Consider the following 72,089-nt stretch of genomic DNA (forward strand, 5'->3'; position numbering starts at 1 on the left):
ATATAACTACTATAATACTGCTCCTATGTACAAGAATATAACTACTATAATACTGCCCCTATATACAAGAATATAACTACTATAATACTGCCCCTATGTACAAGAATATAACTACTATAATACTGCTCCTATGTACAAGAATATAACTACTATAATACTGCTCCTATGTACAAGAATATAACTACTATAATACTGCTCCTATGTACAAGAATATAACTACTATAATACTGCCCCTATATACAAGAATATAACTACTATAATACTGCCCCTATGTACAAGAATATAACTACTATAATACTGCTCCCTATATACAAGAATATAACTACTATAATACTGCCCCTATGTACAAGAATATATCTACTATAATACTGCCCCTATGTACAAGAATATAACTACTATAATACTGCCCCTATGTACAAGAATATAACTACTATAATATTGCCCCTATGTACAAGAATATAACTACTATAATACTGCCCCTATGTACAAGAACATATCTACTATAATACTGCCCCTAAGTACAAGAATATAACTACTATAATACTGCCCCTATGTACAAGAATATAATTATTATAATACTGCCCCTATGTACAAGAATATAACTACTATAATACTGCTCCTATGTACAAGAATATAACTACTATAATACTGCTCCTATGTACAAGAATATAACTACTATAATACTGCCCCTATGTACAAGAATATAACTACTATAATACTGCTCCTATGTACAAGAATATAACTACTATAATACTGCCCCTATGTACAAGAATATAACTACTATAATACTGCCCCTATGTACAAGAATATAACTACTATAATACTGCCCTACTGCCCCCTTTGTACAAGAATATAACTGCTACAATACTGCTCCTATGTACAAGAATATAACTACTCTAATACTGCTCCTATGTACAAGAATATAACTACTATAATACTGCTCCTATGTACAAGAATATAACTACTATAATACTGCCCCTATATACAAGAATATAACTACTATAATACTGCCCCTATGTACAAGAATATATCTCCTATAATACTGCCCCTAAGTACAAGAATATAACTACTATAATACTGCCCCTATGTACAAGAATATAATTATTATAATACTGCCCCTATGTACAAGAATATAACTACTATAATACTGCTCCCTATATACAAGAATATAACCACTATAATACTGCCCCTATGTACAAGAATATAACTACTATAATACTGCCCCCTATGTACAAGAATATAACTACTATAATACTGCCCCTGTATACAAGAATATAACTACTATAATACTGCTCCTATGTACAAGAATATAACTATTATAATACTGCCCCTATGTACAAGAATATAACTACTATAATACTGCTCCTATGTACAAGAATATAATTACTATAATACTGCCCCTATGTACAAGAATATAACTACTATAATACTGCTCCTATGTACAAGAATATAACTACTATAATACTGCCCCTATGTACAAGAATATAACTACTATAATACTGCTCCCTATATACAAGAATATAACTACTATAATACTACCCCTATGTACAAGAATATAGTTACTATAATACTGCCCCTATGTACAAGAATTTAACTACTATAATACTGCTCCCTATATACAAGAATATACCTACTATAATACTGCCCCTATGTACAAGAATATAACTACTATAGTACTGCTCCCTATATACAAGAATATAACTACTATAATACTGCCCTACTGCCCCCTTTGTACAAGAATATAACTACTATAATACTGCCCCCTATGTACAAGAATATAACTACTATAATACTGCCCCCTATGTACAAGAATATAACTACTATAATACTGCCCCCTATGTACAAGAGTATAACTACTATAATACTGCCCCTATGTACAAGAATATAACTACTATAATACTGCTCCTATGTACAAGAATATAACTACTATAATACTGCTCCTATGTACAAGAATATAACTACTATAATACTGCTCCTATGTACAAGAATATAACTACTATAATACTGCCCCTATATACAAGAATATAACTACTATAATACTGCCCCTATGTACAAGAATATAACTACTATAATACTGCTCCCTATATACAAGAATATAACTACTATAATACTGCCCCTATGTACAAGAATATATCTACTATAATACTGCCCCTATGTACAAGAATATAACTACTATAATACTGCCCCTATGTACAAGAATATAACTACTATAATATTGCCCCTATGTACAAGAATATAACTACTATAATACTGCCCCTATGTACAAGAACATATCTACTATAATACTGCCCCTAAGTACAAGAATATAACTACTATAATACTGCCCCTATGTACAAGAATATAATTATTATAATACTGCCCCTATGTACAAGAATATAACTACTATAATACTGCTCCTATGTACAAGAATATAACTACTATAATACTGCTCCTATGTACAAGAATATAACTACTATAATACTGCCCCTATGTACAAGAATATAACTACTATAATACTGCTCCTATGTACAAGAATATAACTACTATAATACTGCCCCTATGTACAAGAATATAACTACTATAATACTGCCCCTATGTACAAGAATATAACTACTATAATACTGCCCTACTGCCCCCTTTGTACAAGAATATAACTGCTACAATACTGCTCCTATGTACAAGAATATAACTACTCTAATACTGCTCCTATGTACAAGAATATAACTACTATAATACTGCTCCTATGTACAAGAATATAACTACTATAATACTGCCCCTATATACAAGAATATAACTACTATAATACTGCCCCTATGTACAAGAATATATCTCCTATAATACTGCCCCTAAGTACAAGAATATAACTACTATAATACTGCCCCTATGTACAAGAATATAATTATTATAATACTGCCCCTATGTACAAGAATATAACTACTATAATACTGCTCCCTATATACAAGAATATAACCACTATAATACTGCCCCTATGTACAAGAATATAACTACTATAATACTGCCCCCTATGTACAAGAATATAACTACTATAATACTGCCCCTGTATACAAGAATATAACTACTATAATACTGCTCCTATGTACAAGAATATAACTATTATAATACTGCCCCTATGTACAAGAATATAACTACTATAATACTGCTCCTATGTACAAGAATATAATTACTATAATACTGCCCCTATGTACAAGAATATAACTACTATAATACTGCTCCTATGTACAAGAATATAACTACTATAATACTGCCCCTATGTACAAGAATATAACTACTATAATACTGCTCCCTATATACAAGAATATAACTACTATAATACTACCCCTATGTACAAGAATATAGTTACTATAATACTGCCCCTATGTACAAGAATTTAACTACTATAATACTGCTCCCTATATACAAGAATATACCTACTATAATACTGCCCCTATGTACAAGAATATAACTACTATAGTACTGCTCCCTATATACAAGAATATAACTACTATAATACTGCCCTACTGCCCCCTTTGTACAAGAATATAACTACTATAATACTGCCCCCTATGTACAAGAATATAACTACTATAATACTGCCCCCTATGTACAAGAATATAACTACTATAATACTGCCCCCTATGTACAAGAGTATAACTACTATAATACTGCCCCTATGTACAAGAATATAACTGCTATAATACTACCCCTATGTACAAGAATATAGTTACTATAATACTGCCCCTATGTACAAGAATTTAACTACTATAATACTGCTCCCTATATACAAGAATATACCTACTATAATACTGCCCCTATGTACAAGAATATAACTACTATAGTACTGCTCCCTATATACAAGAATATAACTACTATAATACTGCCCCCTATGTACAAGAATATAACTACTATAATACTGCCCCCTATGTACAAGAATATAACTACTATAATACTGCCCCTATGTACAAGAATATAACTACTATAGTACTGCTCCCTATATACAAGAATATAACTACTATAATACTGCCCCCTATGTACAAGAATATAACTACTATAATACTGCCCCTATGTACAAGAATATAACTGCTATAATACTGCCCCTATGTACAAGAATATAACTACTATAATACTGACCCTATGTACAAGAATATAACTGCTATAATACTGCCCCTATGTACAAGAATATAACTACTATAATACTGCCCCCTATGTACAAGAATATAACTACTATAATACTGCCCCTATGTACAAGAATATAACTGCTATAATACTGTCCCTATGTACAAGAATATAATTATTATAATACTGCTCCTATGTACAAGAATATAACTACTATAATACTGCCCCTATGTACAAGAATATATCTACTATAATACTGCCCTCTATGTACAAGAATATAACTACTATAATACTGCCCCTAAGTACAAGAATATAACTACTATAATACTGCCCCTATGTACAAGAATATATCTACTATAATACTGCCCTCTATGTACAAGAATATAACTACTATAATACTGCCCCTAAGTACAAGAATATAACTACTATAATACTGCCCCTATGTACAAGAATATAACTACTATAATACTGCTCCTATGTACAAGAATATAACTAATATAATACTGCCCCCTATGTACAAGAATATAACTACTATAATACTGCCCCTATGTACAAGAATATAACTACTATAATACTGCCCCTATGTACAAGAATATAACTACTATAATACTGCCCTACTGCCCCCTTTGTACAAGAATATAACTGCTACAATACTGCTCCTATGTACAAGAATATAACTACTCTAATACTGCTCCTATGTACAAGAATATAACTACTATAATACTGCTCCTATGTACAAGAATATAACTACTATAATACTGCCCCTATATACAAAAATATAACTACTATAATACTGCCCCTATGTACAAGAATATATCTCCTATAATACTGCCCCTAAGTACAAGAATATAACTACTATAATACTGCCCCTATGTACAAGAATATAATTATTATAATACTGCCCCTATGTACAAGAATATAATTATTATAATACTGCCCCTAAGTACAAGAATACAACTACTATGATACTGCCCCCTATGTACAAGAATATAACTACTATAATACTGCCCCTATGTACAAGAATATAACTACTATAATACTGCTCCCTATATACAAGAATATAACCACTATAATACTGCCCCTATGTACAAGAATATAACTACTATAATACTGCCCCCTATGTACAAGAATATAACTACTATAATACTGCCCCTGTATACAAGAATATAACTACTATAATACTGCTCCTATGTACAAGAATATAACTATTATAATACTGCCCCTATGTACAAGAATATAACTACTATAATACTGCTCCTATGTACAAGAATATAATTACTATAATACTGCCCCTATGTACAAGAATATAACTACTATAATACTGCTCCTATGTACAAGAATATAACTACTATAATACTGCCCCTATGTACAAGAATATAACTACTATAATACTGCTCCCTATATACAAGAATATAACTACTATAATACTACCCCTATGTACAAGAATATAGTTACTATAATACTGCCCCTATGTACAAGAATTTAACTACTATAATACTGCTCCCTATATACAAGAATATACCTACTATAATACTGCCCCTATGTACAAGAATATAACTACTATAGTACTGCTCCCTATATACAAGAATATAACTACTATAATACTGCCCCCTATGTACAAGAATATAACTACTATAATACTGCCCCTATGTACAAGAATATAACTACTATAATACTGCCCCTATGTACAAGAATATAACTACTATAATACTGCTCCTATGTACAAGAATATAACTACTATAATACTGCTCCTATGTACAAGAATATAACTACTATAATACTGCTCCTATGTACAAGAATATAACTACTATAATACTGCCCCTATATACAAGAATATAACTACTATAATACTGCCCCTATGTACAAGAATATAACTACTATAATACTGCTCCTATGTACAAGAATATAACTACTATAATACTGCTCCTATGTACAAGAATATAACTACTATAATACTGCTCCTATGTACAAGAATATAACTACTATAATACTGCCCCTATATACAAGAATATAACTACTATAATACTGCCCCTATGTACAAGAATATAACTACTATAATACTGCTCCCTATATACAAGAATATAACCACTATAATACTGCCCCTATGTACAAGAATATAACTACTATAATACTGCCCCTAAGTACAAGAATATAACTACTATAATACTGCCCCTATGTACAAGAATATATCTACTATAATACTGCCCCTATGTACAAGAATATATCTACTATAATACTGCCCTCTATGTACAAGAATATAACTACTATAATACTGCCCCTAAGTACAAGAATATAACTACTATAATACTGCCCCTATGTACAAGAATATATCTACTATAATACTGCCCCTATGTACAAGAATATAGCTACTATAATACTGCCCCTATGTACAAGAATATATCTACTATAATACTGCTCCTATGTACAAGAATATAACTACTATAATACTGCTCCTATGTACAAGAATATAACTACTATAATACTGCCCCTATGTACAAGAATATATCTACTATAATACTGCCCCTATGTACAAGAATATATCTGCTATAATATTGCCCCTATGTACAAGAATATAACTACTATAATACTGCCCCTATGTACAAGAATATAACTACTATAATATTGCCCCTATGTACAAGAATATAACTACTATCATACTGCCCCTATGTACAAGAATATATCTACTATAATACTGCCCCTAAGTACAAGAATATAACTACTATAATACTGCCCCTATGTACAAGAATATAATTATTATAATACTGCCCCTATGTACAAGAATATAACTACTATAATACTGCTCCTATGTACAAGAATATAACTACTATAATACTGCCCCTATGTACAAGAATATAACTACTATAATACTGCCCCTATGTACAAGAATATATCTCCTATAATACTGCCCCTAAGTACAAGAATATAACTACTATAATACTGCCCCTATGTACAAGAATATAATTATTATAATACTGCCTCTAAGTACAAGAATATAACTACTATAATACTGCCCCTATGTACAAGAATATAACTACTATAATACTGCCCCTATGTACAAGAATATAACTACTATAATACTGCCCTACTGCCCCCTTTGTACAAGAATATAACTGCTACAATACTGCTCCTATGTACAAGAATATAACTACTATAATACTGCCCCTAAGTACAAGAATATAACTACTATAATACTGCCCCTAAGTACAAGAATATAACTACTATAATACTGCCCCTATGTACAAGAATATATCTACTATAATACTGCCCCTATGTACAAGAATATAACTACTATAATACTGCCCCTATGTACAAGAATATATCTACTATAATACTGCCCCTATGTACAAGAATATAACTACTATAATATTGCCCCTATGTACAAGAATATAACTACTATAATACTGCCCCTATGTACAAGAATATATCTACTATATTACTGCCCCTAAGTACAAGAATATAACTACTATAATACTGCCCCTATGTACAAGAATATAATTATTATAATACTGCCCCTATGTACAAGAATATAACTACTATAATACTGCCCCTATGTACAAGAATATAACTACTATAATACTGCCCCTATGTACAAGAATATAACTACTATAATACTGCCCCTATGTACAAGAATATATCTCCTATAATACTGCCCCTAAGTACAAGAATATAACTACTATAATACTGCCCCTATGTACAAGAATATAATTATTATAATACTGCCCCTAAGTACAAGAATATAACTACTATAATACTGCCCCTATGTACAAGAATATAACTACTATAATACTGCCCCTATGTACAAGAATATAACTACTATAATGCTGCCCTACTGCCCCCTTTGTACAAGAATATAACTACTATAATACTGCCCCCTATGTACAAGAATATAACTACTATAATACTGCCCCCTATGTACAAGAATATAACTACTATAATACTGCCCCCTATGTACAAGAGTATAACTACTATAATACTGCCCCTATGTACAAGAATATAACTGCTATAATACTACCCCTATGTACAAGAATATAGTTACTATAATACTGCCCCTATGTACAAGAATTTAACTACTATAATACTGCTCCCTATATACAAGAATATACCTACTATAATACTGCCCCTATGTACAAGAATATAACTACTATAGTACTGCTCCCTATATACAAGAATATAACTACTATAATACTGCCCCCTATGTACAAGAATATAACTACTATAATACTGCCCCTATGTACAAGAATATAACTACTATAATACTGCCCCTATGTACAAGAATATAACTACTATAATACTGACCCTATGTACAAGAATATAACTGCTATAATACTGCCCCTATGTACAAGAATATAACTACTATAATACTGCCCCCTATGTACAAGAATATAACTACTATAATACTGCCCCTATGTACAAGAATATAACTGCTATAATACTGTCCCTATGTACAAGAATATAATTATTATAATACTGCTCCTATGTACAAGAATATAACTACTATAATATTGCCCCTATGTACAAGAATATAACTACTATAATACTGCCCCTATGTACAAGAACATATCTACTATAATACTGCCCCTAAGTACAAGAATATAACTACTATAATACTGCCCCTATGTACAAGAATATAATTATTATAATACTGCCCCTATGTACAAGAATATAACTACTATAATACTGCTCCTATGTACAAGAATATAACTACTATAATACTGCCCCTATGTACAAGAATATAACTACTATAATACTGCCCCTATGTACAAGAATATATCTCCTATAATACTGCCCCTAAGTACAAGAATATAACTACTATAATACTGCCCCCTATGTACAAGAATATAACTACTATAATACTGCCCCTATGTACAAGAATATAATTATTATAATACTGCCTCTAAGTACAAGAATATAACTACTATAATACTGCCCCTATGTACAAGAATATATCTCCTATAATACTGCCCCTAAGTACAAGAATATAACTACTATAATACTGCCCCTATGTACAAGAATATAACTACTATAATACTGCCCCTATGTACAAGAATATATCTCCTATAATACTGCCCCTAAGTACAAGAATATAACTACTATAATACTGCCCCTATGTACAAGAATATAATTATTATAATACTGCCTCTAAGTACAAGAATATAACTACTATAATACTGCCCCTATGTACAAGAATATAACTACTATAATACTGCCCTACTGCCCCCTTTGTACAAGAATATAACTGCTACAATACTGCTCCTATGTACAAGAATATAACTACTCTAATACTGCCCCTAAGTACAAGAATATAACTACTATAATACTGCCCCTATGTACAAGAATATATCTACTATAATACTGCCCCTATGTACAAGAATATAACTACTATAATACTGCCCCTATGTACAAGAATATATCTACTATTATACTGCTCCTATGTACAAGAATATAACTACTATAATACTGCTCCTATGTACAAGAATATAACTACTATAATACTGCCCTTATGTACAAGAATATATCTACTATAATACTGCCCCTATGTACAAGAATATATCTACTATAATATTGCCCCTATGTGCAAGAATATAACTACTATAATACTGCCCCTATGTACAAGAATATATCTCCTATAATACTGCCCCTAAGTACAAGAATATAACTACTATAATACTGCCCCTATGTACAAGAATATAACTACTATAATACTGCCCCTATGTACAAGAATATAATTATTATAATACTGCCTCTAAGTACAAGAATATAACTACTATAATACTGCCCCTATGTACAAGAATATATCTCCTATAATACTGCCCCTAAGTACAAGAATATAACTACTATAATACTGCCCCTATGTACAAGAATATAACTACTATAATACTGCCCCTATGTACAAGAATATATCTCCTATAATACTGCCCCTAAGTACAAGAATATAACTACTATAATACTGCCCCTATGTACAAGAATATAATTATTATAATACTGCCTCTAAGTACAAGAATATAACTACTATAATACTGCCCCTATGTACAAGAATATAACTACTATAATACTGCCCTACTGCCCCCTTTGTACAAGAATATAACTGCTACAATACTGCTCCTATGTACAAGAATATAACTACTCTAATACTGCCCCTAAGTACAAGAATATAACTACTATAATACTGCCCCTATGTACAAGAATATATCTACTATAATACTGCCCCTATGTACAAGAATATAACTACTATAATACTGCCCCTATGTACAAGAATATATCTACTATAATACTGCTCCTATGTACAAGAATATAACTACTATAATACTGCTCCTATGTACAAGAATATAACTACTATAATACTGCCCCTATGTACAAGAATATATCTACTATAATACTGCCCCTATGTACAAGAATATATCTACTATAATATTGCCCCTATGTGCAAGAATATAACTACTATAATACTGCCCCTATGTACAAGAATATAACTACTATAATATTGCCCCTATGTACAAGAATATAACTACTATAATACTGCCCCTATGTACAAGAATATATCTACTATAATACTGCCCCTAAGTACAAGAATATAACTACTATAATACTGCCCCTATGTACAAGAATATAATTATTATAATACTTCCCCTATGTACAAGAATATAACTACTATAATACTGCTCCTATGTACAAGAATATAACTACTATAATACTGCCCCTATGTACAAGAATATAACTACTATAATACTGCCCCTATGTACAAGAATATATCTCCTATAATACTGCCCCTAAGTACAAGAATATAACTACTATAATACTGCCCCTATGTACAAGAATATAATTATTATAATACTGCCCCTAAGTACAAGAATATAACTACTATAATACTGCTCCTATGTACAAGAATATAACTGCTATAATACTGCCCTCTATGTATAGGAATATAACTACTATAATACTTTATTAGCAGTAATCCCATTCTGTTAGTGTTGTTCACGGCTCATCATCTGGCGCTATAATATATTTTTCACAGTTTCTTCTATATTGCGGTACGTACACACTTAATGGTCCTCCTGACTTCTTCATTTCCGTCTCTCTCATTTTTATGACAGTTGATCCCTTGACTGGAGGAAAAGACATAATTATGACACCACGATACGTCCATTTAGCGGAACACGAGTGTGATGGAGTGACGCTGCACTGACGAGATCTATGACTGATGAGTGTCAGTCAGGGCTGGGGGGGGGGGGGGCGGGGACAGGTGTTTCAGTGGATTGACTGTGGAATGAGGGACCATATTCTATTGCTTTCTGTTATCAGCCATCTGCCTGTAGCACAGGTGCATATAATTATTTCCTGTCTGTTATCAGCCGTCTCATTTTAGGAAGATTCTGACTGTGGGACACATGAGGACAATCTACTGTTCCCTGTTATCAGCCGCCTTCTTCTTTTATAAATGTTGCAATTTTTATTTGTAAATATTGCAAAACTGTGGCTATAAGTGAGCATTGTCTGTATCGCCCCCAAGTGGTTGCTTTGTAAATTGCTGGTAGTCTCATTGACACCTTTTCCATGCAAAAGGGTGACCTTAAATATGGTGCAGGGGTAGCAATTGCACCTGGGCCCTGGAGACTAAGGAGCCCTAAAGGTCTCTTTGGCCCTTTAGAAAAGATGATTACTTTTAAAGTCTTCCAATATTTGGGGGCCCTGTTGGAACTTTTACATTGCGGCCCACTGGCAGATAGAGTCCTCGGGCTCTGGCCCTTTACTTTATTCTGCTCTCACTCTTAAAGGGGCGGTTTGGTAATTGCTACTTGAGCAGTTCTCTAATGATGAACCTTACAAGTCTTTCTCTTGCAGCAGGAGTTTTTTACAGGGTTATATTAGCGACACCGTCCTCCTCGCACTCTTCACGGTTAAACACGAGGTGTCACGTTATAAATAGAGGTGTGCTGCGGCATTGGAGATGTTGTATTTTCGGCTCGGGATAGGATATACATAGTATATACCTCGTATATATTAACACCCTGACATCAGGAGCACTGTCACTGGGTAAATTTGGGATGTTTACATGCTCGGAACCTTTAATATTAGGATACGTTCTCATTTTTAAACCACCTGCAATGAAATAAGTAGGAAATCACCTTTGTCATAGACCCTTAAAGGGGTTCTCTGGTACTTTAATACTCATTGCCTATCCTGATCAGTGGTGGTGCGACACCCAGTACCTCCCGCCGATCCGCTTTTCCGGATGTCCAGATCTGATCAGTCGCATAAGTCGGGTGTCCAGATCTGATCAGTTTGCATAAACCACTTCCCCTTTAAATATAATAGAATGGATACTTAAAGGGGTTGTTCACTTTTTGGGGATTTTTTTAAAAACTTAATTGTATGTATTTGCGGCTAAATACAATTTTTGCAATTGGGTTCCATTATAAATTTTGCAGCCAAAAATGAATGTTTCATCTTCCATGTGGTCTGTGGTCATAAATCAGCAGAGAGGAGCTCAGAAAAAGACAGATAGAAGAGGTTCACTGACTTATTCTCCGCCAAACATAGAGGCTATAGAAGGTCGACGGGGCAATTTTTTTCACCAAACTCAATTGCAAAAATGATTATTAGCCCAAGTGCATGCATTTAGTGAAAGTAAGAAAAGTGGACAAAACTCCTTTAAAGGAAATTCCAAGGAAAACTGATGCATGGGAATCTGTTCTATGCAGGGGCGGAGCGTGGCATGGGAATCTGTTCTATGCAGGGGCGGAGCATGGCATGGGAATCTGTTCTATGCAGGGGCGGAGCATGGCATGGGAATCTGTTCTATGCAGGGGCAGAGCATGGCATGGGAATCTGTTCTATGCAGGGGCGGTGCTTGGCATGGGAATCTGTTCTATGCAGGGGCGGAGCGTGGCATGGGAATCTGTTCTATGCAGTGCGGAGCATGGTATGGGAATCTGTTCTATGCAGAGGCGGAGCATGTCATGGGAATCTATTCATTGCAGGGGTGGAGCATGGCATAGGAATCTATTCTATGCAGGGACGGAGCGTGGCATGGAAATCTGTTCTATGCAGGGGCGGAGCGTGGCATGGGAATCTGTTCTATGCAGGGGCGGAGCATGGCATGGGAATCTGTTCTATGCAGGGGTGGAGCATGGCATGGGAATCTGTTCTATGCAGGGCGGAGCGTGGCATGGGAATCTGTTTTATGCAGGGGAGGAGCATGGCATCGGACTCTATTCTATGCAGGGGAGGAGCATGGCATGGGAATCTGTTCTATGCAGAGGAGGAGCATGGCATGGGAATCTGTTCTATGCAGGGGAGGAGCATGGCATGGGACTCTATTCTATGCAGGGGAGGAGCATGGCATGGGACTCTATTCTATGCAGGGGAGGAGCATGGCATGGGAATCTGTTCTATGCAGAGGAGGAGCATGGCATGGGAATCTGTTCTATGCAGGGGAGGAGCATGGCATGGGAATCTGTTCTATGCAGTGCGGAGCATGGTATGGGAATCTGTTCTATGCAGAGGCGGAGTATAACATGGAAATCTGTTCTATGCAGGGGCGGAGCATGTCATGGGAATCTGTTCTATGCAGGGGCGGAGCATGGCATGGAAATCTGTTCTATGCAGGGGCGGAGCATGGCATGGGAATCTGTTCTATGCAGGGGCGGAGCATGGCATGGGAATCTGTTCACCGCAGGGGCGGAGCATGGTGCCGGAATTCCAAGGCGAGAATCTGTCGTGCTCCTCCTCCTCAGATGCTGGTATCAGTTTTGTTGGGAATGTTTCTTTTATGCTAATCGAGGACGGTCTGACTGAAGAAGTTTGTCTGAATTTACCATAATCTTTTTTTTTTTCTAATTCTAGAACAAAACTAAATCATTTAATAAAACTTTAAGTTGCACAAAAAAGATTATAGGCAAGAGGGCCGTGGTAAATGAGTTTAAAGACTAAAATAAAAGTTAATATATAGAAAAATAGAAACTTCCATGCTGGGGAGGGGAGGTAAAGTAAAAAAAAAAAAAACAACAAGAAAAATGTGATGACATCAGTAATTCTTGTCTAACACAGTGTAATTGCCTGTGTAATTACTCAGGGATCATCAGGTAATCAGTGACCAGAACAAGATCTCAGTTCCACTATTGTTGGGAATTTTTGTATAGTTTTTGCACAAAAAAATAATAAATAGTTTTGGACAAATAAATGAACAAAATATAATTTAGTGTTTAAATAAAAATAGTAAACAAAGAAATAAAATAATTTAGTATCTATATAAAAATAATAGACAAATAACGCAATAAAATGTAATTTAGTGTCTAAATAAAAATAAATGGACAAAGAAATAAAATATAATTTATCATTGATAAAAAGTAATAAATAATTGTACAAATAAGCAAAAAATATAATTTAGTGTCTAAAGAAAAATAATAAATAGGCAAATAAATAAATAAAATAAAATTTACTGCCTAAATAAAAAATAAAAAAAGAATTAGACAAATAAATAATTAAAATATAATTGTGTCTAAATAAAAATAATAAATAAATAGACCAAAAAATAAAAAAAATACAATTAAATTTAGAGTCTAAATACAAAATAACAAATTAGAGAAATAAATAATTAAAATATAATTTTGAGTCTAAATAAAAATAATTAATAAATAGACAAATAAACACATAAAATTAAATTTACAGCCTAAATAAAAAATAAAAAAAATAATTAGACAAATAAATAATTAAAATATAATTGTGTCTAAATAAAAATAATAAATAAATAGACAAATAAATAAACAAATAAAATAAAATTTACAGCCCAAATAAAAAATAAAATAAATTAGACAAATAAATAATTAAAATATAATTGTGTCTAAATAAAAATAATAAATAAATAGACAAAAAAATAAAATTAAATTTACAGCCTAAATACAAAATAAAAAATTAGAGAAATAAAGAATTAAAATATAATTTTGGGTCTAAATATAAAATAATAAATAATTAGACAAATAAAATATAATTTAGTGTTTAGATAGAAAATTATATCACAATAGTTTTTCATAAATTCATATACGGTCCCGTGCTTTTAACAAAAAGTGCGGTTTCACAAGCGCCGGTAGAGGGAGGGTTAATTCTGATGGCTCGTCCTCCCGCGGTCCTGAGTTAATGAAGCCGGAGTGTTTTTATATAATTATGCAGAGATGTGTGGGAGAAGGTCGAGTCGCTCACCGCGTCATGTGACGAGTGTCAGCGGTGGAGGAGCGTGAGAAATTAGATCAAATGAATCGGTGAAAAACGCAAGTAAAAACGGTGAAAATATGCATGAAAAAGAGACAAAAATGCAGGTATTGTACGCAGCGTTTTTTCTACTACCGTCTTTTTTTTGTTTTTTTCAGGAAAAAAAAAGTGCAAAAAAACGCAACATGTGAACACAGCCTAACTTGCAGACCGAACGCCTCCTGTTGGAATGTGTCACGATGCTGCCACCTGCTGGTGATCGGTGACATGAACGCACATTAAGTCTGGGGGTTCCAGTACTATTAGGGCGCTGACCCCTAGAATGAAGGACGGGGATTCCAGAGCCTTGTAGGCGTTATTCTGGGATATTGGAATGTGTGGGGTGATCTGCGGGTGTCGCAGGATATTGGGATGAACATGATGTGTCAGTCCTACAACTGCTGAATCCTCTGACTCCCACCATCTCTGAGCAATAAGGAGGAGAGGGGGAAGGTGTCGGAGGAGTGGGACGGAGCAGCTCATTCTGTGAAGTGCGTTGACGCGCAGACAGCGACGTCCCGGGTATCTGCCGCACACACGGGGTAAGTAGGCGCACATGTGGTGAATGTTCATACTGGGCCTCCTGGTTCATGATTAGAATACCTAAAATTGCATAGGAGTTATTCTACAGGAATGTAACTATTTCAAATCCAAATCCCATCAGTCTCTGGCGTCTTTCCTTTGTGTGTTGTACTTTTGTAGCCATCATCCTGTAGAGGAGGACATGGACCACGTCACCACCATCCTGACCGTCTGTCTCTGCATATTTGGAGGTAGGTGTAGTATCTGGAGAATACAGCAGTTCCTCAAGTTCAGTGGTTTATATTCCTATCCCTGGTGTCCAGTGGTTACTAACCCAGTGGTTTATTATCCCAGTCCTGTGCTTTAGATTCTCAGTCCTGGTTGTCCAGTAGTTTAGTTTCCTTCATGTTTAGTGGGCTGAGGTCCATACGTCCTGGTGTCCCATGTCAATGGTGCTCAGTGGATTATTTCCAGTTCCTTGTGTTCTTAGGTTTACTTTCCCTGGTATTGAATGGCATGAGATTCCTGGTGTACAGTGGATTAATGTACCTGATGTTCAATAGCTTATTTCCCAGTCCGTGGTGTCCAGTGTTTTAGTGTCCCTGGTGTCTAATGGTTTAGTTTTCCTGGTGTCTAATGATTTAGTTTCCCTGCTGCCTAGTCGTCCAATGTCTATAGTGTCAAATGGCTTAGTGTCTTGCTGTCAAGTGGTTTAGTTTTCCTGGTGTCCTGTGGTTTAATTTCCCTGGTGTCCTGTGGTTTAATTTCCCTGGTGTCCAGTGGTTTAGCTTTCCTAGTGCTCAGTGGTTTAGTGTCTTAGCATCCATTGGTTTAATTTCCCTGCTGTCCTGTGCTTTAGTTTCCCTGGTGTCCAGTGGTTTTGTTTCCCTGGTGTCTTGTGGTTTAGTTTCCCTGGTGTCCAGTGGTTTTGTTTCCCTGGTGTTCAGTGGTTTAGTGTCTTGGTGTCCTGTGGTTTAGTTTCTCTGATGTCCTGTGGTATAGTTTCCCTGATGTCCTGTTGTTTAGTTTCCCTGGTGTCCCGCGGTTTAGTTTCCCTGGTGTCCTGCGGTTTAGTTTCCTGGTGTCCCTTGGTTTAGTTCCCTGGTGTCCTGCGGTTTAGTTTCGCTGGTGTCCTGTGGTTTATTTTCCCTGGTGTCCTGTGGTTTAGTTTCCCTGGTGTCCAGTGGTGTAGTTTCCCTGGTGTCCTGTGTTGTAGTTTCCCTGGTGTCCTGTGTTGTAGTTTCCCTGGTGTCCTGTGTTGTAGTTTCCCTGGTGTCCTGTGGTGTAGTTTCCCTGCTGCCCAGTGGTTTAGTTTCCCTGATGTCCTACGGTTTACTTTCCCTGGAGTCCTGTGGTTTAGTTTCCCTGGTGTCCTGCGGTTTAGTTTCCCTGGTGTCCTGTGGTTTAGTTTCCCTGGTGTCCTGCTGTTTAGTTTCCCTGGTGTCCTGCGGTTTAGTTTCCCTGATGTCCTGTGTTGTAGTTTCCCTGGTGTCCTGTGGTGTAGTTTCCCTGATGTCCTGTGGTGTAGTTTCCCTGGTGTCCTGTGGTGTAGTTTCCCTGGTGTCCTGTGGTTTAGTTTCCCTGGTGCCCAGTGGTTTAGTTTCCCTGGTGTCCCATGGTTTAGTGTCCCTGGTGTCCTGTGGTGTAGTTTCCCTGGTGTCCTGTGGTGTAATTTCCCTGATGTCCCGTGGTTTAGTTTCCCTGGTGTCCTGCAGCTTAGTTTCCCTGGTGTCATGTGGTGTAATTTCAATGATGTCCTGTGGTTTAGTTTCCCTCTTGTCCTGCGGTTTAGTTTCCCTGGTGTCCTGTGGTATAGTTTCCCTGATGTCCTGTGGTTTAGTTTCCCTGGTGTCCTGTGATGTAGTTTCCCTGGTGTCCTGCTGTTTAGCTTCCCTGGTGTCCTGTGGTTTAGTTTCCCTGGTTTCCTGTGATGTAGTTTCCCTGGTGTCCTGCTGTTTAGTTCCCTGGTGTCCCGCGGTTTAGTTTCCTGGTGTCCTGTGGTTTAGTTTCCCTGGTGTCCTGTGGTTTAGTTTCCTTGGTGTCCCGCGGTTTAGTTTCCCTGGTGTCCCGCGGTTTAGTTTCCTGGTGTCCCGCGGTTTAGTTTCCCTGGTGTCCTGTGGTTTAGTTTCCTGGTGTCCCACGGTTTAGTTTCCTGGTGTCCTGTGGTTTAGTTCCCTGGTGTCCTGTGGTTTAGTTTCCCTGGTTTCCTGTGATGTAGTTTCCCTGGTGTCCTGTGGTTTAGTTTCCTTGGTGTCCCGCGGTTTAGTTTCCCTGGTGTCCCGCGGTTTAGTTTCCTGGTGTCCCGCGGTTTAGTTTCCCTGGTGTCCTGTGGTTTAGTTTCCTGGTGTCCCGCGGTTTAGTTTCCTGGTGTCCTGTGGTTTAGTTCCCTGGTGTCCTGTGGTTTAGTTTTCCTGGTGTCCCGCGGTTTAGTTTCCTGGTGTCCCGCGGTTTAGTTTCCTGGTGTCCTGTGGTTTAGTTTCCTGGTGTCCCGCGGTTTAATTTCCCTGGTGTCCTGCGGTTTAGTTTCCCTGATGTCCTGCGGTTTAGTTTCCCTGGTGTCCTGCGGTTTAGTTTCCTGGTGTCCTGTGGTGTAGTTTCCCTGGTCTCCTGTGGTTTAGTTTCCTGGTGTCCCGTGGTTTAGTTTCCCTGGTGTCCCGTGGTTTAGTTTCCCTGGTGTCCTGTGGTTTAGTTTCCTGGTGTCCTGTGGTTTAGTTTCCTGGTGTCCCGCGGTTTAATTTCCCTGGTGTCCTGCGGTTTAGTTTCCCTGATGTCCTGCGGTTTAGTTTCCCTGGTGTCCTGCGGTTTAGTTTCCTGGTGTCCTGTGGTGTAGTTTCCCTGGTCTCCTGTGGTTTAGTTTCCTGGTGTCCCGTGGTTTAGTTTCCCTGGTGTCCCGTGGTTTAGTTTCCCTGGTGTCCTGTGGTTTAGTTTCCCTGGTGTCCTGTGGTTTAGTTTCCCTGGTGTCCTGTGGTTTAGTTTCCCTGGTGTCCTGTGGTTTAGTTTCCCTGGTGTCCTGTGGTTTAGTTTCCCTGGTGTCCTGCGGTTTAGTTCCCTGGTGTCCTGTGGTGTAGTTTCCCTGGTGTCCTGTGGTGTAGTTTCCCTGATGTCCTGTGGTTTAGTTTCCCTGGTCTCTTGTGGTTTAGTTTCCCTGGTGTCCCGCGGTTTATTTTCCTGGTGTCCCGCGGTTTAGTTTCCTGGTGTCCCGCGGTTTAGTTTCCTGGTGTCCTGTGGTTTAGTTTCCCTGGTGTCCTGCTGTTTAGTTTCCTGGTGTCCTGCTGTTTAATTTCCCTGGTGTCCCGCAGTTTAGTTTCCCTGGTGTCCCGCGGTTTAGTTTCCTGGTTTCCTGTGGTTTAGTTTCTTGGTGTCCTGCGGTTTAGTTTCTTGGTGTCCCGCGGTTTAGTTTCTTGGTGTCCTGCTGTTTAGTTTCCCTGGTGTTCCGCGGTTTAGTTTCCTGGTGTCCCACGGTTTAGTTTCCTGGTGTCCCACGGTTTAGTTTCCTGGTGTCCTGCTGTTTAGTTTCCTGGTGTCCCACGGTTTAGTTTCCTGGTGTCCTGTGGTTTAGTTTCCCTGGTGTCCTGCGGTTTAGTTTCCCTGGTGTCCCGCGGTTTAGTTTCCTGGTGTCCCGCGGTTTAGTTTCCTGGTGTCCTGTGGTTTAGTTTTCTGGTGTCCCGCGGTTTAGTGTCCTGGTTTCCTGTGGTTTAGTTTCTTGGTGTCCTGCGGTTTAGTTTCTTGATGTCCCGCGGTTTAGTTTCTTGGTGTCCTGCTGTTTAGTTTCCCTGGTGTTCCGCGGTTTAGTTTCCTGGTGTCCTGTGGTTTAGTTTCCTGGTGTCCCGCGGTTTAGTGTTAGGAATCCTTGCATTCGTCAGTGGTTACATTTTGCCGCGGCTCTCCCGACAGGGAGCATTATGAGCGGCTCTATCTCTGCTAGCCATGTGACCTCACGGTTCATCTTGTGATGATAATGCAGAGTCACATCCACAGTATCATCAGAATTTCCACGTTCTCCTCTTGCTCCTCCAAGGATCCGCCGGACTCCAGCAGGTGTTCCGTGTCGAGCCGGATAACGTCACCGCGGTGCAAGGGACCACACAGGTGCTGGTCTGTGAGGTGGAGCACGCATCGGGCACGGTGCAATGGGTCAAAGACGGGCTCCTACTGGGACCCGAGAGGACGATACCAGGATTCCCTCGTTACAGCATGAGTGGAGACCCCAAGAAAGGTGCGTGCCCCCGTAAGATCTCCAAATATGTCTGCACCCTAATCCCAATACGCACCACCGTTCAGACAGTGTTTGGAGGGCAGTGATGTCACACCTGTAAGTGATGATGTCACTCGTGTCAGGTGACTCCTGTAAAGTGATGCAGGGTTATCAGTCGTGAAGAACATTTGCGGCCGATTCTTTTACACCCACACAATTGGGGGCACAGACCGTGCGATCCGCGAGGCCGCTCTAGGAAAATGGAATGAGCATCCTGCCATAAAAAAACAGGTCATGTGCCGGGTAATATCTCGACATGCCATGAATTACACCGCCATCCTCTGTGTGTCTCCAGGCGACTCGCCCAGCTGTGCCGCGTATAATTATTATTTTTCTCTAATTGGATCTCTGCATTCATTAACCCCACAGGGGAGAACCATCTACGCATCGAGCGTTGCGAGCTGTCAGATGACGCACAGTATCACTGCCAAGTGGGGAGGTCGGAGGTCAGCATGGGGATTATGTCATACGCTGCAATACTGACGGTACTAAGTAGGTGCTCTGCCATATACTCAATGTCAGTTATTCCGCATTACTGTGTATATTGTACAATCCATCCCATATATCTGCGGCTGAAAACAGCCACAATTCTGCCTCCAGCATGCCTCACTGTGGGGATGGTGATCTTCTAGGGGTATATTAACAGATGTGTGTACACTTTTTATATCCACTCTATCTGCCTCTCCTAGATACCTTTCATGTTCCATGTGCCATATATGTCCCTACTGGGTCCACTCCTTCCAGTTACATTGTATCTTTCATAGTATAAACGCACTCCTCCAACGTACGCAGTATATTCCATAGTATACAGTACAGACCAAAAGTTTGGACACACCTTCTAATTTAAAGATTTTTCTGTATTTTCATGACCATGAAAATTGTACATTCACACTGAAGGCATCAAAACTATGAATTAACACATGTGGAATTATATACTTAACAAAAAAGTGTGAAACAACTGAAAATGTCTTCTATTCTAGGTTCTTCAAAGTAGCCACCTTTTGCTTTGATGACTGCTTTGCACACTCTTGGCATTCTCTTGATGAGCTTCAAGTGGTAGTCACCAGGAATGGTTTTCACTTCACAGGTGTGCCCTGTCAGGTATAATAAGTGGGATTTCTTGCCTTATAAATGGGGTTGGGACCATCAGTTGTGTCGAGCAGAAGTCTGGTGGATCCCCAGCTGATAGTCCTACTGAATAGACTGTTAGAATTTGTATTATGGAGCTAAGTAAAGAAAAACGAGTGGCCATCATTACTTTAAGAAATGAAGATCAGTCAGTCCGAAAAATTGGGAAAACTTTGAAAGTGTTCCCAAGTGCAGTGGCAAAAACCATCAAGCGCTACAAAGAAACTGGCTCACATGAGAACCGCCCCAGGAAAGGAAGACCAAGAGTCACCTCTGCTTCTGAGGATAAGTTTATCGGAGTCACCAGCCTCAGAAATCGCAGGTTAACAGCAGCTCAGATTAGAGACCAGGTCAATGCCACACAGAGTTCTAGCAGCAGACACATCTCTACAACAACTGTTAAGAGGAGACTTTGTGCAGCAGGCCTTCATGGTAAAATAGCTGCTAGGAAACCACTGCTAAGGACAGGCAACAAGCAGAAGAGACTTGTTTGGGCTAAAGAACACAAGGAATGGACATTAGACCAGTGGAAATCTGTGCTTTGGTCTGTTGAGTCCAAATTTGAGATCTTTGGTTCCAACCACAGTGATTGTTGGAAGACCATTCCTGGTGACTACCTCTTGAAGCTCATCAAGAGAATGCCAAGAGTGTGCAAAGCAGTCATCAAAGCAAAAGGTGGCTACTTTGAAGAACCTAGAATATAAGACATAATTTCAGTTGTTTCACACTTTTTTGTTTAGTATATAATTCCACATGTGTTAATTCATAGTTTTGATGCCTTCAGTGTGAATGTACAATTTTCATAGTCATGAAAATACAGAAAAATCTTTCAATGAGAAGGTGTGTCCAAACTCTTGGTCTGTACTATATGTTTACTCTGCCAAGTTACATTGTATGTTCCACTCCTTCCAATAACTTTGTATAGTGAAATACTTTAAATATTCCTGCTGAATTTGTTACAGTTTGTTAATCAGCTTATTGTGTTTCCTCCAGTCCCTCCAGAAACTCCTGTATTTAAGGACTATGTAGCCGGAAGTTCAGTCACATGGGTCTATGGGGTAGAGTATCCTGTCACCTGTAGTGCCCTCAATGCCAAACCCGCAGCTACCTTGACCATCATCAAGAGTGCGTAAGAGAACGAGAGTGGTGGGCATTCTTATTTAAAGGTAGACTTGATTGAATAACATCCTTATATAAGTCATTGATGTTCTGGTTACATGTAGGTGGAATGGAAGTTACAGGATTATCCAGTGAGGAACCTGGATCTGTCGACAAACTGGAAAACACTGAGTCAACAGCGATGTAAGTGTAAACAGCAACTATTAGATTTTAATGAAGAGTCTACTTTACAGACATCTCTTGATCAAATAAAAATATTTGGGGTTCATGTTCTGGGCCATACTTAAAACCATTTTAAAAGGTAAAATATTGCTCCTCCTGCAGTTGCTACCACCTGCAGATGGCGCCCCATAATTTTCACCTTCTTTATGCCCATTGGTAAAAAGAAAGGATATTTGGCAACATTATAGTGTTTGTGAAGAGGGGTAACCTTCATTGGTTGTTACCACTCATATCAATTGGAGAGAGGCGTATTTTATGGACCCCATAATAGCTTTTTAAGATAGGGAAATGCTGAAAGCATTCGTACCACAAAGGGTACCGCAATGGGCACCACAATTACCCCATTGATTATCTAACATTACTGGATCATACATTGTAAACTTATTTTAGATGTTGTCAATTAATGGTATGACTCATATGAATATATCAACAAAAGACCTGAAATGGGCTATTTTTTATTGAGGATCAAGGCAAAGTCTATTTACACATTGTATATAAAAGCCTTTACAATTTTCTCTACTCACAGAGTCATCCCACAAAGTGCAGATAATGGAAAGCTACTGGTTTGCTCTGCGCTAAATCCGGCTCTTCAGACACCACTGACCGTGAGCTTCACCATGAATGTGCTGTGTGAGACAATGCTATACTGTACAAACCATTCACATCTCAGTTTCCATAGATACACTTTTTTTTATTATATTTGTAGCTAGTTTCTCCACAAAAGATAAGCAAGATGACCAAATGTGCTGGCTAAAATTATACCGGTTGCACCATTTTATCTTGGAGGATACAATTAGACTATACGAGAAAAATACAACTTATAACAACAATGTGCCCCAAACTGTAGTAGAAGGGTTAGACAGCCCAAATATATATGTGATATTCAATGATATTCAACAAGAAGCCCCAAGAAAACAGTAATGTACATAGGTAGCTGTATTCTTGGAGAAACTGGGAAGGGGTCTTCATACTTAACTTTTTCATTTCCACAATAGTCCCCCCTGACAGCCCAGTCATTGAAAGTAATAAAGGATCATCTGTTAAGTCTGAGGAACCTTTGGAACTCACATGTATATCTCATAGTGGAAATCCTTTGGCAACTTTGCAGTGGTTAGAGGTGAGTTTTCTGAGAGTCACTGTCGTCATTTTAGCTAATAAAGATAGGTCACTATTTTGGACAATCTTTTTTTTTTCAATGGGTTTCCTAATTTTAAGCCAATGACAGTATATCTTGCCAGGACCTTCAGTGGTCAGCTTTATTCTCTTCTGTGGTGGAGGTAGTGTTCTGTTTCCTTGCAGTGACACCACAGGACAAGTTAAAGAGTAATTAAACTTTTTGTAAACTATTGATCAGCATTTACAAAGTTATAAAACTTTTTAACTAAAGTGCCTCTTTTACAAGCTGCTTTGAACTGGTGCTCTAGCACGCGACCATTATTTACAATCAACCTGTCTGAGTAGAGAAGTTCACAGGGCTTCTAATTTTGCCTCTACTTCTCCTCTAGAATGAAAAAGTGGTGTATAACCGCTGGAAGACGGACAATAACAAAAGACTTTCTAAAAGTGTCCTGACTATGAATATCAAGCCGGAGCATAATCAGGCCGTTATAAGCTGCGAAGCCCTCAATCACGTGACACAGGCGGTCCTCCGAGCTAGCATCACTCTTACTGTCCTCTGTGAGTAACTTAGCCTACATACTATATATAATGTAATAGAATCTAGTCTAAATTGATATATATGGATATTTCTTTCCAGTCTGGAGCTCAAAACATCATCTTGTCACTTGCAATACCACTTTTCACCACTGCTGGTCCCAGATGTTTTGCATAGTAACTACAACAATAGCGCCCCCTCACTAATCTCTCATTCATACAGAACAATAGAAATGTCTGAACTGATGCTTTTTTTTTTAAAGTTACCTAATTTGTTTTTCACCTAGTTCTTCCCACCAAAGTAACGATTCTGGGATCATTCAGAGGTCCGGAGAATACGTCTCTATCGTTCTCTTGTTTCACGACATCGAGTAATCCCCCCGTACACATCCGCTGGTGGCTGGGGGCCGCAGAGCTGGAGAATACTATAGTCACTGTAACTGATGTGAGTAATAACTTCTCATTATCTCTCTCTTAGTAGGGATGAGCGGACCTGTGGAACTTTGGGTTCTGGTACCCAATCTGAACTTTTTTCCAAAGTTTGGTTCGGGTGCCAATCTCCATTGAAAACTTTTGATCTGGAAAATATTCTCTCTTCCGGAACTCCGAACACTGGGAGAAGTCCATGTTCGGCGATTACCACCGGACGCGGTACCAACCCCAAACTTTTAAGTTCGGGTTCTCTCGTCTCTACTCTATGATTCTATTTCCAGGCGGATCATGGAGGGAAGATGACAATGTCGAATATGACCACAGTGGTCCAGAGGCAACATAACGGCATGTCGCTGACCTGCGAGGCTTTCAATGAGGCTCTTCTCTACACCAAGTCGAATAGCGTCCAGCTCAGCGTAAACTGTGAGTCGAATGTTCCGCGGAAAACCCTGCAACGTTCTGTGTCTGATGAGAAACTTTTCTCTTAGGGAAAGTTTTTTTATCTAAATATATTTTTACAAAAATCTGATTAATTCATCAAGAATAGACGGAAAAGGTAAAGTTTAGGCAATGGGAAGTCTTATTTGCCCCTTGTTCCTGTGCTGATAGCAGATATAAGGGAAGGGGCAGATGTAATCTTAGCTTTAGTAATCAGATTTTCCAAGCATTCCATAGAGGTGAAAGGATATAACGAGAGGAGATCCTACTAATGAACATGGGGAACCAGCGCCTCCGCAGGAATAGTGAAGCATTACATTGTTCCTGGGCTGTTTGTGTAATGCACGGATATGGTTGGGTCCTCCAGTAACGACCCTTTGGAAAAGAATAAATGTCATCGTCTATATTTAATTGGCACAGAAAAGTGAATGTTTCATGGCAGATCACTGCTGCCGGTGACATCTTGGGTTGCGTAGGTATCAGGATATCGGTGACGAAGACCCTACAACCAATATGGAGTCATTGGCACGGTTTTTAAGGGGTTAACGTTGTTTTCAGACCCTCCTCAGAAGATCTGGATTGAGGCTCCTCCGTTGGACACTCATTTCCGGATCGGGACACATGTGAAGATAACCTGTCTCACCAGCGGTGGTCACCCGCCACCTCAACTCACTTGGCTCAAGGTACAAAAATTAAAAATGTGATTTAAAACCAAAAAGAGATTATTTTTTTTGGGCAGAAATGATCGAAAACTTTTTATTTTTAAACACTCAGGAAAAGACACCGGTGTCAGATGGACCGACGATAACTGCGGGGAAGATTGTGTCCAGAGAGATCACCGTGAAAACCGTGCCGAATGACAACCAGGCAACGTACCGGTGCAATGCCAACAATGGAGGGAAGACCATACTGACTGCCACCACCAAGCTGCACGTACAGTGTGAGTGATGGGGCGAGTATGAGGTCCTTCTATTTACCGGCACTGAGAACCACATGAAAATAGGAAGATACCCTAACTGTTAAATGCCGATGGATGGGAAATGGGGACCATGGGAAATGGAACATTGTGACATGGGAGAGAAGGAGAACACCATTTTTTTTGAATCCTTGGTTGGATTTTTCACCATGGTCTTCAGGTCTCGCATTCCTTTTCTTCTTGTTTAGTTCCTCCGATTGATGTTAAAATTACCAGCCCAGTCAAAGATTATAAACGTGGAAGCACGGTCAGTCTGGTGTGCAAAACCGGGAGCAGTAATCCGGAGGCAACAATATCCTGGATCATGGATGGAGTCATGTGAGTAGTAAGCTTGATATCATATACCGTGTATGTGAGCCCACCACCCAACCCAACTGACCAAAAACCTAAACGACTATCCAGTCTATGATTCCACCCCAAAATTAACCACTTTGGCAACCAAACACAGACACACCATGATTCCACCCCAAAACCAACCGCTTTGGTAACCAAACACCGACACACCATGATTCCACCCCAAAACCAACCGCTTTGGTAACCAAACACCGAAACACCTTGATTCCACCCCAAAACCAACCACTTTGGCAACCAAACACCGACACACCATCCAACCACCAACCAAACAATGCAGCCCACCATACAACCAACATATTTCCTAAGCAACTAACCAATGGACCAGCCTACCAACCAAACACCAAACCCAAGCAACCCAATAACAAGCTGACCAATCAACCAATCAAATACCAAACCAAGAAGCCAACTGATCAACTTGCCAACCAACCACATAACCAGCCAAAACACTTGAAGAACTAACTACTCAACCAAGCAATCAACTGACGTTTCTCTTTATCAGTTTGAATGGAAAAGATCTGGGGACAGTGAAAGCAGAATTTGGTGGAAAGTCGACCTCCGGCAGCGTCACTATAAAAGTATCTTCAGCAGAAAATGGAAAACGCGTCTCCTGCGAGGCCTTCAGCAAAACCTTGAGTGAGACCGTCAGCACCTTCTACAAGCTCAACGTCCTGTGTGAGTACCACCAGTCGTGTCTACACTTCTCATGAGATTGTTGACTTATTTAAGGGCTAACCCTTTCCGTTGTACCAGAATTTAGGTTAATAATTACCACCCCTTGACTTTGTTCTACTCTCTTGTGCTGGCCATAGAGGGACCAATCTTTAGGCTCTTAGATCCATGACCAGAACCAAATATGAAGGGATCTGAGCTGGAGATATCTTACTGACCATAAATGATGGTCAAGTCATATGTGATACCAATCAACTATATAAATGTGACAATGGAGGTTAAGACACCATAAATGATGGTCAACTCAGATTGGCCAACAATGTCTGAAGATTCCATCGTTTACTGTAGATGGGGAGTAGTCTGAAAGGTACCTTGTGTTTTAGTTCCTCCAGAATTCACCGATGAGCAGCCAAAGGTTGTCCAAGCCGTGGAACACGGTGCAGCCCTCATCCCATTATACATCCGGGCTAACCCTACTGCCGTCAACTTCACCTGGAGTCTACGGGGACAAGTACTGAACCGAGGTGAGAGGGTATGACGGGTGGACATGGAAACCTGAAAAATCAACTGTAGTTTGTGGTGGAAGTGGGAAGTCTCCTCCGCAGGGGAATTAAAGTATTACAGCCCATGATTTCATTAGGAATTATGGGCTCGATTCATTATTGCATTTTTTGTGTTTTTCTTTGTCTACCATTAAACCATATTTTATTGGACAAATTCTTAATTTAAGTTGCGCCTATTTTGAAGGCTTGGTTTTTGCAATCTAGATGTTTTCCGTTCAATTCATTATTAGTAACTTTTTAAAGGTTGCACGTTTTTTGGTGTAAATATCCTCCAGTCCTCCCTTCTAGGAGTGATTTTTTTTGTGTGTGTATAAATGTTAAAGTTGTGTGCAACCCCGTAGGTTCCCTGTATTTCCCTTTTTACTCTAGACTACGGTATCTGCATTTGACATCGTGTTATTTAGGTTTCCTGTATATGTCTGCTTGTACTGTAGGTGCGCCGGGGACCCTATCTGTGTAGTCACTGCTTTTTTCATCTAAAAGTGCACACAGAACACCAAAATGTAAGAGCAGGTACCACCATGCCATCTATTCTATATACGGAGTCCTCAGCTACTATTTCTAACACATAAATCAATTATTGTCCAATCCTCATGAATTTATAAGGACCCGTTTACATCTTTGATGCCTGAGGTTCGGAGATTTTCCCCTCTCCTTGGTATCGTAGGTAGCTGAAGCTGCAGAGTCAGACAAATCCATCCCGTGTAGTTACTGCTGACAATCCGCAAACGACGAAAGTCATGAAAAAATACAAAATCTTGTTTAACGATGCGCGTATGGCGCTTCAAAGGTTATGTCAGCTTCCCACAAATGTACATATGCTGCAGCATTAGGTTACCGCAGCCGTGTGATGCATTATTCAACGTACGTCAAACTCCTTTTAATAAAACATAGCCTCCCACTTCATAGCCCGGAGGAGTCAGTTCCTAGCCCGCACCTTACGCACAAGGCGATTATCCGTGCAGCGCCAATTCTATACTACGGAAGGTACAACAGTGACATCTAGAGGCCACACTGCAGTATTACACCTCCCTGCACAAATCCATAATAAGTACACTATAATGCCTCTCTACCATAATGGAGAGTTACAGTTTTCCTTTTTTCCTATGGTCCTATTCTCTTTTCTTTTTTTTTTTTTCCCAGAAAGAGCTCACAGGCACCACCTGAAAGGAGCCGGCTCTCTAGAGATTTGGAATGTAAGTCGAGCCGACTCTGGGGTATACAGCGTAACCTGTGAGAACAAAGAGGGGATGAACAGCACCGTGGTACAGCTGGATGTTCACTGTAAGACCCCAAACACATTTTTATATTATAATATTACTTTTTGTGTCAATCGGTAACTGTTCTCTGTTATCAGCTGATTATCTTTCCAAGGGTTTACTGGACTGATAATCCGCCGTGCACCGGAAAATATACATGAAATCACAATGTTACGTTAAATATGTCCATTTCTGGAAAAGTTTTATGTAACCTATCTGAAAACGAAATGGAAACCATCAGCAAGCTGCTGTTGATGGATCTGGTACTAGTATTTTATGGCTCTGGAGTGGCTTATGCGTCTGATTGTCTTGGTATGCGCCATCTCATTGCTCCACTTAAAGGTTTAGGTTTTTGGATGTTTATGCCATAATCGGAATAAAATGAAAGATCAGTCAACAGCAGCTTGTCTATGGTTTCCATGCACTTTAAAAAAAAAAAAAAAAAAAAAGCAAATGAGATATATTATATACATGCAGGATATATAGAGCCAGTGATGGCGGATCTATGTTTTCATGTTCACCCACAGATTCTCCGACCATTCGCAGCCTCGCTGACCCAACAGAAGTGGACTTGGGAGGGAGAGCGGAGCTCGCGTGCGTTGCAGATGCGAATCCTGTCAGCGAGGCCATGTTTCAGTGGAGATGGCTGGTATGGAGCTGCTCTGTGGCCTTTTTATTGCATTTCTGGCAGACTTCTCCGGTATCTGGGGGATGGGACCGATTTCTGAATGGTGCAATGATGTCAGGGAAATGGCTGGGTCCAATCACCCCCATCAGAGTCCGCATCCTCCCGTTTTTCTCACTAACAGGGCGACGAGGAGAGAGACTTGTCCGATTTGGAAAGACAGGTTGATGGCGTCACCGGGAGACTCGTTATCAATGATGCCAAGAGGACAGACGCCGGGCGTTACGAGTGCACTGTGGATAATGGGATCCCTCCAGCTGTTAAGGCTGATGCCCGTCTGGTTGTACGCTGTGAGTGGGATTTAATGTAAAAATTCTAGTGTCAAAACACTTAAAAGGATTGTCTTAAAAAAAATTTAATTTTTTGGTAATATTTTTGATTTAAAGGGGACTTATCACTTTCCACAAATATATCTGATTTTTGCCTGGTGTAAACACCGCTGTTCTCCTGAATCCGGCGTTGTTCTTCTTTTGTCTCTGCGCCTCACCGTTCATAAGTTATGACCCTCTTTATAGAAATCTGGTCTCGCTAGAAAAGGGGGCGTGGTCATCAAGAAGACTCAGAGGACAGCTGAAGACCACGCCCACTGGGACTATAGACTACATTTATAGACAAGGAAGAGGAGGCCATATCTCGGGAACAGAGAGGCGCAGGAACAAAAGAAAAACATCGCCGGATTCAGGAGAGCGCCGGAATTTATGTCAGATTAAAAAAATGGTATATTTAACACAAGTAACAAGTCCCCTTTAAGAGGATATTATCGATTTTTAAATATAAATGTGATACTTTTTGCAATTTTTTTTCTTACTATAAAAACATTAATTCTAAAATTATTTATTTTATTTTCCTGGAGAGAAGCCCCTTTAATCCTCATAGGCTATAGTGTGCCTGCGGGTCAAATGGGCCAACAATAAAAGCTGAGGACCCTCCGCTGTTGCCCCCTGTGCTCCTCCATGACGTTGTATGCTGATTTCTATTTTCTTCAGTTAAACCGGAGATAGAGAAAGGCGTTCACCTGAGCAAAATGGCCGTTCCAGGAGACGGGAAAACCTCGACGGGGCTTGAGTGTAAAGCCGAGGGCATCCCGAACGTGGCCTTTAGCTGGGCGAAAAATGGCATCACCCTAGACTTTAGAAACCCCAGGTATTCAGGAAGAACAATGCTAAATCTCTCACCTGTATTTTTGAATTTTTCGTTGTTCCCACAATTTTTGGGATGTGACATATGTACTACGAGGAGGGATTTTTATGGTCATCCATGCGCTATCACTTTTTTTTTTTTAGGTATTCCGTGAAGACATCTCACGAGCTCTGGATTCACAAAAGCACGCTGATCATCGCCAATGTCAGCGCGGTGCATGATTATGCCATCTTCACCTGCACGGCCACCAATGCTTTGGGAGTGGACAGCTTCTCGATCCAACTTGTCAGCACGAGTAAGACAATGTAGAGCTGCCCAATCTTAGGCAACGGAAATAAAAAAGAAATTAAAAATTACATGTGATTGTGAGATTATTGGAAAAATTCCAATTGATAGAATTTTTTCCAATTTTTTAAATTTTTTTCTAGGACTCACATGTGACTGCATAACGGCTTAGCCTCAGTTTTCTGTAGCTGTCAGATTGACAAATGTTATTCTCACTGCGACCACCAGGTGGCGACTCTTACTAACACAAATGCTCTTTGCGCTAAAGGTCGCCCCGATCCTCCCACCGACCTGAAGATCCTAAGCTTCACTCATAACTCAGTGACCTTGGGATGGAAGGAGGGATTTGATGGTGGAGTGGAGCAACAATTTCGCGTCAGGTTAGTGGACTTTTTACTTTGAAATAAAGGTGAAAAAAATCTCAAAAGTTTCCAAGTAATAGTCTTTGGAGCGGTGGTGCAAAATACAACTCCTAACATGGTTTTATATTGCTGTGTCTATTAGTTTTCATGGGTTATACTCCGCCTAGTGGTCAGATAATGAATTACTCCTCCGATTTGCAGGTATCGGATGAGCGGCGCCGATAGCTACATGTATGTCGATGTCTTCCCACCCCAATCCACCGTCTTCACTATAGTTGGACTCAAAGGCAGCACGTTGTATAACTTCTCTGTGAACGCCGTCAACAAGCTGGGAGACAGCAACTATGCAGATGGTGGAGCTGTACTCACCATCACCACGGAAGGTACCATAATCACTGTCCATATTTTTGTTTCAACCCTGTACAAGATATAGCACAGATATTCCCACCTCGATCAATGGTTATTTTTGGATAGTACATGTGCAAACTTTTTATTTAAAGTGGTATTCTCGGCATGATAGATGGATAGTGTTTGTACAAATGTTTCCTTAAAGGTTTTTTTTCCCATTTTGAAAGATGGTTATTTTTGAATAGTGTTTGCGCAAACAAGCACTTTTGCAATTTATTGCTTATTAAAATCTTCCTCCGTTCTTGAGATATGAAGATTTTTCTCTTGTTTACCGCTCGTTGCCTAGGAGACCGACCTAAAATGGCAGCTCGCTGTAAAGGAAAGAAAAACGTTAATATCTCAAGAACGGCTGAAAATTTTAATAAACAAAAAAATTGCAAAATTGCTTGTTTTTACATGCCCTATCCGACAACACCCATATGTAAAATGGAAATAATCCCTTTAAAAATGACCTTGCTCGACCTCATATTGATTTTTCAGTGGACACGGATGTGAAGAGCCCTGAACCCACACAACCGGCTCCTCCAGCTCCAGAGACCGGTGAGTAATCCAACCTGGGCTTAATTGTCACAGGGATCGTGGGTGTTGGAACTTTACTGAAAAAAAGACGTCATAAAGATTAAATTAAGAAAAACATTAATTATTTATATATTTTTTGGCTCCCAATCAGATCATTTCCCATGGACCCCGTATATGTTTGCTGCCATCGGTGCAGGAGGGGCACTTCTCCTCTTATCTAATGCAGGAATCGTGTTTTGCCTAGTTAGAAAATTCAGAAGAAAGCGAAAGGAAGGTAAAGGAAAAAAAAAAGTTAATTTTGGAAACTGTCAGCAAGCAGGCTCTTGCCTGATCTCTAGAACATGAGATGATCTACACAATGGATAGGTCATCAATATGTTCATACTAAACAACCCCTTTAAGGAGTTAATGAGTCCAAACCCTATGGAAGGAGAATCCTCAACACTCAAATTTCTATATAAATGCTGATAATGGTAATAATAGATCAGTCACCAGCAACTTGTTGACTGTTTCCATGCAGTAAAAAAACACACATTAATCACTAGAATGATCACAAAAGTTGATTTTGCATTTTCTCATTCACAGGAGAAGCGCTGAAGAAAGATGAAAGGTAAGGGAAATACTGGAAGAGGTGAAGGCTTCTGTATACAGTTGGGTTTGTATCCGAAAAAGTGACCTGCAATTCCGTTCACTGCCACAGATTGGCGCTGCTTCCCAGAAAAAAAACAGCCTTTTTATCTAAACCTTTTCAGCCCCTTTAAATCATCCGTCCGGTCTGTGTTCCCTGCAGCTCAACCCATGGAGCCCTCAATGAGTACGGAGATGGAGAACTGATCAACACCCAAGCAAAGAAGACATTACTGATCGACAGCGGCTCTGAGACTGGCAGCAGCGCTTATCAGGTGAGGGGGACACGACGATATGGGGATAGTAGAGAGCAATGGCGAATGACAACGCGGTATTATGTTCCATAGGACAGTGGCTCCGAATCAGGACTATATTACTACCCAACCCGGGACTACCAGCCGTCACTGTCCCCCCACTATGAGACTGTGGAGAGGGGGGACCCCGAATTACAGAGCTGGGCAGGTCAGTGCAAGATATATTATTGTACATAGGGGCAGTATTATAGTAGTTATATTCTTGTACATAGGAGCGGTATTATAGTAGTTATATTCTTGTACATAGGGGCAGTATTATAGTAGATATATTCTTGTACATAGGAGCAGTATTATAGTAGTTATATTCTTGTACATAGGAGCAGTATTATAGTAGTTATATTCTTGTACATAGGAGCAGTATTATAGTAGTTATATTCTTGTACATAGGAGGCAGTATTATAGTAGTTATATTCTTGTACATAGGGGCAGTATTATAGTAGTTATATTCTTGTACACAGGAGCAGTATTGTAGTTATATTCTTGTACATAGGAGCAGTATTATAATGGTTATATTCTTGTACATAGGAGGCAGTATTATAGTAGTTATATTCTTGTACATAGGGGCAGTATTATAGTAGTTATATTCTTGTACATAGGAGCAGTATAATAGTAGTTATATTCTTGTACATAGGAGCAGTATTATAGTAGTTATATTCTTGTACATAAGAGCAGTATTATAGTAGTTATATTCTTGTACATAGGAGCAGTATTATAGTAGTTATATTCTTGTACATAGGAGCAGTATTATAGTAGTTATATTCTTGTATATAGGAGCAGTATTATAGTAGTTATATTCTTGTACATAAGAGCAGTATTATAGTAGTTATATTCTTGTACATAGAGGCAGTATTATAGTAGTTATATTCTTGTACATAGGGGCAGTATTATAGTAGTTATATTCTTCTACATAGGGGCAGTATTATAGTAGTTATATTCTTGTACATAGGGGGCAGTATTATAGTAGTTATATTCTTGTACATAGGAGCAGTATTATAGTAGTTATATTCTTGTACATAGGAGCAGTATTATAGTAGTTATATTCTTGTACATTGGAGCAGTATTATAGTAGTTATATTCTTGTACATTGGAGCAGTATTATAGTAGTTATATTCTTGTACATAGGAGCAGTATTATAGTAGTTATATTCTTGTATATAGGAGCAGTATTATAGTAGTTATATTCTCGTACATAAGAGCAGTATTATAGTAGTTATATTCTTGTACATAGGATCAGTATTATAGTAGTTATATTCTTGTACATAGGGGCAGTATTATAGTAGTTATATTCTTGTACATAGGGGGCAGTATTATAGTAGCTATATTCTTGTACATAAGAGCAGTATTATAGTAGTTATATTCTTGTACATGGGGCAGTATTATAGTAGTTATATTCTTGTACATAGGGGCAGTATTATAGTAGTTATATTCTTATATATAGGGGCAGTATTATAGTAGTTATATTCTCGTACATAGGAGCAGTATTATAGTAGTTATATTCTTGTACATAGGATCAGTATTATAGTAGTTATATTCTTGTACATAGGGGCAGTATTATAGTGGTTATATTCTTGTACATAGGAGCAGTATTATAGTAGTTATATTCTTGTACATAGGAGCAGTATTATAGTAGTTATATTCTTGTACATAGGGGGCAGTATTATAGTAGTTATATTCTTGTACATAGGGGGCAGTATTATAGTAGTTATATTCTTGTACATAGGGGGCTTTTATGTCTGGTATAGTCACACTCCCAGCGTCTGAATTCATTTATAAAGTGAACCCTCTTCCTTTTGAAGATGGAGCGTATGAAGACTGGTACGGAGCTTCAGATCCCCATGATTATGAGGAGGTTCGGGGAGAATACCCAACATCCCACAGAACACAATGGCAGCGCGGAGCCACAGTGAGTTATATGATCTTTACACTTATTGCTGTATCTCTTCTTGGTAATCATTTAGAAGTGACATTGTTGTGTTTTGCAGGACAGGGGAGAGCAGCCGTGGGATGGATACCAAGGACCTGGAGGCCGGGTATACGACGAACCAGACTATTTACCATCTGTAACCTACGAGACGCCATACGGGGGACAGGGACACTTAGTGTGAAATAGAATGTTATTTTTTGATACTCACTAACCTCTGATATACTGTACATGCAGGAAAAGATTTTTTTTCTTAAGTCCATAAAAAAAAAATGTAAGTCCCATTTGTGTAAATCGATGATCCGGCCTCTTGTACAACAGCAGATGGGATAATATAGAGAAATAAAATGTTGTAAAGTATCAGATTGTAATTGTACAGTATCACTTCAGAAATATGGATTGACCCTTTTTTTTCTTGTGGGGGCGGATGGACGAATTTTAATAACCTTTGTTTACAAAAAAATATTCTGCAACATGAAAGAATAATCATTTTTGTGATTGTCGTGGATTCGGATGAATAAACAGCATGGGTAACAAAAGTCTGTTACTACGGCGAATGGAATTTGGTAAGTAACTATTGTAAAGATTGCCATGTACTGTGATGCGTAGAGGATGTAGAAAACGAGTGGTGCAACATTTATAATTAATTTTTTTTGCAAAAAATGTTTGTTTCTAGTCGAAAACACAAGGATTTAACTCCACATCACTTCATTGTGCAAAGTAGGACAACTGACATGTCCCCATTTTTCTTTCTTGTGCTTAATCTTTCAAAGTGGATGGGATAGTGTTGGAATCGGAAATTTTTTTTGCAAAATTTGATGCACATTTGATTTGCTTATCTTTAGGAGGGGTTTATATTGTGCAAGGAAAACAAGGAAGATTGATCCTTCATGCATGTACAGTTGCGGCATCTGCTTTAGCTGCTGCAGAATTTGGGCTGCCACAACTGACATGTCCCCATTTTAATTTAATTCGCTTATCTTTAGGAGGGGTTTACATTGTGCAAGGAAAAGAATGAAGATTGATCCTTCATGCATGTACAGTAGCGGAATCTGCTTTAGCTGCTGCAGAATTCGCGCTGCCACAACTGACATGTCCCCACTTTTCTTTCTTGTGCTTAATCTTTCAAAGTGGATGGGATAGTGTTAAAAATTGGGGTTTGGGGAATCGGAAATTTTTTTTGCAAAATTTGATGCACATTTGATTTGCTTATCTTTAGGAGGGGTTTATATTGTGCAAGGAAAACAAGGAAGATTGATCCTTCATGCATATACAGTAGCGGCATCTGCTTTAGCTGCTGCAGAATTCGCGCTGCCACAACTGACATGTCCCCATTTTTCTTTCTCGTGCTTAATCTTTCAAAGTGGATGGGATAGTGTTAAAAATTGGGGTTTGGGGAATCGGAAAGTTTTTTTTTTGCAAAATTTGATGCACATTTGATTTACTTATCTTTAGGAGGGGTTTATATTGTGCAAGGAAAATAAGGAAGATTGATCCTTCATGCATGTACAGTAGCGGCATCTGCTTTAGCTGCTGCAGAATTCGCGCTGCCACAACTGACATGTCCCCATTTTTCTTTCTTGTGCTTAATCTTTCAAAGTGGATGGGATAGTGTTAAAAATTGGGGTTTGGGGAATCGGAAATTTTTTTTTGCAAAATTTGATGCAAATTTGATTTGCTTATCTTTAGGAGGGGTTTATATTGTGCAAGGAAAAGAAGGAAGATTGATCCTTCATGCATGTACAGTAGCGGCATCTGCTTTAGCTGCTGCAGAATTCGCGCTGCCACAACTGACATGTCCCCATTTTTCTTTCTTGTGCTTAATCTTTCAAAGTGGATGGGATAGTGTTAAAAATTGGGGTTTGGGGAATCGGAAATTTTTTTTTGCAAAATTTGATGCAAATTTGATTTGCTTATCTTTAGGAGGGGTTTATATTGTGCAAGGAAAAGAAGGAAGATTGATCCTTCATGCATGTACAGTAGCGGCATCTGTTATGAAAGGCAATTCAGTACTACAATGGACATAGCGGTCAGAGCACATACAGTGATCTGACAATAACCCAAAATCATAGAACGAGCTCTGAGACGTGGGAACTCTGCAGACCACAATCCCTAATCCTCTCCAAACAACACTAGAAGCAGCCGTGGATTGCGCCTAACTCTGCCTATGCAACTCGGCACAGCCTGAGAAACTAACTAGCCTGAAGATAGAAAATAAGCCTACCTTGCCTCAGAGAAATACCCCAAAGGAAAAGGCAGCCCCCCACATATAATGACTGTGAGTTAAGATGAAAAGACAAACGTAGAGATGAAATAGATTCAGCAAAGTGAGGCCCGACTTTCTTAACAGATCGAGGATAGAAAAGGTAACTTTGCGGTCTACACAAAACCCTAAAGAAAACCACGCAAAGGGGGCAAAAAGACCCTCCGTACCGAACTAACGGCACGGAGGTACACCCTTTGCGTCCCAGAGCTTCCAGCAACAAATTAGACAAGCTGGACAGAAAAAATAGCAAACAAATAGCAAAGAAGAACTTAGCTATGCAGAGCAGCAGGCCACAGGAATGATCCAGGGAAAAGCAAGTCCAACACTGGAACATTGACAGGAAGCCAGGATCAAAGCATTAGGTGGAGTTAAGTAGAGAAGCACCTAACGACCTCACCAGATCGCCTGAGGGAGGAAACTCAGAAGCCGCAGTACCACTTCCCTCCACCAACAGAAGCTCACAGAGAGAATCAGCCGAAGTACCACTTGTGACCACAGGAGGGAGCTCTGCCACAGAATTCACAACAGTACCCCCCCTTGAGGAGGGGTCACCGAACCCTCACCAGAGCCCCCAGGCCGACCAGGATGAGCCACATGAAAGGCACGAACAAGATCGGGAGCATGGACATCAGAGGCAAAAACCCAGGAATTATCTTCCTGAGCATAACCCTTCCATTTAACCAGATACTGGAGTTTCCGTCTAGAAACACGAGAATCCAAAATCTTCTCCACAATATACTCCAATTCCCCCTCCACCAAAACCGGGGCAGGAGGATCAACAGATGGAACCATAGGTGCCACGTATCTCCGCAACAATGACCTATGGAATACGTTATGTATGGAAAAAGAATCTGGAAGGGTCAGACGAAAAGACACAGGATTAAGAACCTCAGAAATCCTATACAGACCAATGAAACGAGGTTTAAACTTAGGAGAGGAAACCTTCATAGGAATATGACGAGAAGATAACCAAACCAGATCCCCAACACGAAGTCGGGGACCCACACGGCGTCTGCGATTAGCGAAACGTTGAGCCTTCTCCTGGGACAAGGTCAAATTGTCCACTACATGAGTCCAAATCTGCTGCAACCTGTCCACCACAGTATCCACACCAGGACAGTCCGAAGACTCAACCTGTCCTGAAAAGAAACGAGGATGGAACCCAGAATTGCAGAAAAATGGCGAAACCAAGGTAGCCGAGCTGGCCCGATTATTAAGGGCGAACTCAGCCAAAGGCAAAAAGGACACCCAGTCATCCTGATCGGCAGAAACAAAGCATCTCAGATATGTTTCCAAGGTCTGATTGGTTCGTTCGGTCTGGCCATTAGTCTGAGGATGGAAAGCCGAGGAAAAAGACAAGTCAATGCCCATCCTACCACAAAAGGCTCGCCAAAACCTTGAAACAAACTGGGAACCTCTGTCAGAAACGATATTCTCTGGAATGCCATGTAAACGAACCACATGCTGGAAGAACAATGGCACCAAATCAGAGGAGGAAGGCAATTTAGACAAGGGTATCAGATGGACCATCTTAGAAAAGCGATCACAGACCACCCAAATGACTGACATCTTTTGAGAAACGGGAAGATCAGAAATAAAATCCATAGAGATATGTGTCCAAGGCCTCTTCGGGACCGGCAAGGGCAAAAGCAACCCACTGGCACGAGAACAGCAGGGCTTAGCCCGAGCACAAATCCCACAGGACTGCACAAAAACACTCACATCCCGCGACAGAGACGGCCACCAAAAGGATCTAGCCACCAACTCTCTGGTACCAAAGATTCCAGGATGACCAGCCAACACCGAACAATGAACCTCAGAGACAACTTTATTGGTCCACCTATCAGGGACAAACAGTCTCTCCGCTGGACAACGATCAGGTTTATTAGCCTGAAATATTTGCAGCACCCGCCGCAAATCAGGGGAGATGGCAGACACAATTACTCCTTCCTTGAGGATACCCGCCGGCTCAGACAAACCCGGAGAGTCGGGCACAAAACTCCTTGACAGAGCATCCGCCTTCACATTTTTAGAGCACGGAAGGTACGAAATCACAAAGTCAAAACGGGCAAAAAACAGCGACCAACGAGCCTGTCTAGGATTCAACCGCTTAGCAGACTCAAGATAAGTCAAGTTCTTATGATCAGTCAATACCACCACGCGATGCTTAGCTCCTTCAAGCCAATGACGCCACTCCTCGAATGCCCACTTCATGGCCAGCAACTCTCGGTTGCCCACATCATAATTTCGCTCAGCAGGCGAAAACTTCCTGGAAAAAAAAAGCGCATGGTTTCATCACTGAGCAATCAGATCCTCTCTGCGACAAAACAGCCCCTGCTCCAATCTCAGAAGCATCAACCTCGACCTGGAACGGAAGAGAAACATCTGGTTGACACAACACAGGGGCAGAAGAAAAACGACGCTTCAAATCTTGAAAAGCTTCCACAGCAGCAGAAGACCAATTGACCAAATCAGCACCCTTCTTGGTCAAATCGGTCAATGGTTTGGCAATACTAGAAAAATTGCAGATGAAGCGACGATAAAAATTAGCAAAGCCCAGGAACTTTTGCAGACTTTTCAGAGATGTCGGCTGAGTCCAATCATGGATGGCCTGGACCTTAACAGGATCCATCTCGATAGTAGAAGGGGAAAAGATGAACCCAAAAATTAAACCTTCTGCACACCAAAGACACTTTGATCCCTTCACAAACAAAGAATTAGCACGCAGGACCTGAAAAACTGTTCTGACCTGCTTCACATGAGACTCCCAATCATCCGAGAAGATCAAAATGTCATCCAAGTACACAATCAGGAATTTATCCAGGTACTCTCTGAAGATGTCATGCATAAAGGACTGAAACACTGATGGAGCATTGGCAAGTCCGAATGGCATCACTAGATACTCAAAATGACCCTCGGGCGTATTAAATGCAGTTTTCCATTCATCTCCTCGCCTGATTCGCACCAGATTATACGCACCACGAAGATCTATCTTGGTGAACCAACTAGCCCCCTTAATCCGAGCAAACAAATCAGATAACAATGGCAAGGGGTACTGAAATTTAACCGTGATCTTATTTAGAAGGCGGTAATCTATACAAGGTCTCAGCGAACCATCCTTCTTGGCTACAAAAAAGAACCCTGCTCCTAATGGTGACGATGACGGGCGAATATGCCCCTTCTCCAGGGATTCCTTCACATAACTGCGCATAGCGGCGTGCTCAGGCACGGATAAATTAAACAGTCGACCTTTTGGGAATTTACTACCAGGAATCAAATTGATAGCACAATCACAATCCCTATGCGGAGGTAGGGCATCGGACTTGGGCTCATGAAATACATCCCGGTAATCAGACAAGAACTCTGGAACCTCAGAAGGGGTGGATGACGAAATTGACAGAAATGGAAAATCACCATGTACCCCCTGACAACCCCAGCTGGACACCGACATGGATTTCCAATCCAATACTGGATTATGGGCTTGTAGCCATGGCAACCCCAACACGACCACATCATGCAGATTATGCAACACCAGAAAGCGAATAACCTCCTGATGTGCAGGAGCCATGCACATGGTCAGCTGGGTCCAGTACTGAGGCTTATTCTTGGCCAAAGGCGTGGCATCAATTCCTCTCAATGGAATAGGACACTGCAAGGGCTCTAAGAGAAACCCACAACGCTTAGCATATTCCAAGTCCATCAAATTCAGGGCAGCGCCTGAATCCACAAATGCCATGGCAGAATACGATGACAAAGAGCAGATCAAGGTAACGGACAGAAGAAATTTTGACTGTACCGTACCAATGGTGGCAGACCTAGCGAACCGCTTAGTGCGCTTAGGACAATCAGAGATAGCATGAGTGGAATCACCACAGTAGAAACACAGCCCATTCAGACGTCTGTGTTCTTGCCGTTTAACTCTGGTCAAAGTCCTATTGCACTGCATAGGCTCAGGTTTAAGCTCAGGTAATACCGCCAAATGGTGCACAGATTTAGGCTCACGCAAGCGTCGACCGATCTGAATGGCCAAAGACATAGACTCATTCAAACCAGCAGGCATAGGAAATCCCACCATGACTTCCTTAAGGGCTTCAGAGAGACCCTTTCTGAACATAGCTGCCAGCGCAGATTCATTCCATTGAGTGAGCACGGACCACTTTCTAAATTTCTGACAATATACCTCTATCTCATCCTGACCCTGACAAAGAGCCAGCAAATTTTTCTCTGCCTGATCCACTGAATTAGGTTCATCGTACAGCAATCCGAGCGCCAGGAAAAGCGCATCGATATTACTCAATGCAGGATCTCCTGGCGCAAGAGAAAATGCCCAGTCCTGAGGGTCGCCGCGCAAAAAAGAAATAACAATCAAAACCTGTTGAACTGGATCACCAGAGGAGCGAGGTTTCAAGGCCAGAAATAATTTACAATTATTTTTGAAACTCAGAAACTTAGTTCTATCTCCAAAAAACAAATCAGGAATAGGAATTCTTGGTTCCAACATAGCTTTCTGATCAATAGTGTCTTGAATCTTTTGTACTCTTGCCGAGAGCTGATCCATAAATGAAGACAGACTTCTAATGTCCATCGCTACACCTGTGTACTGAACCACCCAAATGTCTAGGGGAAAAAAAAGGCAAAACACAGTGCAAAGAAAAAAAAATGGTCTCAGAACTTCTTTTTTCCCTCTATTGAGAATCATTAGTACTTTTGGCTTCCTGTACTGTTATGAAAGGCAATTCAGTACCACAATGGACATAGCGGTCAGAGCACATACAGTGATCTGACAATAACCCAAAATCATAGAACGAGCTCTGAGACGTGGGAACTCTGTTGACCGCAATCCCTAATCCTCTCCAAACAACACTAGAGGCAGCCGTGGATTGCGCCTAACTCTGCCTATGCAACTCGGCACAGCCTGAGAAACTAACTAGCCTGAAGATAGAAAAAATAAGCCTACCTTGCCTCAGAGAAATACCCCAAAGGAAAAGGCAGCCCCCCACATATAATGACTGTGAGTTAAGATGAAAAGACAAACGTAGAGATGAAATAGATTCAGCAAAGTGAGGCCCGACTTTCTTAACAGATCGAGGATAGAAAAGGTAACTTTGCGGTCTACACAAAACCCTAAAGAAAACCACGCAAAGGGGGCAAAAAGACCCTCCGTACCGAACTAACGGCACGGAGGTACACCCTTTGCGTCCCAGAGCTTCCAGCAACAAATTAGACAAGCTGGACAGAAAAAAATAGCAAACAAATAGCAAAGAAGAACTTAGCTATGCAGAGCAGCAGGCCACAGGAATGATCCAGGGAAAAGCAAGTCCAACACTGGAACATTGACAGGAAGCCAGGATCAAAGCATTAGGTGGAGTTAAGTAGAGAAGCACCTAACGACCTCACCAGATCACCTGAGGGAGGAAACTCAGAAGCCGCAGTACCACTTCCCTCCACCAACAGAAGCTCACAGAGAGAATCAGCCGAAGTACCACTTGTGACCACAGGAGGGAGCTCTGCCACAGAATTCACAACAGGCATCTGCTTTAGCTGCTGCAGAACTCGCGCTGCCACAACTGACATGTCCCCATTTTTCTTTCTTGTGCTTAATCTTTCAGAGTGGATGGGATAATGTTAAAAATTGGGGTTTGGGGAATCGGAAATTTTTTTTTGCAAAATTTGATGCAAATTTGATTTGCTTATCTTTAGGAGGGGTTTATATTTTGCAAGGAAAAGAAGGAAGATTGATCCTTCATGCATGTACAGTAGCGGCATCTGCTTTAGCTGCTGCAGAATTCGCGCTGCCACAATTCACGGTGCGTAGATCTTGTTTGTGTTCTAGAACCACCGGCCATGGATACAAAGTAAATAAAAAAAAAACAGGTTCAGGTCAGTAAACTCATAATCTCCAAATAACAAATGAAAATAACTAAAAGAATCAAAATATTGCAAACGAAATAAAATCCAAAAATAAATTTGCAAGAAAAAAAGAAATTAAATTGCGTAAATAAAATAAAATATATTCTCAGACTAAAAAAGACACTTTTTTTTTGCTTTGAGATTTTAATGTTTTTTTTAATTTCTTCCAGCTCAATTTCGTATTAAATTAGCATGAACCGCATCTGAGATTTTTCTGTAAACTTAATGATAAATTACACAGAGTTGACGAATAAATAAAGTGTTAAAAAAAGTGAGAAACTTAAATATCAGTTAAATAATGATAAGAAATATAAAATCTTGCCCTTCAGTATTAATGTTATGGAGTGACTGAGCTTTATCATCAGATCGTCCTGCTGTATATAATGAGGTCTATGCAAAACCATTGCACTGGGTGCAGAATACCATTTCTCCCAGTATGGAATATGCCGATGTCTAATATCACATGCACATGGCGGAGCGGATCACAGAGGCTGCACGCTGGTCCATGGAGACCCTGGGACGCAGCACAAATCGCCTGGTGTCTGTATAGAACGGCACTGTGTGGTCAGAATATCCCGATTATATACAGTAAATCTGTGTTATTCCGAAGAATAAAAGAGCTCGAGAAACAAATAAGAATATACATATATTCAGCTTAGAAAGGCAAAACGAGAAGACAGGTAAGTCTGCAGGTATCCACTATACTAGACCAATATGGTCCATAATTCATTTCACAGAAATCATATATACATATGTAAATATATGTCACAGACCATCATCAACAGACGAGAAGAGGCAACAGAAACCCTCAATAGGTAGAAATATTACCGTACATATACATAGGGGCAGTATTATAGTTATATTCTAGTACATAGGGGCAGTATTATAGTAGTTATATTCTTGTACATAGGGGCAGTATTATAGTAGTTATATTCTTGTACATAGGAGCAGTATTATAGTAGTTATATTCTTGTACATAGGGGCAGTATTATAGTAGTTATATTCTTGTACATAGGGGCAATATTATAGTAGTTATATTCTTGTATATAGGGGACAGTATTATAGTAGTTATATTCTTGTACATAGGGGCAGTATTTTAGTAGTTATATTCTTGTACATAGGGGACAGTATTATAGTAGTTATATTCTTGTACATAGGGGCAGTATTTTAGTAGATATATTCTTGTACATAGGGGCAGTATTATAGTAGTTATATTCTTGTACATAAGGGACAGTATTATAGTAGTTATATTCCTGTACATAGGGGCAGTATTATAGTAGTTATATTCTTGTACATAGGAGCAGTATTATAGTAGTTATATTCTTATACATAGGAGCAGTATTATAGTAGTTATATTCTTGTACATAGGGGCAGTATTTTAGTAGTTATATTCTTGTACATAGGGGCAGTATTATAGTAGTTATATTCTTGTACATAGGGGCAGTATTATAGTAGATATAGTCTTGTACATAGGGGACAGTATTATAGTAGTTGTATTCTTGTACATAGGGGCAGTATTTTAGTAGTTATATTCTTGTACATAGGGGCAGTATTATAGTAGTTATATTCTTGTACATAAGGGACAGTATTATAGTAGTTATATTCTTGTACATAGGGGCAGTATTATAGTAGTTATATTCTTGTACATAGGAGCAGTATTATAGTAGTTATATTCTTATACATAGGAGCAGTATTATAGTAGTTATATTCTTGTACATAGGGGCAGTATTATAGTAGTTATATTCTTGTACATAGGGGCAGTATTATAGTAGTTATATTCTTGTACATAGGGGCAGTATTATAGTAGTTATATTCTTGTATATAGGAGCAGTATTATAGTAGTTATATTCTTGTACATAGGGGCAGTATTATAGTAGTTATATTCTTGTACATAGGAGCAGTATTATAGTAGTTATATGATTGTACATAGGAGCAGTATTATAGTAGTTATATTCTTGTACATAGGAGCAGTATTATAGTAGTTATATTCTTGTACATAGGGGCAGTATTATAGTAGTTATATTCTTGTACCTAGAGGCAGTATTATAGTAGTTATATTCTTGTACATAGGGGCAGTATTATAGTAGTTATATTCTTGTACATAGGGGCAGTATTATAGTAGTTATATTCTTGTACATAGGAGCAGTATTATAGTAGTTATATTCTTGTACATAGGGGCAGTATTATAGTAGTTATATTCTTGTACATAGGGGCAGTATTATAGTAGTTATATTCTTGTACATAGGGGCAGTATTATAGTAGTTATATTCTTGTGCATAGGGGCAGTATTATAGTAGTTATTTTCTTGTGCATAGGGACAGTATTATAGTAGTTATATTCTTGTACATAGGAGCAGTATTATAGTAGTTATATTCTTGTACATAGGGGGCAGTATTATAGTAGTTATATTCTTGTACATAGGAGCAGTATTATAGTAGTTATATTCTTGTATATAGGAGCAGTATTATAGTAGTTATATTCTTGTACATAAGGGCAGTATTATAATAGTTATATTCTTGTACACAGGAGCAGTATTATAGTAGTTATATTCTTGTACAAAGGGGCAGTATTATAGTAGTTATATTCTTGTACATAGGGGGCAGTATTATAGTAGTTATATTCTTGTACATAGGAGCAGTATTATAGTAGTTATATTCTTGTACAAAGGGGCAGTATTATAGTAGTTATATTCTTGTACATAGGGGCAGTATTATAGTAGTTATATTCTTGTACAAAGGGGCAGTATTATAGTAGTTATATTCTTGTACATAGGGGGCAGTATTATAGTAGTTATATTCTTGTACATAGGGGCAGTATTATAGTAGTTATATTCTTGTACATAGGAGCAGTATTATAGTAGTTATATTCTTGTACATAGGGGCAGTATTATAGTAGTTATATTCTTGTACAAAGGGGCAGTATTATAGTAGTTATATTCTTGTACATAGGGGGCAGTATTATAGTAGTTATATTCTTGTACATAGGGGCAGTATTATAGTAGTTATATTCTTGTACATAGGAGCAGTATTATAGTAGTTATTTTCTTGTACATAAGAGCAGTATTATAGTAGTTATTTTCTTGTACATAGGGGCAGTATTATAGTAGTTATATTCTTGTACATAGGAGCAGTATTATAGTAGTTATATTCTTGTACAAAGGGGCAGTATTATAGTAGTTATATTCTTGTACATAGGGGCAGTATTATAGTAGTTATTTTCTTGTACAAAGGGGCAGTATTATAGTAGTTATATTCTTGTACATAGGGGGCAGTATTATAGTAGTTATATTCTTGTACATAGGGGCAGTATTATAGTAGTTATATTCTTGTACATAGGGGCAGTATTATAGTAGTTATTTTCTTGTACATAAGAGCAGTATTATAATAGTTATAATCTTGCACATAGGGGCAGTATTATAGTAGTTATATTCTTGTACATAGGGGCAGTATTATAGTAGTTATATTCTTGTACATAGGAGCAGTATTATAGTAGTTATATTCTTGTACATAGGAGCAGTATTATAGCAGTTATTTTCTTGTACATAGGGGCAGTATTATAGTAGTTATAATCTTGTACATAGGGGCAGTATTATAGTAGTTATAATCTTGTACATAGGGGCAGTATTATAGTAGTTATATTCTTGTACATAAGAGCAGTATTATAATAGTTATATTCTTGTACATAGGGGCAGTATTATAGTAGTTATATTCTTGTACATAGGGGCAGTATTATAGTAGTTATATTCTTGTACATAGGAGCAGTATTATAGTAGTTATATTCTTGTACATAGGAGCAGTATTATAGTAGTTATTTTCTTGTACATAAGGGCAGAATTGTAGTAGTTATATTCTTGTACATAAGAGCAGTATTATAATAGTTATATTCTTGTACATAGGGGCAGTATTATAGTAGTTATATTCTTGTACATAGGGGCAGTATTATAGTAGTTATATTCTTGTACATAGGGGCAGTATTATAGTAGTTATATTCTTGTACACAGGAGCAGTATTATAGTAGTTATATTCTTGTACATAGGGAGCAGTATTATAGTAGTTATATTCTTGTACATAGGAGCAGTATTATAGTAGTTATATTCTTGTACATAGGGGCAGTATTATAGTAGTTATATTCTTGTACATAGGGGCAGTATTATAGTAGTTATATTCTTGTACATAGGAGCAGTATAATAGTAGTTATATTCCTGTACATAGGAGCAGTATTATAGTAGTTATATTCTTGTACATAGGAGCAGTATTATAGTAGTTATATTCTTGTACATAGGGAGCAGTATTATAGTAGTTATATTCTTGTACATAGGAGCAGTATTATAGTAGTTATATTCTTGTACATAGGGAGCAGTATTATAGTAGTTATATTCTTGTACATAGGGGCAGTATTATAGTAGTTATATTCTTGTACATAGGGGCAGTATTATAGTAGTTATATTCTTGTACATAGGGGCAGTATTATAGTAGTTATATTCTTGTACATAGGAGCAGTATAATAGTAGTTATATTCCTGTACATAGGAGCAGTATTATAGTAGTTATATTCTTGTACATAGGAGCAGTATTATAGTAGTTATATTCTTGTACATAGGAGCAGTATTATAATAGTTATATTCTTGTACATAAGAGCAGTATTATAATAGTTATATTCTTGTACATAGGGGGCAGTATTATAGTAGTTATATTCTTGTACATAGGGGCAGTATTATAGTAGTTATATTCTTGTACATAGGGGCAGTATTATAGTAGTTATTTTCTTGTACATAAGAGCAGTATTATAATAGTTATAATCTTGCACATAGGAGCAGTATTATAGTAGTTATATTCTTGTACATAGGGGCAGTATTATAGTAGTTATTTTCTTGTACATAGGGGCAGTATTATAGTAGTTATTTTCTTGTACATAGGGGCAGTGTTATAATTGATGTATTCCTGTATATTAGGGGCAATTTTATAGTATTAGTAATCTCTAATATTACGATACATTATATTTTCTCTGATTTACTATAGAATGATTGTTTCTTATCTCTTCTTCTCGCCTGTTGTATATGGTAATTATTACACACTGGTTATCAGTAGGACTCAGTTTCTCAGAAACTATAATATGTGATAACCTTATTCACACAGTGACAATAACGTGTTGTTATCCCTTATGCAGCTTGAAATATTCTTCTAAAAATTGATTAGTAATTGTTTGTCTTTGGGATGATCTTCTATTCTCGGGGTTGTGTTTCACGTTGTTTCTTCATCAGTGGAAGAATCTCGACCTTGTGACTATTATAGTCGCCTGATCTGTTTCCTATAAGGAATTTGCTGATTGGCTGCGGGTTGATGACATCATGCGTCTTCTTTTTAGGAGCATTTTTATCTAAGGAAAAACATACAGATGATTGGAGATTAGATTCACATTCATTGATGGAAGACAATGACATTATACCATTATACACCTTATACCAAAAGTTAGAATCCTACGAGCAAAATCTCCGGACTGGTCCGGTTTATTGTCCTGAAAAAGGGACTTCCAAGATACTTATGAACATATGCATAAAAAATCAGGCAATCAGATTCTCTCTGTTTTTGCTCAGCATCTTCTGTCCTCATATTGTTTCATAGAAAAATGATTTTGTAACTTCAGCTGCATCCCCCTCCTCTCCCTCCTTCTAGTTCATGTTTTATTCTATTCTTTTTTTGGAAATCGGATCTACAAAAGAACAGCAATGGGATATTTCAGTGTTACGTACTTGCTCAGAAATTTCTCCAGGAGGCACCAAGTGGGCCGGCTGATCATTCTCTAGGTTGCGAATGCTTGGGTCTCCTCCATAGAAGAGTAAAAGCTGGATCAGATGCTCAGTAGAACGAGTAGGTTGTAAGGCGGCTGCCATGTGCAAAGCCGTGTTTCCATGGGCCTGTAAGAAACAGGAGGTCAGAACCTTACAGACAAGTAGACATTGTATGGTTAGGATGAAGTAGGAGGTATCCCTTGTTCTGGAGACCAAAGCTATAAAGTAGGCGTGGTGAAATGACTATGGCCTCTCCATCATCTTGGTGGCCAATGGTAAACCACATCATGAAGGTGAACCTCAATGGATCATATGTTCTTGATGGCTAAGAATGAAGTAGGATGTATCACTTGTTCTGGAGACCAAAGCTATAAAGTAGCCTTGGTGCAATGACTATGGCCTCTCCTTCATCTTGGTGGCCAATGGTAAATCACATCATGAAGGTCAACCTCAACGGATCATATGTTCTTGAGGGCCAAGAATGAAGTAGGATGTATCACTTGTTCTGGAGACCAAAGCTATAAAGTAGCCATGGTGCAATGACTATGGCCTCTCCTTCAACTTGGTGGCCAATGGTAAACCACATCGTGAAGGTCAACCTCATAGGATCATATGTGCTTGAGGGCCAAGAATGAAGTAGGATGTATCACTTGTTCTGGAGACCAAAGCTATAAAGTAGCCATGGTGCAATGACTATGGCCTCTCCTTCAACTTGGTGGCCAATGGTAAACCACATCATGAAGGTCAACCTCAACGGATCATATGTTCTTGAGGGCCAAGGATGAAGTAGGATGCATCACTTGTTCTGGAGACGTGGCCAATGGTAAACCACATCATGAAGGTCAACCTCAATGGATCATATGTTCTTGAGGGCTAAGAATGAAGTAGGATGTATCACTTGTTCTGGAGACCAAAGCTATAAAGTAGGCATGGTGCAATGACTATGGCCTCTCCTTCAACTTGGTGGCCAATGGTAAACCACATCGTGAAGGTCAACCTCAACGGATCATATGTTCTTGAGGGCCAAGAATGAAGTAGGATGTATCACTCGTTCTGGAGACCAAAGCTATAAAGTAGTCATGGTGCAATGACTATGGCCTCTCCTTCAACTTTGTGGCCAATGGTAAACCACATCGTGAAGGTCAACCTCAACGGATCATATGTTCTTGAGGGGCAAGATCAAGGGATGAGGCTCTAGTATTGAGTTTGTTGGCTCACCTTCATGTTGATGAGTGCAGGGAGATTGGCATGAGACATCTCAAGGAAAAACTTCACCAGAGGGACATTCCCGTCTTGCACTGCCAGGTGGATCACCGTCTTATTACTCTTGATTTCCTGTTTTAGGATATTAATATAAATTTTTATGTAATGTTTCATTGATTTCGCCTCAATGGACAAGAAGTTCTCCAATCATTCCCGTAGATTACCAACTACTAAAGTTGTCCAAAAATGTTACAAAATTGTCCAAAAAGAATATTGGCATTATAACAGCAATTCATTATCAGGGATGGGATCAGAGATAACTCCTTACAGAACTCTGTCGCCTCGCCAGCACCCTGCTGACATATTGGTTGGCAATGAGTTACCAAAACAGTTGGATCCTTAAAAAAAAAAGCATCAAAAAGTTTCTGCTTTCTGAAAAGTTGAGTATCTGGTGAGTTTTCGGTACCTGACTGGTGCAGCTGGCGCCCATCTGGAGCAATAGTTCGATGCACTCGGAGGTCTCTCTCTCACGCTGATAAGCGGTCGGAGTATTCTGGATCTTTCTGCTTTTGAACGCATTGTTCTGTGAGATCACGGCACAGTGGAGAGGGGTGAGACCTGGAGGAGAAAAGAAAAATCACATCTTACAATAAAAACCTAACAGTCCAAGAAAATAAAAAAGGTTAGAATTATCGGGGGAATGAATCCTGCCTGAAAGTGTCTTCAAGAAGAGGAACATTGTGCTAAAAGGTCCAAGATTATTGACCAAAAAAGCTATTAATCTGTGAAACAGCCATCTTCATGAGCTGGTTCTTTACAGTAAGAGCGGTGAATATCTGAACAGTCAACCACAGGATCTGATTCTTAAATGTAAGAGTGTTAACTATATGAAAACCCAACCTCAGGAGCTGGTTCTTTACTGTAAGAGCAGGTACTATATGAACAACCGAATTCAGGAGCTGGCTCTTTACTGCTACAGTGGTGACAAGATGATCAGCCGGTTTAAGGAGCTGGTTCATTACCGTAAGAGCAGGTACTATGTAAGCTGGTGACCTCAGGATCTAGATATTTCCGGTAAGAGTGCTCACTCCATGAATAGCTGACTTCAGGAGTTGGTTCTTTATTTTAAGAGTGGTGACAACATGATGGAGCCGACTTCAGGAGCTGGTTCATTACTGTAAGAGCAGTGACTATATGAAGTGCCGACTTCTGGAACTGGTTCTTTACTGTAAAAGTGGTGACAATATAATGACTCGACCTCAGGATATTTACTGTAAGAACGGTGACTATATGAAGTGCCGACCTCTGGAACTGGTTCTTTACTGTAAAAGTGGTGACAATATAATGACTTCAGGAACTGCTTCTTTACAGTAAGCGGTGACTGTACGACAGTCCAGCTCAGGAACTAGTCACAGTTTATGGTGTCAAAAAAGGCTTAGATGTTTTATCGGAAAAATATAACAAATAGTTCTGAACATGTGGAAAACTCCTTGTTTTGAATGTTGATCGGCACTTGGGATCAGGAAGAAAAAAAGTCTTAAGGCCAACTGGGACACGCATTATGGATGTACCCATCTCCCATTCCCTTTACACTCTTCCATCCCTCGTGTATCTTTTTCCGCCTGCATTATGGAACTATTATATACTCTTGCTTCTGTATAAGCACCATATACTGTAAACCCAAGAAGGCACAAGTTGTTCTCACCATCATAATTTCTGGCCTCCACGTCAATGTTCCTCTGTTGCTGAAGAGCCAGGAACATCTGAGAAGGAAGATACTGAGGATCATTACATGGAAGACTGTTAGCCGGAGTATTACCACAGCAGCGCGTGTTACTTCATATAAGCAGCAGAATCCAACGTAAGGCAAACTGTGTTTAATATATGCAGCTTGAACTGGAACAAAATAAGAAAGCTTTGACAGTAACTACCGATATAATCTAGTCCATGTAACACATGTCTCTCTGTGAAGGAAACAGCAGCAGAATGATGCAATCAGTGAGAGTCCTCTGACCTTTTTGTACAAACTTTAACAATCACAGCATAGCTGACAAATGAACACTCATAGACATTCAATGCAGACTACAACAGGAATGGAGTTGTTGCATTTAAACTTATTCCAACACCCCCACTCAACAACTGCTTATCCTGTTAGTCCCATTGCAGTTCTGAATTCTTCAAACTTGGCTCTTGACAATGGCTTTGTCAAAACATCTGCTAACATCTTGTCAGATTCACAGTAAACAAACTTTAGAACTTCACGCTCTACTAAGTCACGCAAGTGATGATGTTTAACATCAATGTGCTTTGTTCTTGCACTTATCCTTTCACTGCTGGCGAGCTTGATACATCCTTGGTTGTCCTCATAGATAACAGTTGGTTCAGCTAGTGGTTTGCCGAATTCTTCCAAAAGTTGCTTCAACCAAATTAACTCTTGACTTGCATGAGCAGCTGATGTATATTCTGCTTCTGTAGAAGACAATGCAACTGACACTTGTTTTCTACTGGACCATGAGATTGAAGTGTGTCCTAACTTGAACAAGTAACCACTTGTTGATCTTCGATCACTTGAGTCTCCAGCCCAATCTGCATCTACATATCCTCTGAGAATTAGATCTCCTGATGCAGAAATCTTTAGACTTAACTCTTGGGTTGCCTTAAGATACTGAAGAAGTCTCTTAATTGCATTCCAATCTCTTTGGCGTGGCTTGCTTACACGTCGGCAGAGAATTCCCACTGTGGCTGAGATATCTGGACGGGTTGTGGTTGCTATGTATAGAAGTGCCCCCACTGCTTGTCTGTAACTGTCATTTGTGGGTAGCAGATCTTCTTCTCCTTCCAATTTTAGGTAAGATGGATCCATTGGAGTTGATATGCCTTTGGCTTCTGACATTCCAAACTGGTTTAGAACTGTGGAGATTTTAGAATTTTGATTAAGAAGAAAACTTCCATCTTCCTCTCTCTGGATTTGGATTCCCAAATAGTATGTCACATCTCCAAGGTCCTTGGTCTCGAAATGCTTGTTCAGAATTTGACCTAGTTTTGAAATTTCTCTCTCTTCTTGATGCGCTATTATTACATCATCCACATATAGAATAACATACATCCAATCTTGTGATACACCTTTTGTATACAAACATGGATCCGCTTGAGACCTTTTAAATCCTTCGTCGATTAACACTTTGTTCATCTTAGTGTTCCATGCTCTTGCTGATTGCTTAAGGCCGTAGAGAGATTTTTGCATTCTGCAAACAAGGTTCTCTTTACCCCTTTTAACATAGCCTTCTGGTTGAGTCATGTACAGCTCTTCTTCAATGTCTCCATGTAGAAAGGCTGTTTTGATGTCAAAATGTCTTACTTTCATCTGCTGAACAGCAGCTATGGATAATAAAGTTCTGAATGTAGTTTGCTTGGCAACTGGAGCAAAAGTAGCATCATAATCTTCACCATATTTTTGTGAATATCCTTTTGCGACCAATCTTGCTTTAAAACGGTGAACATTACCTTCGGAGTCATATTTGTTCTTAAAGACCCACTTACATCCAATTGCTTTCTTGCCTTGAGGTAGCTCTGTGAGCTCCCATGTTTTGAGCTTATGAAGGGATTCCATTTCTTCATCAGCAGCTTTTATCCATTTTTGCTTCTTATGAATAGGCAGTTTTTGCATTTCCTGCCATGACTGTGGCTCTTCTTCTGGAATTGATCTGACCATATAAGAAAGGCGTTTAGCTGGAATTCCTTTATTTGATCTTTCTGATCTTCTGATCTCCTGAGGTTGGCTTGGTTCTTCTGTTTCTTTTTCAGTACTTTCAGAGCATATCCAGACTTCAGTATTTTCTTTGAGATTCTCTTCAATGTCTGGAATCACTGACTGAAATTCTTGTTCCTTAGGTTGAATTATTTGCGTAACCTCATGAAATTTGAGCGATACTGAGTTTTCATCAATCACTACATCTCTGCTGATTGTTACTGTGTTGGTCTGTGGGTGCAGGATTCTGTATCCTTTCTGAGTTTCACTGTACCCCACAAGAACTCCTTCCTTTGCATGAGATTCCCACTTAGAACGTTTTTCTTTGGGAACATGCACAAAAGTTTTGCTTCCGAATATCCTGAGATGCTTCAGGTTGGGCTTCTCACAGTTCCATAGCTCATATGGAGTTTTACTTGTAGCTTTACTTGGCAGTCGATTTTGAAGATAGGTAGCAGTCATGATGGCTTCTCCCCAATATGTTGTAGGTAGGTTTCCATCAAATAGCATACTTCTTCCACTTTCACAAAGAGTTCGGTTCTTTCTCTCTGCTGTGCCATTCTGCTCTGGGTTGTATGGAACGGTTGTCTGGAACACGATTCCATTCTTTTTCAGGATGGTTTGCACTTTACCACTTGTATATTCAGTTCCATTATCTGCTCGCAGTACCTTTGGTATTCTTCCAAATTTGTTAAGAACTGCAGCAAGATATTCTTCAAGTTTCTGTGGAACTTCATCTTTACTTTGAAGTAGGTAAGTAACAGTATATCTGGAATAATCATCAATGAATGTGAGAAAATATCTCTTCTTGCTGGGAGTAAGAACACTCATTGGACCACACACATCTGTATGTATCAAATCCAGTATCTGTGCAGATTTAGTAGTGCTTACTTTAGGAAACGATTTTCTGGACATTTTCCCTTTTAGGCAACTTGTGCACTTCATTGTTTGATTACACTGGTTGATTGCAATACCATTTGCAAGTTGAGCTAGTTTCTTTACTGCTTCTGGATCTCTGTGGCCTAGGCGTCTGTGCCACACATGAATACAGTCCTTATGAAAATCTTGTCTAGCACTGTAAACAGTTTCATTGCATTTCAGCTGATAAAGTTCATCTTTGATTTTTCCTTCGGCAAGGGTATGACCCTTCTTTGAAATGATGCATCTGTCATCCTTAAATGTAACTATATTTCCCTGTTGTGCAAGCTTCTTTACAGATAAAAGGTTACTTTCAAGTTTGGGAACATACAGCACGTCTTTAACTGGGATTTTTCTGACTTGTGCTGAGGATTGAACTTGACAATGGAGATAACCATCTCCTATTCCTTCTGATGTCATATAGTGACCATTAGCTAAAATTACCTTTTCAGACTTGCTTTCATCTAGATTAATGAAGAAATCTTTATCACGTGTCATGTGAGCAGTCGCTCCAGAGTCAATACACCAAACATGGTTTGCATATGGGCTTGTGCTGACCCCAAATGCAGTCGCAATACATGCATCTTCCTTCTTTACAGCTGTTTTAACCTTTTGATGACTGTCCTGCTTTTTAAACTGATTCATTCTTGCTTTCCACACTCTGCAGTCTGCTTTAAGGTGACCAGGCTTTTTACAGACAAAACATTCACGAGTTTCCTTTAAATGACTCTGAGCTTTAGAAAAGTACTGTGTCTTTAATGCTGCTTCTGCTTTGCATATATTATTGCTAATAGTCTCTGACTTTCTCTTGTATTCATCTGCAAGTTTCCCTTTCACATATTCTAGTGTGAGTTCATCATCTGGTCTGGCATCTAATGCAGTCACAAGCGTGTCATAACTTTCTGGAAGACCACTTAATAGTAATGCAGCAACATGAAAATCTTTAATTTCTTCACCAATACCCCTTAGGCGCTCCACAATCTCTAGGGTGTTTCTGATATAGTCCTGCATATGCTGGCCATCACTTAATTTAGACTGATACAGCTTTCTCATAAGATATAGCTTATTGCTGAGATTTGACCTTTCATGCACTTTCTGTAATTCTTCCCACATTTTCTTTGCAGTATCACATTTGCATACATGTACAATCTGGTTATCATCTATGCTGAGGGAAATAGTGCTTTGTGCTTTCTGATCAGTCTCTAGCCAATCACCCGGTACTGGGTCAGGCACAGGCTGTTCAATACATTTCCATGTACCCTCTCTTATAAGTAACATCTTTACCTTGAATTTCCAGGAGCTGTAATTGTGATTTGTGAGACTTGGCACTGTGTACTTCACTGCATTCCTTTCTGTAGACATTCTTGTCTCTTGTACCTTTTTTTTTTTGTTACTGGCCCTTTAAGCTGCGCTGTCCGGTGCTCTGTACACTGCGGTACCTTTGCGTTCCGGTGTCCTTGTATTCCGGGGGTTCCTCTGTGCTGTCTGCGCTTGGCTCGCTGCTTATTCCGGTGACTGGGCTTTTTACCATTTACTTTCCGGTGGCTGGGCCCATAACCTGTTAGCCGGAGTATTACCACAGCAGCGCGTGTTACTTCATATAAGCAGCAGAATCCAACGTAAGGCAAACTGTGTTTAATATATGCAGCTTGAACTGGAACAAAATAAGAAAGCTTTGACAGTAACTACCGATATAATCTAGTCCATGTAACACATGTCTCTCTGTGAAGGAAACAGCAGCAGAATGATGCAATCAGTGAGAGTCCTCTGACCTTTTTGTACAAACTTTAACAATCACAGCATAGCTGACAAATGAACACTCATAGACATTCAATGCAGACTACAACAGGAATGGAGTTGTTGCATTTAAACTTATTCCAACAAAGACCATGGGACAAGAGTCTACATAGCGTATAAATTAACATAAGCCCTGGTGTCGTCTCCTCTGATATTTTCGATATCTGATTTTAGGAAAGTTTGGAGATAACCAATATGGCAGCCAATGCTTAATTTTGATGGTTGTCACCAGTCTTTTCTAGAGAATGAGGATGCACAGAGTGGAGACCACACGACCAAAGAGATGTCGACTCATGGATTCCTTAACGAGAGAATTTCAGGAAACGGGTTTACCCTGAGGACATCAGACAGTCCATATGTCCCCGCGACATGAAGAGCGGTCTGCCCTTTCCTGTCGGAAGCATTGACATCTGCACCAAGTGTCAGGAGGTCGTAGACAATCTCGGGCTGGTTGGCCGCCACTGCCACCAGCAGGGGAGACTGAGGAGGAAAGAAAAGATGACTTTAGGTCATTGGGCAACCATGATTGAACATTTCTAGGAGCCTACAAAAGTTCTCCATAAAACTTTCTAACTCGATCGCTGCCAGAATGTAGTCTATTTGCTATTTCTAGATGAAAAATGTCCAAAGCATTCATCCAAATAGAAGACACATAGGAAAAATCCACTGGTTGGATTCATCTTTGAAATTAGATGGATTATTTTGCTTTCCCGAACAATGGATGAGAGTACAATGGGTACACCCCGACCTAAACCCAGGGAGACAGGGTTGAGATGATAAAAAGCCAAGCCACTGTAAGGGGGTTACCTTCTCTGCTCCGTGCCTGGAACCACTTAGCTGTGCAGCAGGTTTCCCTGGGGGCAGATATACGGACAGGAAGGAAGCCGACTGAGGGAGAAAAAGGGTGCGCGTTCCAGGGCTAGAGCAGCGTGTACTGGAGAGAGAGCAGCGTGTGCAGCAGAGAGAGCAGCGGGCGCAGCAGGGAGAGCAGCGGATACAGCGGCCAGAACAGCACGCAGCTGCGCTCCAGGGAAGAGAGAGCGAGCTCCCGGTCGGAGGACTGATATAGGGAGATTGTCCAGAAAGACTGCATCTTGTGAGTACATGAAAACGGACTCTGGAGAGGTGCGCCCTGATGCCTGTGCAGAGACAGTGACCCGTGCAGAGACAGTGATCCATGCAGAGACAGTGACTCGTGCAGAGACAGTGGCCCATGCAGAGACAGTGACCCGTGCAGAGACAGTGGCCCCTAGTACCCACGGTATTAGTGCAGAGCCCCTGATTCCTGTTGAGAGACCCAATAATAGACTGAGCATCGTTATCCCGGGATAGGCTGCACTATTGAAGCAAAAGACTCAGAGCACAGGGGACCCCGTTTCCTAGCATCTCTGCCCACCACAGTAACCACTTAAACCCCAGATTGCGGGTTGCTAGAGACTACACAGCCCACGGATAACAGAGGGACGACAAGTGCCGCTGTTTCTCGGCGCCTATCAGACTGATAAGTGTTTTCCCAAGAATTTCCGTTTACTACCGTTATACTGTTTGACTGTCTGGGAACTTAAAATGCTTCTCATATATTTGCACAGTTATTTTATCAGAATATATATTATACTGTTTTCTCCCTGCGAGGCGAATATTGCTCCTGTTAATAAACCCCCCTCAACAGTTGGTCTTTCTGTTCCGTGGTGACATACTCTACCCTGCACTCTATTACACCACAATTAATATTTAGAATCTACTGACCTTCCCGTTATGTTCCTTGGCATCCAGTTGACCATATTGTAAGAAGCGCTCGGCCACGGCGTAGGATTGATAGCGCAAACCTCTCGCTGTGTAGAGGTGAAGGATTCTGGAGATCATTATGAAATAAAATTAAAAATTTGGAAGAAAACAAACTTCATATCTTGAATTTGCAAGTTTTTTGCCCATTGACAAATGGATCCAATAGGAACATTATAAAATAATGATGGGAAATATCTCATGAGGCTTAGACACCAGCCAGGACCCAAGGAGACATCTCATCTCACAACTTACGTGTCTCCGTCCTCATCACGATGCAGAAGTTGCTCTGGACCAATGCTCTGGATGTGGCTTCTGGCTTCCTCCAGCTCTAGAGGCATCAGATCTGGAACCACAAATCCCGACATCCTCAGAAAAGTGTCAGCTCTGGTGGTAGAACAAGTCCCTGAACTGTGTCCCATCCAGGATGGATTGTGGGCAAAAGTGGCCATGTACGAGCCTGGAGAGGCAACCTTAGCAAGAAAACCAGAATATTACATATATTTATCTATTACAAGTAAAATGTCACCATTGCTGGGAAGGGTTTCATATTAGGACACTAAGTATATGGGAGAACACCAAGTGTATACATCTAGATCTACCAAACTATGAGGAGGGCTCCGGAGGGCCGGCTGAGCCAGATGTGTCCTCCCTGTCGCTACAGCAGCACCTCTCACCCCTACGTCCATGTCTGCGGCAGGAGTGTCGGTCTTCCCTGTCTCATATCCATCTTCGTGGCTGTACATCGGGCCAGGCCTGGAGACATACAGGTCCTCCAGCGGAGAGTAGGTGTAGTGAGGAGCTGCTCTGTGGAACACAATGGAGTCATCATTCTGATGGCTGGAGCCGTCATGGAGGAAAGACGGAGGACCGACCGAGCCTGAAATAAGAGCATGCAAAGCGTTCGGGTCTACGGTGACACCATAAGAAATACATGATGATAAAGATAATGGAGAGAAGGGATGTCAATAAGAGAAAGTAAAAAAGAATGTAACCTAGGAGACACACCTAACTGTACTGATTGTGTGTTACATCCTGTACTATACTCCAGAGCTGCACTCACTATTCTGGTGGTGCAGTCACTGTGTACATACATTACATTACTGATCCTGAGTTACATCCTGTATTATACCCCAGAGCTGCACTCACTATTCTGCTGGTGCAGTCACTGTGTACATACATTACTGATCCTGAGTTACATCCTGTATTATACTCCAGAGCTGCACTCACTATTCTGCTGGAGCAGTCACTGTGTACATACATTACTGATCCTGAATTACATCCTGTATTATACTCCAGAGCTGCACTCACTATTCTGCTGGTGCAGTCACTCTGTACATACATTACATTACTGATCGTGTGTTACATCCTGTATTATACCCCAGAGCTGCACTCACTATTCTGCTGGTGCAGTCACTGGGTACATACATTACATTACTGATCCTGAATTACATCCTGTATTATACTCCAGAGCTGCACTCACTATTCTGCTGGTGCAGTCACTGTGTACATACATTACATTACTGATCCTGAGTTACCTCCTGTATTATACTCCAGAGCTGCACTCACTATTCTGCTGGTGCAGTCACTGTGTACATACATTACATTACTGATCCTGAGTTACATCCTGTATTATACCCCAGAGCTGCACTCACTATTCTGCTGGTGCAGTCACTGTGTACATACATTACTGATCCTGAGTTACATCCTGTATTATACTCCAGAGCTGCACTCACTATTCTGCTGGAGCAGTCACTGTGTACATACATTACTGATCCTGAATTACATCCTGTATTATACTAGAGCTGCACTCACTATTCTGCTGGTGCAGTCACTCTGTACATACATTACATTACTGATCGTGTGTTACATCCTGTATTATACCCCAGAGCTGCACTCACTATTCTGCTGGTGCAGTCACTGGGTACAGTGACTAGAACTAGAAGCAGAAGAACTAGAAGCAGAAATATCTACAGGTAACTTTGACATAGTGGGAATAACCGAGACATGGTTAGATGAAAGCTATGACTGGGCAGTTAACTTACAGGGTTACAGTCTGTTTAGAAAGGATCGTAAAAATCGGAGAGGAGGAGGGGTTTGTCTCTATGTAAAGTCTTGTCTAAAGTCCACTTTAAGGGAGGATATTAGCGAAGGGAATGAGGATGTCGAGTCCATATGGGTTGAAATTCATGGAGGGAAAAATGGTAACAAAATTCTCATTGGGGTCTGTTACAAACCCCCAAATATAACAGAAACCATGGAAAGTCTACTTCTAAAGCAGATAGATGAAGCTGCAACCCATAATGAGGTCCTGGTTATGGGGGACTTTAACTACCCGGATATTAACTGGGAAACAGAAACCTGTGAAACCCATAAAGGCAACAGGTTTCTGCTAATAACCAAGAAAAATTATCTTTCACAATTGGTGCAGAATCCAACCAGAGGAGCAGCACTTTTAGACCTAATACTATCTAATAGACCTGACAGAATAACAAATCTGCAGGTGGTTGGGCATTTAGGAAATAGCGACCACAATATTGTACAGTTTCACCTGTCTTTCACTAGGGGGACTTGTCAGGGAGTCACAAAAACACTGAACTTTAGGAAGGCAAAGTTTGAACAGCTTAGAGATGCCCTTAATCTGGTAGACTGGGACAATATCCTCAGAAATGAGAATACAGATAATAAATGGGAAATGTTTAAGAACATCCTAAATAGGCAGTGTAAGCGGTTTATACCTTGTGGGAATAAAAGGACTAGAAATAGGAAAAACCCAATGTGGCTAAACAAAGAAGTAAGACAGGCAATTAACAGTAAAAAGAAAGCATTTGCACTGCTAAAGCAGGATGGCACCATTGAAGCTCTAAAAAACTATAGGGAGAAAAATACTTTATCTAAAAAACTAATTAAAGCTGCCAAAAAGGAAACAGAGAAGCACATTGCTAAGGAGAGTAAAACTAATCCCAAACTGTTCTTCAACTATATCAATAGTAAAAGAATAAAAACTGAAAATGTAGGCCCCTTAAAAAATAGTGAGGAAAGAATGGTTGTAGATGACGAGGAAAAAGCTAACATATTAAACACCTTCTTCTCCACGGTATTCACGGTGGAAAATGAAATGCTAGGTGAAATCCCAAGAAACAATGAAAACCCTATATTAAGGGTCACCAATCTAACCCAAGAAGAGGTGCGAAACCGGCTAAATAAGATTAAAATAGATAAATCTCCGGGTCCGGATGGCATACACCCACGAGTACTAAGAGAACTAAGTAATGTAATAGATAAACCATTATTTCTTATTTTTAGTGACTCTATAGCGACAGGGTCTGTTCCGCAGGACTGGCGCATAGCAAATGTGGTGCCAATATTCAAAAAGGGCTCTAAAAGTGAACCTGGAAATTATAGGCCAGTAAGTCTAACCTCTATTGTTGGTAAAATATTTGAAGGGTTTCTGAGGGATGTTATTCTGGATTATCTCAATGAGAATAACTGTTTAACTCCATATCAGCATGGGTTTATGAGAAATCGCTCCTGTCAAACCAATCTAATCAGTTTTTATGAAGAGGTAAGCTATAGGCTGGACCACGGTGAGTCATTGGACGTGGTATATCTCGATTTTTCCAAAGCGTTTGATACCGTGCCGCACAAGAGGTTGGTACACAAAATGAGAATGCTTGGTCTGGGGGAAAATGTGTGTAAATGGGTTAGTAACTGGCTTAGTGATAGAAAGCAGAGGGTGGTTATAAATGGTATAGTCTCTAACTGGGTCGCTGTGACCAGTGGGGTACCGCAGGGGTCAGTATTGGGACCTGTTCTCTTCAACATATTCATTAATGATCTGGTAGAAGGTTTACACAGTAAAATATCGATATTTGCAGATGATACAAAACTATGTAAAGCAGTTAATACAAGAGAAGATAGTATTCTGCTACAGATGGATCTGGATAAGTTGGAAACTTGGGCTGAAAGGTGGCAGATGAGGTTTAACAATGATAAATGTAAGGTTATACACATGGGAAGAAGGAATCAATATCACCATTACACACTGAACGGGAAACCACTGGGTAAATCTGACAGGGAGAAGGACTTGGGGATCCTAGTTAATGATAAACTTACCTGGAGCAGCCAGTGCCAGGCAGCAGCTGCCAAGGCAAACAGGATCATGGGGTGCATTAAAAGAGGTCTGGATACACATGATGAGAGCATTATACTGCCTCTGTACAAATCCCTAGTTAGACCGCACATGGAGTACTGTGTCCAGTTTTGGGCACCGGTGCTCAGGAAGGATATAATGGAACTAGAGAGAGTACAAAGGAGGGCAACAAAATTAATAAAGGGGATGGGAGAACTACAATACCCAGATAGATTAGCGAAATTAGGATTATTTAGTCTAGAAAAAAGACGACTGAGGGGCGATCTAATAACCATGTATAAGTATATAAGGGGACAATACAAATATCTCGCTGAGGATCTGTTTATACCAAGGAAGGTGACGGGCACAAGGGGGCATTCTTTGCGTCTGGAGGAGAGAAGGTTTTTCCACCAACATAGAAGAGGATTCTTTACTGTTAGGGCAGTGAGAATCTGGAATTGCTTGCCTGAGGAGGTGGTGATGGCGAACTCAGTCGAGGGGTTCAAGAGAGGCCTGGATGTCTTCCTGGAGCAGAACAATATTGTATCATACAATTAGGTTCTGTAGAAGGACGTAGATCTGGGGATTTATTATGATGGAATATAGGCTGAACTGGATGGACAAATGTCTTTTTTCGGCCTTACTAACTATGTTACTATGTTACTATGTTACTATGTTACATACATTACATTACTGATCCTGAATTACATCCTGTATTATACTCCAGAGCTGCACTCACTATTCTGCTGGTGCAGTCACTGTGTACATACATTACATTACTGATCCTGAGTTACCTCCTGTATTATACTCCAGAGCTGCACTCACTATTCTGCTGGAGCAGTCATTGTGTACATACATTACTGATCCTGAATTACATCCTGTATTATACTAGAGCTGCACTCACTATTCTGCTGGTGCAGTCACTGTGTACATACATTACATTACTGATCCTGAGTTACATCCTGTATTATACTCCAGAGCTGCACTCACTATTCTGCTGGTGCAGTCACTGTGTACATACATTACATTACTGATCCTGAGTTACCTCCTGTATTATACTCCAGAGCTGCACTCACTATTCTGCTGGAGCAGTCACTGTGTACATACATTACTGATCCTGAATTACATCCTGTATTATACTAGAGCTGCACTCACTATTCTGCTGGTGCAGTCACTGTGTACATACATTACTGATCCTGAGTTACATCCTGTATTATACTCCAGAGCTGCACTCACTATTCTGCTGGTGCAGTCACTGTGTACATACATTACATTACTGATCCTGAGTTACCTCCTGTATTATACTCCAGAGCTGCACTCACTATTCTGCTGGAGCAGTCACTGTGTACATACATTACTGATCCTGAATTACATCCTGTATTATACTAGAGCTGCACTCACTATTCTGCTGGTGCAGTCACTGTGTACATACATTACATTACTGATCCTGAGTTACATCCTGTGTTATACTCCAGAGCTGCACTCACTATTCTGCTGGTGCAGTCACTGTGTACATACATTACATTACTGATCCTGAGTTACATCCTGTATTATACTCCAGAGCTGCACTCACTATTCTGCTGGTGCAGTCACTGTGTACATACATTACATTACCGATCCTGAGTTACATCCTGTATTATACTCCAGAGCTGCACTTACTATTCTGCTGGTGCAGTCACTGTGTACATACATTACTTTACTGATCCTGAGTTACATCCTGTATTATACCCCAGAGCTGCACTCACTATTCTGCTGGTGCAGTCACTGTGTACATACATTACTCGGACGCGTCCGCTCTTCGCCAGTCGTTACACTGGCTGCCCATTCATTACAGGATACAATTCAAAGTACTTGTTCTCACCCACAAAGCTCTCCACAGTGCGGCACCCCCTTACATCTCCTCCCTCATTTCTGTCTATCAGCCTAACAGACCACTGCGCTCTGCAAATGACTTTCGGCTAACCTCTGCACTAATCCGTACCTCCCACTCCCGACTCCAAGACTTCTCCCGTGCTGCGCCAATCCTCTGGAATGCTCTACCCCAAGATATTAGGACCATCCATAATTTGCATAGTTTTAGGCGCTCGCTCAAAACACATTTGTTCAGAGCGGCCTATCACGTTCACTAATCAAAGTTATGTTATGTTTGTGTGTAGCCCATTCACTATCCCCATCTATTCCCCAACCCCTGAAGATGGCCGGACCATGATTGTAAATACATCATTGTAAATACACACCTGTACTTTGTATCTCCCCCACCTCATTGTAGATTGTAAGCTCTCACGAGCAGGGGCGGCTTATTTTGCTTTAATTATTGTATTGTTAACGTTGTTACTTATGACTTTTGTGTTTGAAACTGTTAAACTGTAAAGCGCTGCGGAATATGTTGGCGCTATATAAATAAAGATTATTATTATTATTATTATTATTATTACTGATCCTGAGTTACATCCTGTATTATACTCCAGAGCTGCACTCACTATTCTGCTGGTGCAGTCACTGTGCACATACATTACATTACTGATCGTGTGTTACATCCTGTATTATACCCCAGAGCTGCACTCACTATTCTGCTGGTGCAGTCACTGGGTACATACATTACATTACTGATCCTGAATTACATCCTGTATTATACTCCAGAGCTGCACTCACTATTCTGCTGGTGCAGTCACTGTGTACATACATTACATTACTAATCCTGAGTTACATCCTGTATTATACTCCAGAGCTGAACTCACTATTCTGCTGTTGCAGTCATTGTGTACATACATTACTGATCCTGAGTTACATCCTGTATTATACTCCAGAGTTGCACTCACTATTCTGCTGGTGCAATCACTGTGTGCATACATTACATTACTGATCCTGAGTTACATCCTGTATTATACTCCAGAGCTGCACTCACTATTCTGCTGGTGCAGTCATTGTGTACATACATTACATTACTGATCCTGAGTTACATCCTGTATTATACTCCAGAGCTACACTCACTATTCTGCTGGTGCAGTCACTGTGTACATACATTACATTACTGATCCTGAGTTACATCCTGTATTATACCCCAGAGCTGCACTCACTATTCTGCTGGTGCCGTCACTGTGTACATACATTACTGATCCTGAGTTACATCCTGTATTATACTCCAGAGCTGCACTCACTATTCTGCTGGTGAAGTCACTGTGTACATACATTACATTACTGATCCTGAGTTACATCCTGTATTATACTCCAGAGCTGCACTCACTATTCTGCTGGTGAAGTCACTGTGTACATACATTACATTACTGATCCTGAGTTACATCCTGTATTATACTCCAGAGCTGCACTCACTATTCTGCTGGTGCAGTCACTGTGTACATACATTACATTACTGATCCTGAGTTACCTCCTGTATTATCCTCCAGAGCTGCACTCACTATTCTGCTGGTGCAGTCACTGTGTACATACATTATATTACTAATCCTGAGTTACCTCCTGTATTATACTCCAGAGCTGCACTCACTATTCTGCTGGTGCAGTCACTGTGTACACACATTACATTACTGATCCTGAGTTACATCCTGTATTATACTCCAGAGCTGAACTCACTATTCTGCTGGTGCAGTCATTGTGTACATACATTACATTACTGATCCTGAGTTACATCCTGTATTATACTCCAGAGCTGCACTCACTATTCTGCTGGTGCAGTCACTGTGAACATACATTACATTACTGATCCTCAGTTATATGGCGATGTTGGGGGGACTTCAGTTTTGAAGCTTCAGAATTGTGAGCGCAGCTCTTGAGTATTACAGTATATTTCAGGGTACAGAGATAATCTGAAGCTTCTGGTTCTAGATCACATTGTGTCATTTTCGTGGCATCATCTTTTTTGTCAGGGTGTCTGTCCTTCAGACTCAGCTACAACAAAAACTTCTGCAGATTTGGGCGCAGAATCAGCAGAAGATACGAAAGTGACAGCGACTCCTCTGTATAAAATATTAGTAACTTGTACAATTGTCTTTTTAAAAAAAATAAATCTGTGAATTATAGGAAGAGAGGACGCACCTGGATCCGGCTGATAATCCACCAGAGATGCAGATACCTAGAGAACGATAAGACAACATTGTAGCTGCTCGGCTGATACATAACAGACAGGGAGAGGACGATCCGATCAATAGTCCTGGACTGAAAAGTTTAAGCAGCAGCGATTGGAGCGAGCTCAGGTTGCTGCTGTTTCTGGCAGATATGTATCATTCACAAGGTAAAGAGTCTGGAACCGGGCGTGTGATGTGCATGTACAGAAAGGGGTTAATTGTGGATTTCATTAGAATCCATTTTCACTAGTTACCTGGCCGGGGTTGTGCTGTCGTTTCTGCTCGAGAAGCTGTTTAACCGTTTGTGGAGGGGAACAGTACGGCCTGCAGTCTATAATGGTGTGAAAATGCAAGAAAAATACATTACACGCTGTCAGATACTGGTGGGGAGAGCTGCCGGCCAGTCCGAGCATTGCGTTGCGATCCTCATCGGAGTTATATGGCCGACTGATTCTTCCCTTATAACTTTTATACCGGACAGTGACATATTTTTCGGTTTCCTGCTAAAGTGCTATGTCAGGTATTAGGCGTCAACCTTTACTCATATACCTGGTCAATATTTGTTACATACAATGAAATTTGCCCATAATTAGCTGATAGTTTTCTAAAAATTATTTTTTATATTTTTCACATACTGTATATGTGACCTCAAAATACTGTAAAAACACAAACAAGAAAATGGAAAATAAGCAGATACAACAAAATAAAAACAATATACAATAAAACTCTAAAATGCTGATATATAAGCTAATAATAAAAGCAAAAATAATCAAGATATTAACATTAATTTGATAGAATATCACAAATATGGTTGAAAAAAGGTAAAAAGTATAAAATAAGCTGATACAGAGAAACATAAAAAAAAAAACCCGCACAATAAAAATCTAAAATTCTGATGCTTAAATTTTTTTTAAAAAAGTAGCAAAATTATATAATCAATATATTAGCATTAATCTGGTAGAACTTAAAAAAAAGAGATAAAAAAGTAAAATATGCAGATGCAATAAAACAATATAAAAAATACAATCAATACACTGGTCAACAGCATTTTTGGTGCCAAAGATATTTCATCGAATTTAGGGTAACTTTGGGGTGCTGATTCTGAATATGCTATCAGTTTTGCCAGATTGGCTCAAGTTTTTGAGATTTTTGGTATCTTATTTATAGCACTTGTTGGTAAATGCGACGCATCATCTCATTAATTTCTTTGGATTAGTACTTGAACTGAGCAGTTCTCAATATAGTTTTGTGTTAATTAGTGTTCTAAAAGTTTGTTCATAGCTTGATTTTTGCACTAAAGGCCCCTTCACATTAAGCGACGCTGCAGCGATACCGACAACGATCCGGATCGCTGCAGCGTCGCTGTTTGGTCGCTGGAGAGCTGTCACACAGACCGCTCTCCAGCGACCAACTATGCCGGTAACCAGGGTAAACATCGGGTAACTAAGCGCAGGGCCGCGCTTAGTAACCCGATGTTTACCATGGTTACCATCCTAAAAGTAAAAAAAACAAACAGTACATACTTACCTACAGCCGTCTGTCCTCCAGCGCTGTGCTCTGCACTCCTCCTGTACTGTCTGTGTGAGCACAGCGGCCGGAAAGCAGAGCGGTGACGTCACCGCTCTGCTTTCCGGCTGACCGACGCTCACAGCCAGTACAGGAGGAGTGCAGAGCACAGCGCTGGAGGACAGACGGCTGTAGGTAAGTATGTACTGTTTGGTTTTTTTACTTTTAGGATGGTAACCAGGGTAAACATCGGGTTACTAAGCGCGGCCCTGCGCTTAGTTACCCGATGTTTACCCTGGTTACCAGCGAAGACATCGCTGAATCGGTGTCACACACGCCGATTCAGCGATGTCAGCGGGAGAGCCAGCGACCAAAGAAAGGTCTGGCCCTCTAGCCCCGACCAGCGATGTCACAGCAGGATTCTGATCGCTGCTGTGTGTCAAACTAAACGATATCGCTAGCCAGGACGCTGCAACGTCACGGATTGCTAGCGATATCGTTTAGTGTGAAGGTACCTTTACTTTATGTTGTTGTCTGTTTTCCAGTGAAAAGCATGAACTCATCAAGAAGAAGTTGTCTTAACGATCCAGACTCATTCTGTTACATTTGTGGTGAATACACACTGCCAAAACATAGAAGAAACATAACAGACTTCGTAAAAAAAAGTGTATTTTGCCTATTTTGGGGTTATGCTTGGGGACCAAGACAAGTTTTGGGCACCACACATAGTGTGCAAAGCATGTATCGAATTATTACGAAAATGGAGCAAAGGACAAAGAAAAAGCTTCAAATTTGGTGTTCCAATGGTGTGGAGAGAGCAAAAAAATCATCATGATGACTGTTATTTCTGTGCAGTGCAAGTGCAAGGATTCAATAAGCATAAGAAACGAAAATGGGAGTATCCTAACATGGAATCTGCAAGAAGGCCTGTCCCTCATTGTGAAGATGTGCCTGTACCTGTGGTTACCATGTTACCTGACCTTCCCCCACCTGATGATGATGAAGTGTGTATTCACCACAAATGTAACAGAATGAGTCTGGATCGTTAAGACAACTTCTTCTTGATGAGTTCATGCTTTTCACTGGAAAACAGACAACAACATAAAGTTAGTGCAAAAATCAAGCTATGAACAAACTTTTAGAACACTAATTAACACAAAACTATATTGAGAACTGCTCAGTTCAAGTACTAATCCAAAGAAATTAATGAGATGATGCGTCGCATTTACCAACAAGTGCTATAAATAAGATACCAAAAATCTCAAAAACTTGAGCCAATCTGGCAAAACTGATGACATATTCAGAATCAGCACCCCAAAAATACCCCAAATTCATTAAAATATTTTGGACACCAGAAAAAAATTTTTTTTTTGTTGACCTGTGTAATATTAAACATACGTAATACAATAATAAAAAAAAATGTAAAAATAAGTAACCAACATACTAGCATTAATTTGATAGAACTAAAAATTAGAAAAAAATAAAAAAGTAAAGCAAAAGTATAAAATGAGTAGCCACGAGAAAGCAATTTAAAAACAATTACAGAACTTCATAAATATGGTTAAAACAATAAATATAATAAAAACGTAAAATTATAAAATAAGCAAATGCAATAAAACAATGTAAAAAACAATACGCAATAAATATAAAAACACACACTTAAATCAATAATAAAAATGCAAAAAAAGAACAACATATCAACATTAATTTGATAGAATATCAAAAAGAGGGCCAAATCATAAAGAATAAAAAAATGGGATGGAAAAGTATAAAATAAAATGATAAAGTAATATAAAAACTGCACAATAAACATGAAAACATTGATAAAGAAATACTAGCATAAAACTGCAATCAAAATAATAAAAATAATCAATATTAACATTCATTTGACAGGAAATAATAAAACTTGCTGATCCTCAGTGATCTCAGTCTGATGCCAGTCATGGGATGATGCAAAAGTGAAAAATAGCTAATAATCGTATTAATCATTATTCAGATCTGCACCTGGGAATTCCCTGATATTACACCGTAATTCTTATGAAAAAAAAATAAAAAGTGTCCTCAGTTTGCCACAAATGTTATTACTCCTCCCTGTTCTTATTGTAAATCACATGAGCAGAAATGAAATTTACGTCGGGTTTGGTGCGGTTTTTCCTTTTCACGAGACGTAAAGTCCTCTGCATCATGGCTGCCGGAGATTACTATGATTGCTGCTGAGTTGGAGAGTCGCTGACAGAGGCCACCGAGGAAAGGCCACAGAAGTTCTCATGAATAGTAATACTGCGACCTCCGACCACGAGCATGCACAGAGTCCATGTCATGTGGTCACAAGCAGAGGTGTGACGAGGTCTGATGATTGAATTTGCTCAGTTACCATCTGCAGCCTGAATGTGTCCATGCCTCTTGAGAAATCCCTACTGACATTTCCTGACTGTCCATTCATGACCTCTCTGGTCTCCAAATTCTGCAAATCACCCCATCCACTAGCCTTGGTCTCTGAGGCATCGTTCCCAGGTCTGTGGGGGCTGAAATCCCTCCAAACTGTCTTCATACCCCTGGATATAAGGAGAGGGCCTGAGAAGGACACGGAGTGCAGTAAGATAGATCCTTTGTTGGAGGCCCCAGAGAGATTTGAAGAAACCCTGATTACCCTGGAAACTACTGCTGGAGGATTGAGACTCCTCTCCCAGGGTTTTTATCCCATTACTGGACTGTATCCGTGGTCCTGGACTATTTTATCCTCTGTGTGGTGGATTGTTTTATGGACCTTTTGGTTTCCATGTAATAAAGGTTCTTGGGCTCATTCACTCATCCCTGGCTCTATTGATTGCGTGATAGTGGAGTAGGACCACCTGACACTGGTATATATGTCCTCTATCCTGGTTTATATGTCACTGCTATACGCTGCCTACCGATGTCAACTGCCGGCTCCTGATTGGCCAGTGGTGTGTATTGTGGACCGGGGAGCCAGTGCCGCAATACATTTCACCTGAATGTGAGTCCTCGAATGCACATCCAGCTGAAATAACCGCTGGTGTTGCCGTCCCCAATCCTGCTCGGGCCTGGTCATGGTCGCACCCTATGCAACCATGATAGTTACGCCCCTGGACACAAAAACCCCCGCAGAGCCCCATGACTCTCAGCAGAGCTATGGCTCTAAATGGCAGCTATGCTGTTGTTACCCAACTTTCTCGCAAGTAGATAGAACTAATAAACTGGTGAATACAAAGGGCATGGGAACGTTTGCAAATTTGATAAATTTCCATTAAAACGTAGGCTTCATTTCTAATCCCCTCTTGTTTTGTGTATACAACTCCTATGCAGTGCTACAGTGACACTTGAAAGTTTGTGAACCCTTCATAATTTTCTATATTCCTGCAAAAATTTGACCTATATCTATATCAGATTTTCACACAAGTCCTAAAAGTAATGGAGCATTCAATTCCAGAAAATTCTAAAGGAAAATGTCTGAACGTCTGTCCGTGAACTGAATCTTAAGACAACGTGGTTCATGTAGCAAAAGAATGTGATACAAGAGTCGTGATACGAAAGGATAAAGCGGAAGGAGACTTTTACCAATCACAGACTCATGATATTGGAGCATTTCCCTTTAAACTTTATTTATTTTTTTTAATTAACTTCTTTGATTTGATTCTTCATCTACTTTTAGGATGTGAGTGAAAACCAGATAAAGTTTTAGGTCAAATATTGGAGAAGTTTTCAAAATTCTGAAGAGTTCAGAAACTTTCCAGCTCCGCAGCGCAGCACGCCATCA

The 72,089-nt window shown here is 39.7% G+C and overlaps 2 protein-coding genes across 3 annotated transcripts in view; one reads left to right on the top strand and one right to left on the bottom strand.

Annotated features, from left to right (window-relative positions):
• The first annotated feature begins 15,760 nt into the window (after positions 1 to 15,760).
• NPHS1 (NPHS1 adhesion molecule, nephrin) lies at positions 15,761 to 35,546 on the top strand. 2 transcript variants are annotated; one of them, XM_069740844.1, is made up of 30 exons: positions 15,761 to 15,878; positions 16,039 to 16,109; positions 19,877 to 20,074; positions 20,483 to 20,605; positions 22,235 to 22,366; positions 22,465 to 22,543; positions 23,109 to 23,212; positions 23,578 to 23,699; positions 24,088 to 24,259; positions 24,523 to 24,680; positions 24,949 to 25,090; positions 25,664 to 25,788; positions 25,880 to 26,045; positions 26,270 to 26,399; positions 26,935 to 27,107; positions 27,488 to 27,628; positions 28,811 to 28,951; positions 29,454 to 29,575; positions 29,736 to 29,901; positions 30,598 to 30,754; positions 30,895 to 31,046; positions 31,305 to 31,416; positions 31,600 to 31,781; positions 32,287 to 32,346; positions 32,477 to 32,599; positions 32,911 to 32,935; positions 33,116 to 33,227; positions 33,300 to 33,414; positions 35,062 to 35,168; positions 35,248 to 35,546. In XM_069740844.1, exons 2-30 carry the CDS (start codon positions 16,061 to 16,063, stop codon positions 35,368 to 35,370), a joined length of 3,711 nt encoding a protein of 1,236 aa, XP_069596945.1. In that variant the 5' UTR covers positions 15,761 to 15,878; positions 16,039 to 16,060; the 3' UTR covers positions 35,371 to 35,546. The 2 variants fall into 2 exon arrangements, with proteins under 2 accessions (XP_069596945.1, XP_069596946.1); XM_069740845.1 differs by lacking the exons at positions 15,761 to 15,878; positions 16,039 to 16,109; positions 19,877 to 20,074; positions 20,483 to 20,605 and having other exon boundaries at positions 22,276 to 22,370.
• A 13,122-nt stretch (positions 35,547 to 48,668) lies between these two features.
• NFKBID (NFKB inhibitor delta) overlaps positions 48,669 to 72,089 on the bottom strand; it is a 25,032-nt gene continuing 1,611 nt past the window's right edge. Inside the window, exons 2-12 of the mRNA XM_069741202.1 lie at positions 67,063 to 67,139; positions 66,780 to 66,816; positions 59,275 to 59,477; positions 58,853 to 59,070; positions 58,562 to 58,667; positions 57,149 to 57,295; positions 52,058 to 52,115; positions 50,819 to 50,970; positions 50,368 to 50,484; positions 49,111 to 49,275; positions 48,669 to 48,737 (exon numbers count right to left, since the gene is read on the bottom strand). Of these exons, the coding sequence (XP_069597303.1) occupies positions 48,669 to 48,737; positions 49,111 to 49,275; positions 50,368 to 50,484; positions 50,819 to 50,970; positions 52,058 to 52,115; positions 57,149 to 57,295; positions 58,562 to 58,667; positions 58,853 to 59,070; positions 59,275 to 59,477; positions 66,780 to 66,816; positions 67,063 to 67,139 (1,349 nt within the window). The remainder of the gene's footprint in view (positions 48,738 to 49,110; positions 49,276 to 50,367; positions 50,485 to 50,818; positions 50,971 to 52,057; positions 52,116 to 57,148; positions 57,296 to 58,561; positions 58,668 to 58,852; positions 59,071 to 59,274; positions 59,478 to 66,779; positions 66,817 to 67,062; positions 67,140 to 72,089) is intronic.

The sequence above is a fragment of the Ranitomeya imitator genome, chromosome 10 (assembly GCF_032444005.1).
Source record: "Ranitomeya imitator isolate aRanImi1 chromosome 10, aRanImi1.pri, whole genome shotgun sequence".
Classification (NCBI taxonomy): domain Eukaryota; kingdom Metazoa; phylum Chordata; class Amphibia; order Anura; family Dendrobatidae; genus Ranitomeya; species Ranitomeya imitator.

Bases quoted from the DNA above. Each gene is read 5' to 3' on its own strand.
- NPHS1 (XM_069740844.1), top strand. From the start codon at position 16,061: ATGGACCACGTCACCACCATCCTGACCGTCTGTCTCTGCATATTTGGA. The intron at 26,046-26,269 runs GTGAGTGATGGG...CTTCTTGTTTAG, and splicing joins CACCAAGCTGCACGTACAGT to TTCCTCCGATTGATGTTAAA. The intron at 32,600-32,910 runs GTAAAGGAAAAA...TCTCATTCACAG, and splicing joins CAGAAGAAAGCGAAAGGAAG to GAGAAGCGCTGAAGAAAGAT.